The 72,089-nt window shown below is 34.5% G+C and overlaps 1 protein-coding gene across 1 annotated transcript; it reads right to left on the minus strand.

Annotated features, from left to right (window-relative positions):
• Positions 1–24,046: 24,046 nt before the first annotated feature.
• On the minus strand, positions 24,047–24,814 carry LOC122898740 (high mobility group protein B1-like). The gene has a single exon (XM_044236434.1). It carries the CDS (start codon positions 24,692–24,694, stop codon positions 24,047–24,049), a length of 648 nt encoding a protein of 215 aa, XP_044092369.1. The 5' UTR covers positions 24,695–24,814.
• Between the last annotated feature and the right edge of the window lie 47,275 nt (positions 24,815–72,089).

Below are 72,089 nucleotides of genomic sequence, written 5' to 3' on the forward strand. Positions count from 1 at the left end.
ATGTGTGTATGTGTGTGTGTTTTCTTTTTTCCTTAGTTTCTGCCAATTGCTTTTTCATTGTGCCTATTATGCTTGGAATGGGAAACAGACCATATTCCCTTTAAATCAAGTTATTTCCCTTCAGAGATGACTAAGGGCATGACTGTCCATTTATACACAGCCTGTTATCAAATTATTAACTGAATTGGTGGAAAATCAACAGAATTCACTAATTGGCATACAAATGACTGTTAGAAATCATTATTACACTATTCACCTGATGCATACATCTTCTATAGAGAGAACCTATAAGGAAAGTTGTACATTAACATGATCTACATCCTCTGGTTAAAAGCTAAGGACCCTTATGCTCTGTTGGCTTTGGTTTTTCATAGTATATTAGCTGAGTTTGAAAGCACCTAGAAGTCTAGAAGGCAGAGAGGGCCATGTTAAATTCCAACTTAACTGAAGAACAAACTGGGCTTGCAGAGGTTATTCACACAGCCTGGCTTTCTAGTTCATTCGTGTGGATGTGACAAGCAGAAAATTAGACACCTGGCAGCTACAAGGGTTTTGTTTTTTGTTTTTAGATACATGGCCAAGATTACTTTGTGAGTGCCAAATTGCTACCTTAATTTAAAGGCAGAAAAACACATTAGATTTTTACCACCTAGAAAATCATGCTATGTCCTTGCTTAAAAATATCTTCTTCAACAAAGAGAGGGGAAATTTTATTATTATTATTTTTTTTTTTTCCAAAATTACCCTCAACCCATTTTGTAGGACTTGGATCTTGAGAAATGTCTGATAATACCTAAACTGCCATAATGGGTTCTGGGTTTTGAAATGTTAATTTTATTGCTGGAAGCCTATTAGGACAGAGTGTAACTGAATGCCATAGAGCCTGGTGGTGATAAGCAAAAGTCAAAGGTCTGTTTTTGTTTTGTTTTGTTTTTCATTTTACTTTCAGTGTGGTTTTGTGTGGCTTTCCCGTTAGACACAATCCTCAGACTTAACACAAGGTGGAAAAGAAAGCAGTTATGAGGTAGTTCAAAACTCTATACAAGTTAGACCTAACTCTAACATCCACTTGAAAGACAACATAAAACACAGTGTGTTTGAGCTAAACAAAATCCAAGAGGAAAACATGACACGTATTTTTGCCCCAAGGTGATCGTTTAGAATTTAATGGTAAAATATCTGATTATAAAGAAAAAGAAAACTGGTGACAAAGACTCTGAGAAATGTGGCTTATTGCTTTATAACAAAGACATTTCTAAAAAATGAGCTTTGAACCCAAATTCTGAAAGAAGTTCCCCCAGTCCTTTTGGTTACATTTTTGTTTATGCTGAACAATTGTAACAGAATTTGGTTAAACAAGGGCAAATATGCTGGGCAAAAGTATTTGGGGCTTTTGAGTGCTTCCTAATTTGTACTATTGTTCCCTGTTCATCTATTTGCTTATGTAATGTTATGCAAAATTTGTCCTGGCAGCCCCCTTTCCAGGCCACACTCCTGTTCTATTCAACATTCACATTCCATTGTATCTATTGCCTCAGAGTTGTTAACTCTGCCACTTTCCCCTGGTCTGGTGCTTAAGCCAATTGTATTGATTTAGGGAGTATGTAACAGCTTTGGCTCCTACACAAGTCATTTTCCCAAACTTCCATTTCCTCTCTAAATTTCTTCCAGTGCAAATCAAACACAGGATTTGGTGTACTCTTGTACAAGTGATAGCTCTCCCTTAAAGCCCCTGTTGGCATCCTTTACATAAAGATTTCTCTTTTGATTTCTTTTCTAAGATTCTAGTTTTTATATTAATTATCTCAGGCACCTTTCAAAATTGGAGATCTTCCAGAAATCCGGAAGACTGGAAAAGAACCTGTTACTTACTTTTTCCTGTTGCCTACATAAAAGCAAATTACCTTAGCATGTTATTCAAGATCCTTCCTGCTCTGTCCCAAATCTCACTTTCAAATTTCATTGCCTTCCCCTTCCCAGGGCATTGCAAAGCTGTTCCCTTCCATATTACCATATGCTATTGCAAAACTTAGTTTTTTTTTCCTTAAGCTCTTTCCTCTGGTGGGTATTCCTTTCCTCTGGTGGGTATTCCTTTTCTACTGTTTATTACCCAGCACACTTCTACTTATCTTTTGAAAGTTCAATCTTAGTGTTATCTCCTCTATGAGGCTGTTTCTTCCTCTATGAAGTCTTGTACTTACTTTTAAAAATAATTATTACTCTCCCCAAAATATCATAGCACGTTGAAGAGCTCTCAGGCCTTAGGATTCAGAAGATGGTTGAATCACTCTGAATGAGTTTATTCCAGAATACATTGAAAATGTAGCATGGAGAAATTTGAACCTACTACCACCCCCAGCAATACAAGACATGGCCCGAGAATAGAGAACAGAATGTACCTTCCCCAAAACTCATGAGCGACTTTACATCTCAAAAAAAGAAGTTGAGTTTCAGAGATTAATTTCCAATACAAAGTCTCCTTTGCATGGGTAGTGAAGAAAATGGGTTTTATTATACTCTCTGAAGATTCTTATACTATTATGGCTTGTCAGGAATTGAAGAAAATGACTTTGTCAAGAAGCTGTATAGATTGTTGACAAGGAAGTTTCCTGAGTCATTACAAGATATGGAGCAGGGGATATACTTACGGAAGAAATACCCACCTGCATAAATATATTGTTTATGACTGTGTTTTGTTCAGTTATGAAAATCTTGTTTCAAATTAACTAGATAATAAAGATCAAAGAAGAGTCAGCATCATATGGGAGCTCTTCTCCTTAATGAAAAAACTGAGTGCAACTTTTATTTAATCAGGGGTAAGAGTGATGCTCTCTTGTCATTTCCCCTATTCTTCTGAAGAACAGACTTAAGTATTAGATGACTGAGGAGAAAAAAATCTGGAACTAGGCAAAAGGGACAAATGTAGAGTCTCACACAATTTGTTATACAAGGAAGAAGGGCTGACTTCAGAAAGGGTGGAAAAGTACTGTCTTAATAGGAATTGTAGGGAAGAGGATAATATCTGCTGCTTAATACTGGGCCATATCTTGGTTGGATTAGCAAGAAGAAAGATTAGGGAAGATGGGGCCAAAAAGTCAGCTATGGGCCATTGCACCCAAAGACAAATTATCTTAGAAAGCCTGCTCAAAAATCAGACTTTATCAGGCAATGCTTAAATTCTTCAGAATTGGTCATAATCAGAATTGGTCATAATCTCTCTTGTGGAGTGGAGCTGAGCGTGCAAATGGGACCAACTTTTGGAAAATGAGGAAGATGGAGATAGGATAATTGGGATGGAAGCTAAGAGTCACTCCTTCCATCAACACATACAGAGGAGCTGTGAGGACAATTAAGAGAGTGGATTAAAAATATCGATGGGCAGATTTAGATTCAGCAAATAATTTTAGGAAAAGCTCGTAGGCTTATTTCACCACCAGTATGCCTGTCTAAAACATAACGAGAAAGAAGAAAGCTATTAGTATCTAATTCCATACGGTAACTACCACCTTTACACCCAAATCACTTTTTTGTTTTGTCACAAAAGAATTGAACAAAGAGGAAGAATTCCTTTCTTGTGAAAAATGTCTTTCTTCTGGGAAATTTGATACAGGAACAATAAATGAACTATCTATGATGATATTGGGTGACTCCTGACACCTGAGGAGAGTCTCTGCTATCTTAAATTCTAAGTTCATTTTTCTTTTTTTCTAAAAGACTCAAAAATTTTCTCATTTGTTTATGACCTTAAATGCATGTGGAAGTTTGCTTTTGAAAATCTTATTTATAATTTGTATGTTCACCTAGCCAATGAGCTTTTTAAATGATAGGATCAGTTTTCCTTTGTTTTTTTTTTTTTTTTTTCCTATTTTCATGTTATTTTCTTTTTCTGCCCAGCTAATCTCTGCAAACTCCTGATATGGCCAAAGTTACCCTCCCTATTTAGTTTATTAACTTTCCTTTCTATTGTACTGGATTGTGACCTCTAGAGACCAGAATTTATAACTTTTTTTTCCCATTTGCATGATCCTAACATCTATTATAAAGCTCCATATTTATTATTTGATAAATGACTCCTTTAACTCATTTTATATAAAATTCTGGGAACTAGGATGACCCTTCTCATACAAAACTTTGGGAAGTAGGTTTTTCTTTTTTTTTTTTTTTTTAAAGATTTTATTTATTTATTTGACAGAGAGAGATCACAAGTAGGCAGAGAGGCAGGCAGAGAGAGAGGAGGAAGCAGGCTCCCTGCTGAGCAGAGAGCCCGATGCGGGACTCGATCCCAGGACCCTGAGATCATGACCTGAGCCGAAGGCAGCAGCTTAACCCACTGAGCCACCCAGGCGCCCGGGAAGTAGGTTTTTCTAATCATCTATGTCTGTGTAATAAATTATATAACACTTAGCAGCTTAAAGCAACACCACGATTTTGAGGGTCAGGAATTCACACAGGCACATCACTGAATCATCATCTGGGTGACTGGTATGCCTCCATTGCTGGTGCCCATCTGGTGGCTGGGATGGTCTCATCTGGGCTCCCTCCATCTCAATGCAAGCTCAAGGCCTCTCCAGCAATTCAGACCTTTTCTATGATGGCTAAGGATTCCCAAGAAGCAAGACAAAGGCTGATGTGACAGCATCTTTGAAGTAGAGGTTCAGCTCTATATAGCTTTACTTTAGTCATAATCCATTGGTGGAGTACTCACAAATAAGACCAGATTCAAGAGAAAGAAAATAGATAGCATAACAATGGGAGTAGTATAAAGAATTTATGATTGTTTTCAATCTGCTGTATGTGAGAAGAGAAAGAAACATGGTATATATTTAACCTTACTTTCTGTGCCTGCATTAGGTCTTTGTGGAAGCCTGAATAGGAAACTTTTTTAAAGAAAGGCAAAATATTTGTTCATTTTATGGTTCAAGCAAATTTGGCATATATTTCTCTGGCCTCAGTTACTTTAATTGCTTAAGGTCCCTCAGTATACAAGTTAATCTGAATTTATTTTTTTACAATGCCTCTATCATTGCCTTTTATGCTTTCACACTGAATGCTGTCGGCCCAAAGAAACCTAGCTAGGTCCATAGTAATTCATTAACTACATCAATACTTTTCTGAACAGAAATGAGGAAAACAAAGGTCAAGGCCTCTAGAATTCACCTCCTGTATGCCACTGCTCTTTGTCCATTACACCTCTTGATGTTCTTTCTCTTGATTATACATTATTCTTTCATGTCTTTGCTCATAACCTAGTCAAGTGAAGTGCTAGTATTTCCCTTACATTTCTGTTAATTTATTTTTATTCTAGTTTAAACATTTTTATAATTGAAATCAAATATATTTCAACATGGTGCAGAGTAGTAATAATAAACTGAATATAAAGCAAGTTTAAACTTTGTAACTTGGCACACAAGAACTTTGCCAATTTGTTTCCAAATTATCTCACACTCTTTCTCTGAGTAAACACCCTAGTCAGTCCCTGTGATATGCCTCAAATACTCTTTGCCTTCTCCTAGAGCTCTTCCTTGGTTGATGCCATTTCTTTGACTCCATTGATGGGACTCCAGTTATCTTTTGAGGCCCTTCCTCAAACGTCACTATTTTAATGAAATTCTGAATCTCACAACTGAAATTATTCCTGCCTTCTAAGGATTCCCAATCCCCACCCCCAGGCATTCCTAAACAGCTTTCTACTTCTTAGTGTGGTTCTTATGTTATAATGTTGTCATACTGATATTTATAAAGCAGTTTTCTTTACAAAAATAAAATGCTCCAGATGAGCAGAATTTGTGTGATTTGCACAAGGTTAAAAACTCTGTGGAGGTTGGAATTAATAAATTGATGGATGAATCAAGGACTCAATAGTAGGGTATTTTTAATAGTTGTCCCTTAGTTGAAAATACATGAACTATACGATAAAGCAATTTTTGGGGAAAAAAATCTAGGAGAAGGTCCTGCAGAGAACTCGGACATTTTATTAGGTAGAATTACTGCTTATGTTCTCCAAAGGAGAGAAGAATCTTTTATCAGACACTAATAAAATACTTCTCCTTGTACGTTGAAAGTTCAAACATAAAAAAGAAAAAGGATGTCAAATAACATTTGGTATATTCAGGTATAGTTGTGTGTTCTTATTGTGTATGCAAAAATGTCCTTGTATGTAATTATCAGTATTTAAAAGCATTTAATCATTAATTTAAATCATCAAACAATAAATTAAGAAAATTAACACAGTTTTATTTTGTCTTATAAGTTTAAAAAACTTCAGCATTAACAATGTTTCTATAATTTGCAAATATAATCAACAATGGACAGATTTTATTAGAGATGAGGTACAAAGTGTTTTGTTTAAATGTTTTAAATATTTGTTGTCCCTAAATTAAGATATGGCAATGGTATTTTATATACTTTGGAAAACATAGGCCTTTAACTTAATAAGAATGTCCTTTTTTCATTGTATTTTTGAACAACTGATACTAAATGCAACTAGAATAAGTAGCCCAAAACGTCGGTATGGATTGTGTTGAAATTTCACAAAAAATTTTGTTTGCATTGATCTTCCAGTGACACTAGTTATTCATTCCTGTGTGACTAACTAAAGCATTTTACTGATGGTCCTAAGAAAGTACAAAATTTAAAGTTTTTGCATGGCTAGAATAGGTACAGATAACTTTAAGACATTATTAAAAGTCTTTTAAAAGTCTTTAACATTTACAGAAATGTCTCACTTTGCGCCAATACAACCCATTTTTACTCTGTCACTGGTTCAAATGGTTTTAGTCCCATGCTGAATGTCTCTTTAGGAAGGCCCCTGGTCTCTCAAAGGCAGTATACATAATGAAAAGGAAATTTAAATGACTTTTTTTCCAGAAGTGTGGAACAATTTAGTAGTCTCTAGTAAATGAATATCAATGGACAGCTTGGTAGTCATATGAAACTTGTTCAAATTAGGTCGACTTCTAACTCTGCAGTTTCCCCTGTAAAAGATGTTCACATTTGTTTTTAGAACTTCTTTTTTCCTTTGAAACATTAAAAATTCTCAATCTTATATTGCCTATTTAATGTTTATATTGACTAGTTTGTAAATGTTCCTAATTCATTGCTATACCTAGACAATTGTTGAAGAATCAGGTTTGGGGAATGTTTAAGGAATAAAAATAATAATATTCATGATACCACGGATAATAATACCAAAAACCTAACTAGGTTAATGCCTAATTAGTTAATACCTAATAACTACATATATGGAATGTTGACTCTCTATTGATTGCTATAGTGATCATTTCACATGCATTATCTCATTCTATATTGGTGATCATATGGGAAGATAGTTTTTATTTTCCCTTCTCAGTAGATAAAGAAACAGAGGCTTAAGGAAGCTGAGCATCTGCTGAGCTGCTAAGCATCAAATGCCAATTAAATGGTAGAAATGGGATTCAGACTCAGGCCTCGCGGACTAAGTCACATGCACATGTCCAGCATACATATAACCCACTCATTCATTCATTCGTTCATTCATTCGCTTAGTCATTAAAAGTCAGAATTTCTAATATGCAGCAGGCTGAAAAGAAAACAATAAAAAGACAAGGTCCATGCTTAAGTTTAATTTAGGTCAACAAAATCTTATCAGTACTTACTAGGTTAGTTATTGTGTGAGACACTGGTGATAATTATTTAACTAATTAGAAAACGTGTTAAATTCAATAAAGTAATATGCATAGGGCACTTTAAGGGAACAGAGGAGAGATAGGAGATGAAAGACAATGACAGTGTGGTTATTGAGTTGGGTTTTAACGGATATTGGAAAAGCCAAAGATGGGAGAGGTTTCTAAATGGAGTGAGAGTATATACAAAGATACAGAGACGAGAATGCATGCATATAAACACTGCATATGACTTAATGCAGAATTTGAGATGAAGCTGGAAAAAACCTTTTCTCATGCTTTCCCATTTTATATGACAGTCTTTCAAATCCTGTTTTGTCCAAACTGCAAATTTTTACCTATTAGAAGCTGAAGAGCTTAAGGCTTACAATTTTACACTCTAGAGTCCCACTAGCTGGGTTCAAATACCACGGTCACCATTAATGAGTTGAGTGATCTAGAGCCAGGCTTGTCCTTATTGTTCATCTGATGGATGAACGATATGTTCATTCATATGTTCATATGATGTCGTTTTTGCATTAAAGTAATTAATAAATGTTATTATATGTTTTTTAGAACTGCAGCACATGCATGAAGTCTAACTATCCCTATAGAATTAATTGTTCATTTCTTTATATGTCACTTCCACATACATATAGTAGATACAGATTAAAAGAGTTGAATGAAAGAATGACGGTATTGTTTTCAGTGTGTAAGTACTGAATATTTCTAGGTTCATATTTTTCCCAAACAATTGAAATCAACATGTGATCTGGTTATCCCTTTAACATTTCAGAAACTGTACAACATATCTCATATAATTTCATACATACACATTCACATAAATAGAGTGAAACAGTTAACAAAATTATCTTTTGAACTTCTACAAAGGAGGTGGGAATTGTAACCCAGGTAGTTCTTTTACTTTGTTTGGAAAAACTGATTATAAGTCTCAGAAAATGCTTTTCATAAAAAATAGAAAATATCAGACTTACTGCATGAAATACTTTCCTATGGAAATGCTTTTTATAATCAAAAGTAAGAAAGTATTATCGTTCAACTAACAGATGCAAAGTTATACAGAGGAAACAATTTCGAACTGGTCAAAATCTCATTAAAATTGTATGAGGAGAATTATGTATGCCCCATTTACAATTTTTCTTTATAGCAGAATATCAAGTAATCCATGATTTGAGAGCAAACTTTAGTTTTACCCTAGACCTACTTGACCTTGTAAGTGTTTCTTGATTTTAAAGGATGACATTTAATTAAAGCTGCCTTGCTGAAGTACAGTAATTATTGGTGCAGATAAAAAAGATTTACAGAAACCCAAGCCAGTGGATTGGTAAGAGCAACACAGATTTTTCTTAACATCATGATGTATCATTTGCAAATTGTGATATACTATCTAGCTTTGTATCATTTAAAAGCACATCAAGTTTGCTGGTTGAATTAGCACACGAGATTGTAGAAGAGGCATTTCAATTAAACCAAAGTCAAACAGACTTCAAGAAATTTCTACCTTTATTTGTAATGCTGTGCATAAAATTATTCAAGCATTACAATGAAGAATGAGAACTCATGGAGTATAAAATCGGACAAAAGTCTCTCCCCTTAATTGATGGTATCTTTCCTTCTTCATAGTTTGCTGCTCTTCAATGAATGACATTTAGTAATATGTATGAGCAATTGCTAAGTTTACTGCTCATTACCTCTTTAAAAATCCAAGGAAGTAGTAAGCACACTTTGAACTTTTTATAGGAAACAATTTTCATTATAAAGATTAAAACAAAATAAGTGATTTTTATTTGTAGTTTAATAACTCAGCTACTGATTCTTTGTGATATCAAAATACTATGATTACTCAATTATATTTGTGCAGATTGTCGAAAAAATTAAAAAAAAGAAGTACGCAGAAGACAATCTTTTCCTTTTATACAAAAAATGATTTTAGAATCCTTCAAAATAATACTTTAGTAAAAAGAGGTATCCTAATAAAATTATGTCTGACTTATTTTCCCAGAAATGTATGATAAATATTCTTTATACCTATATTCATAATTGAAGATATCATGGGAAAATAATGTAAAAATATCAACTCTGTAAGTTCAATGTGTGAAATCTAAGAATATTTCCATTTTCCAGCTTGATATTCTCTTAACATTGTATGCAAAATTATCATAAAACATTTTTGATTTGTGTATAAGCTATAATTTTGATGGCTAATATTATTAAAGAGAAAAGTTTTAACATTTTTTCTTCTTTTTTTTTTAAAAGATTTTATTTTTATTTATTTGACAGAGATCACAAGTAGTCAGAGAGGCAGGCAGAAAGAGAAAGAGAGAGAGGAGGAAGCAGGCTCCCTGCTGAGCAGAGAGCCCGATGCAGGGCTTGATCCCAGGACGCTGGGATCATGACCTGAGCCGAAGGCAGAGGCTTTAACCTGCTGAGCCACCCAGGCACCCCAAAAGTTTTAACATTTTTTTAAAAGATTTTATGTATTTATTTGACAGAGATCACAAGTAGGCAGAGAGGCAGAGAGAGAGGGGGAAGCAGGCTCTCTGCTGAGTAGAGAGCCTGACGCGGGGCTCGATCCCAGAACCCTGGGATCATGACCTGAGCCAAAGGCAGAGGCTTTAACCCCCCAAGCCACCCAGGCGCCCCAGTTTTAACATTTTTTAAAATTTTTTTAAAAGATTTTATTTATTTATTTGAGAGAGAGACAGTGAGAGAGAGCATGAGCGAGGAGAGGGTCAGAGGGAGAAGCAGACTCCCCGTGGAGCTGGGAGCCCAATGTGGGACTCGATCCCAGGACTCCAGGATCCTGACCTGAGCCGAAGGCAGTCGTCCAACCAACTGAGCCATCCAGGCATCCCAGTTTTAACATTTTTTTAAACAATTTTACTCTCACTGATGTTCTTTGATCACTATTCACATTGGTGTCTCTTAACAGATTCTACTTATTAACAGAGTACTTCATACTCATTTGTTTTTGAGCCCAAGATAACAGGTATTTAGCATATTGTATTTTGATTCAATACCAAGTATTATGAATTCCTGGTCCTTGAGATATTTTATAGATGTTTTCAGAACTACCCTGATGACTAAAATTATAAATGCTTTAAAATAAGTTTAGCTAATTATACCTTTTCTAATTTCAATAACGATGGCATCTATCAGTTTGCCTACATAGACCCTAGGTTATAATGATCATTCAGTTTGATTTCTATAATCTCTAAATCAGATAGAAGAAAAGCATATATTATTAGATGAGGCATTACGGTTTGGGCAGATATCACATTATGGTGTTAATCTCTTTCAGGATCAGCTATTGATTTTATTTCATGATTCTGGAAGGCATAACATTTCTTCCGAGAAAGGTGACAGTGAATATTAAAGTAGCCTTTATTTTATGAGTGCAACATGATGATAATAAAGATCATATCACAAGGCAATAATGAACAATAATAAAACTAGCTACTTTGAGGTCCAAATTAAAAGTAACAAAGGAAGACAGGATCCACAATTTAGGGAAAAATCTACCTCTTTTCTTACATATTTGTAGTGAAGGACAGTTGAAAATGAAAAGTTGCACAATGAGGACTGCATAGTATTGAAGTTGATCCTTACCACTCTTGTGGTAAAATATAAGACACAATAGTAAATGTTTCTTCTAGAAAATTCCTTGACAAACATTGATTTAATGACTAGTGAGTGCCAAGGAATGAGGATCATTCCATTACTCTTCTTCAGATCTTTTAACCACATTTACATCCCAAACCTTTGGCAACAGTATTGCCCCTTTTTTATTCTGCCAAGAAGAAAAAGAAGTAATGCATAGGAGACAAAACTTAATTACCTTTACATTTTAAAATCATGTTTATCTTTCTCCTTTTTGTTTTGAATTAATAATTTATTATAATCTTTCAACTAAAAAAACCACATTTTTCCTGGAAGAGGAAATTAAGATTCAAAGAGATTACAAGATGTAATTAATATCATAAGGAAAGATTTTCATATTCCATCTTTTTTCATAAAGGATTTCTCATAATTCAACTTTAGTTGAACATACGAGAAAGGTGATGGGACATTAGGTTAAGGGGGAGTCAGAGGAGAACCAAGATGTTCTAGAAGAGAAGAGTTGTGCAAACACTTTGGTAAACTAAGAACAAAAAAATAATTGAGAAGGAAAAGAAAGAAAATGCAGCACAAAGAAGTGATAGGGCCTAGTCATGAAGGGAGAAGAAGGTAAGTTGGAAGAAACTCCTTTGGGTGAAGATGTTTTGCTTGGAAATACCAATACAGATGAGGAAAGGATAAGGAGTCAGAGAGACATATTCAACCAGAAAAAGAAAATTGAGAGCATGTGCAATGAAAAGATGATCATATTACATATAATTAAAAAGGTAAATTCTTGGTACTTAACTCCTAGGAGGTGTATAGATTAACCTTCCAGGAACTTCAGCTACTTAGTGCATAAAGACAGTTCATTTGGGGAATTCCTGATTGCTCAGTCAGTTAAGCCTCTACCTTTGGCTCAGATCGGTCATCATCTCCAGGGTCCTGGGACTGAACCTTTGCACTGGGCTCTTTGCTCAATGATGTCTACTACTCCCTCTGCCTCCTGTGCTCTCTCTCTCAAATAAATGAATTTTTAAAAATCTTTAAAAATGATAATTCATTTGTTTTTTTCTCTTATATTGTGTGTTTAAATTAGAAAGTACAAACTCTATTCCAGTTTCTAGACCCCCACAAAGCAGATTCCATTTACCATTGGGGAAGTCCTGGGGAAGAAAATGAATTAGAAAATTACATGAGTCCATCATTGATATACACTGTTGATGGATTTAGTGTTTCTATAAAATGAGAAGATTTCTAGAATTGAGGATACTAAATTTACTTCCTATAATTAAATGGAGACAGTAAGGGTAGAATTTATCTTTTATCAGACATATCTGAGTATATTGACAATGAATCAGAAAGAACCAGTACAGGTTATAAAACATTAGTAATTGTGAGAAAGATTCTTCCTGGCCATTTGTCAAATTCTTAAGACTGTTATACAGGGCTTAACCTTTCAAAATTCTGAAAATCCCAAGAAGTAGTACCTCAAAGACTCTATGACAAGGATCACATGTAAATATAGATATGAAAGACAGTAGTTACTTAAAAAAAAATGAGTACTGCTAAAAACAAACAAACAAACAAACAAAAACAGTAACAAAACCAAACCAAAACAAAACAAAAAAAACCCTTAAAAATAAAAAAAAGAAATGAGTTTTCTACTTTTTTGTCTGGGTAAGAAAGCCTCTTGAGGAATAGGTGGGCCAGAGGTGGGGAACCTAGCATACAGAGTTGAGTTTTGTCTTTTTGTTCCAGTGAATGATATTTCAAGCTGTAGGATCTCAATAATGGTTCCTTTCCTCTGATGTTCCTAGTAGTGGGTAGATGCAGGTGAGATATACCATGATATAAACTGTGGGTAGGGTATGTTTGATAAAGCAGAGACCAGAAAGCATAGACTGCTCCAGCATCAACCTCAGAACATGTGTGAAGGAGAAGCAGTAATGCCAGGCTTTCAAGGAGGTAGGAGATGAGTCTTTTATATAGGCAAGCACCAGAAGGAGGACCTAAGCAGTAGGAGTCAAAAGCTAGATAAGTAAAGTTATTGCAGGCATTGGAACCCTGACTCTTTGCTGAACCCCCACTGTTTCTGAATAAGTGAAGTTGACCTAACAAAGACATTGTATCTTCTTGTTACAACATGCAGCACAGCTGGTAGGAATTGCTTGATTTGTTTGGGTTGGTGAAAGAGCTAGAGTACTAGAGTTTAATAATCATATATTAAAATATTCTACTATTTAGATGACAATGATTTCCAAAAGTAGGTCCTGATCTGACACATCGCGTCCATATTAGGAAGTGCAGATATTTGAATTGCAACTCCTTTTTAGGTCCATTCCAAGCACAGCAAATCTTCAGAAACATTTTCAAATGGAAATACAAAAGCAACTCAGATTAGTTTTTAATCAAGTCACTTCCTTCTGAGGAAGGTAATGCAGGTATGGTGGAAACAAACAAACAAACAAAACCAAAACGAAACAAAACAACCCAAGTCTTTTAAAATTGTCTTCTGAGAGGAATTCTGGTTCTGACAAGAAAGTTCTGTGATCTTCAGCTAGTTAGCTCTCTGACCTATGGAAAATTTTCTAACATATAAAATGGGACTAAAATGCAATTTTAGTGTTTAGCTGCTGACAGATTTAAAGTGCAATCTCTTCCCCTTGAGCTTTACCTCAAAGCTGAACAAGCTGTGGGGTGGTGGTGGAGGAAGCCTTTGGTCAGGGCAGGAAAGTCAAGCCATGCAGGATCTATAATCTAAGCCCCAAATCTAAGTGCCATTAAAACCCCAAATTCATTCTTTCTTTGCTTCTCGGGCCATTTTCAGACCTGCATGAGCCCACACTGCTATCTCCTAAAAAGTTCCAGCTTATAAGCAATAAATATTTTCACATCCCCTTAGTGTGCATATGTGTGTAGCATCATCAGTCACAACATCTAAACCAAATTTTGGGTTGGGAGACCCCAAGGTGTGACCCTGACAGGGAAATTCAATAAAACCCTACCATAATGTAATAACTGAGGTCCAAGAATTATACCAAGTAAATTGCAGGCTTTTATTAATTCCGGATTAATGACAAATGGTATATATATTTTTTCCCCAATTTATTTATTTTCAGAAAAACAGTATTCATTATTTTTTCACCACACCCAGTGCTCCATGCAAGCTGTGCCCTCTATAATACCCACCACCTGGTACCCCAACCTCCCACCCCCCCGCCACTTCAAACCCCTCAGATTGTTTTTCAGAGTCCATAGTCTCTCATGGTTCATCTCCCCTTCCAATTTACCCAAAAGCACATACCCTCCCCAATGTCCATAACCCTACCCCCCTTCTCCCAACCCCCCTCCCCCCAGCAACCCACAGTTTGTTTCGTGAGATTAAGAGTCACTTATGGTTTGTCTCCCTCCCTATCCCATCTTGTTTCATGGATTCTTCTCCTACCCACTTAAGCCCCCATGTTGCATCACCACTTCCTCATATCAGGGAGATCATATGATATTTGTCTTTCTCCGCTTGACTTATTTCGCTAAGCATGATACGCTCTAGTTCCATCCATGTTGTCGCAAATGGCAAGATTTCGTTTCTTTTGATGGCTGCATAGTATACAAATGGTATATATTTTTTTCATTCAGTCTTCATTACAGTATAAAGCATAAAAAAAGACAGTGAAATTTCCATGTATGTAATTGATGATACACTGAGAAAGCTTCAACTGATCATGAAACCATCAATTCTAAATCAATCTTTCCCTTTCCAATGGAAAACAAGAACATTAGCCCTCTCCTTTTTGAAAACAAGGGCTGAGCTGAGGTGGGGAGCCAATTGAGTATATTTTCATTATCTCATGGAATATATCTTTGGAAGTTTTCTTACCACTTATCTTTTAAGGATGCTGTGAAGATTAAAGAAGCAGTGTCTGATCAAAATAGCATGTCAGTAAAGTATATTTCTTCATGTCTCCTCTTATGTCAATACTCATAAAATGTAGGCAATCCTGAGCCCACAAACTCATAAATCTGGCTATAGTGAGTGAGGGAATGGATAGCCAGATGATTTCTATTACTTTTAAGAATAATTTCTAAATAATGTATGTTACATAGACTTTCACTTATAGCAGCTGTAACTCTATGATAATATTACTCCATGGAGGGAATAAAGAATTTAGATTTTACCAACTCTTTTAGGCTTGAGAGAATAGGGCTAATAAAAGTTCTTTATTGTCTATATTATTATAATACAGCATCTGCCTGGGGAAGGAAATACAAATTCATAAAAATCTACCCCGTGACTTTCTGAATGGCAGTTGTCTTAGCACTCCTTGTATATGGCCAAAATCATGAGAGTAGTCATAATGGAGAAAAACTCCAATACCATTTGTTGAGGAGCAAAATAGTTGCTCGTCTTTCATTTTTGTAAAACTCATATGAATTATGACTATGTGGTATGTAGCAAGCACTAGGACCAGTGATATTTAATGATTCAACCATTCACATGGATGGTTTGGGGACAGAAATACCGCTGACCTAATTTATGAAGACTAACTCATTTCACAAACATATATTAAGCACTTCCTATATGCTGTCTACTGTGATGAGACCTGGTTGATAAGATAAAAATGGAAGTACACGTGGAGTTTAGACTCAACCCTTAAGCAATTGAAAATTTAGAAGTTGGGGAGATTTGCTGAAAATTACATCTACTACTATATGTAAAATAATAGAGATAAGTGTGTTTTTAAGAAGCTTTGGCAAACAAGAACAAGCAAATTGGACTTTAAGGATATAAATGAGGTAACTAAATACTTGAATTGAATTAGGCACTAGAAAATAGAAATTTGAAAGCATAGACAGAAAAGGAAAATATAGGCATGACATCAGGGAATTGATGACATGAGAATTGCTGGTATGGAATGAGGGAGAGCTAAAAAAGAAAGATGTTGGTTACTCATAGGCTTTATTGCTAGAAAAAGTGATGTGTATTACAAAAAGAATAGTGATGATGATGCAATAGTGAGTTTTAAGCACTGAACTAATCTGTGTTTGTCAAGCAAAATTTAAAATATGAATCTAGAGCTAAAATAAAATTTGTGAACTATCATGATCTGGGCTCATAGATAAACTGAGATTATATAATTCTCTTAGAGGAAAATGTAGGTGAAGAAAATATATTTTGAGAGGCATCTGTGGGTAGAGTGTGGGATACAAAGAAGGACATCACGTAGGAATCAAAAGCAAGAAGGCAAAGAGCTGGGAGAATGGATGCCATCGACACTAAGTTAAAAGAAACAAGTGGTGGTATATCTAAGAGGAATTGTGTTCTAATTGCTGTTTAATTAAATTCTCAGAAGGAATAAGGAATATTATTCCTTTGGATTCTGAAAGCATTTCATGACTTCGTTTTGACTATAGGTATTCATTTAGTTGTTCACTTAGCAAATACTTATTAGTGTTTTGCTTTTCTGTGCATGGGGGATACAGGATAAAGATTACACAACCTGCCAGTCTTGGATTTACAGAAGCTAAACTAAGTCTACCTGGGGTGGAGAAATTGGGGAAAGTTTAATATAGTAGAAATAGGAGGCCTTAGCAGCTGGGAAGGGGAGGAAAAGACATTTTGGGATCTAGAATGGCATAAGCCAAAAACCAGAGTGATAAAATTGTGTAATTTTCCAAGCATGTTGGCTTTTGTGGGAGTATTGGAGCCATAGTTATAGGTATACAGATGAACAAAAGCAAGATATGAAACTGCTGATGGCAAATTGTGAAAAACCTTTTATATAATATCACAGAGATTACTGATCTAGTCAGTACCAGAAAACCTTGAAGATTTTATTTATTTATGTATTTGTTTGTTTGTTTGTTCATAGAGAGGGGGAGAGAATCATAAACGTGTTCCCTGTCCAGCACAGGGCTTGATCTCACAGCTCTGAGATCACATCATGAGCCAAAATTAAGAGCCTAACACTTAACCAACTGAGCCATCCACAGAACCGAACCTTGAGAATTTTAATATGTGGAGGGATTACAGACAGGTATACACTATAGAAAGATAAATGGCAATATCAGGAGAATGTATATGAAGCAGGGATTCAGAGGGGAGAATGGTTTGAAGGTTATTGTAAAGATTTAGAAAAGAGACAGTGGTCATCTATTGTTAATATTTAGTATAAGAAGAAGCAAGACTTTTTTAATTATAAAAGTAAGCTGTATTTCTTGAAGGACATTTGAAATATGATATGGAGACTTCTCAATTTGTTGATGATCTAGTGAAAGTCATAAGTACTATTTTGTACATTTCTTGCCAATGTGTACACATGTGTGTGTAATGTACGTGTATACATACATATGCAAGATATGTAAGTATATAAAAACATTTGCAACAAATGTAAGTAGAGAGAGAAAAAGTGCTTGGATGGCTCAGCTGGTTAAGCAGCTGCCTTTGGCTCAGGTCATGATCCTAGGGTCCTGGGATCAAGCCCCGCATCGGGCTCCCTGCTCAGCGGAGAGTCTGCTTCTCACCCTCCCTCTGCCTGCTTCTTTGCCTACTTGTGCTCTCTCTCTGTCAAATAAATAAATGAAATCTTAAAATAAAAAGTGATATTTTAAAAAAATAGATCAAGAAATGAAAAATTGTCTCAGGTACTTAGCTTCACTTTATGTCATAAGCACTTCCTCATGTATCGCCATAGTCTTCAAAACTTGGCATGATTCTGTAGTATTAAACATCACTGGAGTATATAATAATGTACCTAACCATTGTTTGAAATATAGATTTTTTCCAATGTTTCACTATTGTGCAATATTGAGCATCTTGATTTACATTGACAGATGCTCTGCAGAAATGTTATAATAATTTCCCTTTTTTTTCTGTATATGAGATCCTTGTCATTCTACCCTCACCAATTGGCAGTAACTTTTAAAATGAAAAGTGAAATGAATGAAAGTGGTATCTTATTAATGATCATATATAGGTACACTTTTATTTCAGGTTCATTTGGTACTTATATATCAACCTGAATGAATTACTTGTTCACATGGAGATAAATTATTTGTGTTATTATTGCTTGTGTATTACACTGACTTGATAAATTCAGCAGATATAGAATTCTAGAGAATTTCCTAAGATATACTGATCAAATAAACTTTTTTCTGTCCTTGGTATGTTCCAGGAACAGTTCCAAGTTGTTTATACTGCATGGGCATTTAATATTTTGAGGTACAGCATCAACATCCTCTTCATCTATAAACAGTCCTTAATTTTGCTTTGTGAAATATCATTACTCTGACCTCAGCTCATGTTTTGGGTGAAGCTGGTCTCATTTCTTCTGGGCACCAGAGTTGGAGCATGTGACTAGGGAAAAGCCAATCAGCATATTCCATCTTTCTTGCTATGATTCTTTCTTTAGGGAGGGGCACCAATTCAAGTAAGGTCAGTCAAACTTAATGATGACTAATTTTCTATAAGGAAATCAAACTCTCATCCACTTGGTTTGATTGATGTAAAGCTGAAGGAATCTGGGGCAACTAAGTAGTACTTAGGAGTGGCAGCAACTTGATAGAAGCAGCCCAAGATGATTCTGAACTTATCCACCCCAAAGCTACACTCAACCTTGTTTTGTTGAAGATTTTTATTTTTTCTTAAACTGGTTTGAATTTGATTTTCTATTATCTACAACAGAGAGTTTTAACTGATAGGGTAATGAAAGACTCACAGAACTTCCCTCAGCTTTTTTTATGAACTCTTCTAATCAGTTATTCATTTAGTTTGAGAAAACATACATTTTCAAACCCTTCAACATGTCAGAGTCTCAGGATCCTGGATATTGAGGTCACTTTTCATCAGTGTAAACATAGTATAATGATGTGTCCCAGAATTTGTCATTTTCATTTTTTGAATTAAATATATTCTTATTGTTCTTAGAATAACTTCATTATGAACAGAGATTAAAATTCATGACTATTTTATGAAACAGTAAGGGGATTGACTCTTTGTATATTTATGAGTCAGTTGCTGCGTCTTATGCAGTTCAAAGATTACAGGTGTTTCCTACATCATAAGGGCAAAGCAAAAACATGCATCTTCAATCACATTAATAAATTCATGTTTTTAACCCCCCAACTTTCTTAGCTTATAGGAAAATAGCATAGGATTTAGGTGAACAAATTTAATATAAACACAATCAGTGTGATTTCATTTCTTATTCCATTGGAGTTGTGTTATTGATGGAGCCCATTTTTGCATTTAACATATATTGAGGAGTATTAATAGGGTATGAAATATTTTTCCCTTTGATCAGAGATATGTCTTTTCAAAATAAAAACATTAACATTCTTACTCTAAAAGAGCAGTGGCTTCCTATCCTTGCACTTCTTTCTTGACTGTTTTATAACCTCAACATGAACAAAATTTAACTCATTACTTTTCTCTCCAGTTCCATTATCTAGTTAAATAATACCCAAGACAGAAACCTGGATTTTTCCAGTGCTACTTTTTAAGCCCACATGCAATTGTTCACTATAACTTATTATTTTACCTCCTAAATATCAATTGCATTCCTCTCTTCCATCCCTAAAGCTTTGAATTTTTTTTCAGCCCTAATAATTTCATGTTTGGATTACTGAAAATAGTTTGTATACATTGTTTACCAGATTCTCTTGTCTCCCTGAATCCACTAATCCATATCAAATCTGGCAGTACAGAACAGAATAGTGATTTACACAAATGACACAAATCACACAGAAGAATGATTTATATAAATCACAAAAATGTGATTATACATTTGTTTTTCATTATAAATTCTGTCATGCAGTAAGGATTTTTTTTTAATAATAGCCTGTTCAGAATTAATTTGAAACTCCTGATATGGCAGAATTTCCTTGTCCTCTTCACTCTTGTCCTCATGCCTACCTGTCAAGTTCATGTTTCCAATGTCCTCCCATTCACCCTTTCTTTTAGCCATTTAACCATTATATAGTAAGTTTCTGCTTAAATAGTAGTACATTTGATATGCTTAATTCTCACATCAATACTATAATGTAAGATTTATTATTTCAAGGTAAGAATTACTTTAGAGATGGGAAATTCAATGACAGAGAGCTGGGAGAAGGAATGATAATGCTTTTGCAAAGGTTATCAGGTGAAGGAGAGTTTAACTGACCCACCTTACTATAAGGTTTAATCACATTGAATAAATTCATTTTTAAAAAGGCACCCTTCTTTCTCTTCCCTCCATGATTCCTTCTATTTGAAACACTCCTCCTTTCCCACCCACTTCAGTACCCATGCTTGTTCAGCTCAAGGAAGTTGAGATGAATCTTTGATCCAGTATATATAAAATGATGTTTACTTGATTTGGAGGAAACCTGTATAACTTACTTTGTTCCTGTTTGCAAGCACTTAAGAAGGTATTCATGTAGGTTAATGATTCTCAACCCTTCAACACACACTGGGGAACCTCTGAAGAATATTCCAACAGTTTTCAGAAATATTGCTCTTTCTAAAGGCATTGTTTTAATGTTCAATTTCATTGCTTTAGATAAGTTTATGGACTTGGGATCCAAGAAGATCCAGGTCAGAATGATAATTCTTTCATTACCAGCTAGGAAGTCACTGGTGTTAATTAAAGTCTCTGAAGTACAATTTTCTCATGAGAGAAAAGAATAATAAAGGTCTTCTCTTTCTGGTATGAGGTTATTGTGAAGATTAAATGAGATAGATCATTTAAAAAAATGATCAGAGCACAGGGCTTGCCACATATTATTTCCTTAATAAGTGTTATATATTTATTACAAATGCTATTGACATTGTTTTGCTGTTATTTGGTTTTTGGAAAGTCTGCTTTTTCAAAATACCTTTATTAAAACATACAATATGCCACTTATAATAGATAAAATGGTAATAACCTTTTCAGAAAAATGTAAATATGCTACAGAGACTGACATAATATTGATCTCAGGTAAACTGGTTAGATATCTTTCAGTAATTATCCTGAATTATCACAGCACTCACCATAGCACATACCCTCCCTGTTTTTAGAATAGCTTTCAGATTTACAAATAAAGTGAAGTCTGATATGAGAAAATCTATTTTTATAATATTGCATTTTTCTACATGATAGTAAAAGAATTTGATGAAAATTTGAAGGACACAAAAAGTAATCATTAATTAGAACACATATTTTTTGCAATATGCTTGGATTTTTTTTTTTTTTTTTTGTATTTCAAAAAGTGTCAAATGACAAAGGCTAATATAATACCTTTCAAAAACCTAAAACACTGAAGAGACATAATCCCTCTAAGGAAGAAAGAAAAACTCTTTAACAATAGTGTAAATTATTTGTAGACCTCCTGCTTGAACAAGATAAGTTATTAAGATTTTCTGAAATGATTAACTATTGTTTTAACTGCTATTTGTATTTCAACGCAGGGGAGATAAAAGCACTTTGGATTGAAAGTCCAGAAGCCTTGTCTCTTACTTGGTAATTGCATGGCATTCAGTAAGGCATTTTGTCTCTCTGTACCTCAGTTTCTCATCAGAGAAATTGATGCTTTGAATACATAATGTCTAATCTACATTAATGGCCATACTGTGGTATTATAGGAAGATCCTAGAATCTCACAGATCTAGAGACTCTGCTGTTTACAAGTTGGACAATTAAGCACATTACTTAATCTATTTGAGCCTCATGTTTTTAATTAGAAAAATGTATATAATTACATATAAGTTGCAGATTTTCTGTATATACTATATACAGAATACCTATATACCTATATACTTTGCCTGGCAGATGTAGGTATGCAATACATGTAGCTAATAATATTTTATAAAAGATTTGAGACTATGTGGCCTCTAATTTTCCCCATTAATGTTTAATAAAACTCCATATTCATTCCATTAATTATTTGAGCACTTTTCATTTATTTATTTAACGAATATTTTATCCAGCTTGGACCATGTGCTAAATTTCTATACAATTCTTTCGGTATACTGTGATTAACATAGTCATAGACCCTGTCTTCTTGAAGGAAATAGGCAATATACCGGTAAGACATAGTCAACTATTTAATTAGAAAACACAATACATGCCAGATATGAAAAAAAAAATGGTGAGGGTGAAGAATAGAAGAAATTTTTCAGATTGAGTAGTTAGGGAAGGCCTCTCGGAGAAAGTTTAAGCTGAAGTCTGAAAGGAGCCAACAAAGGTGCAGAGTGGCTGGATGGATATTGCAGAAAGATTGACATGGGCAGGAGGGATGAGTAAGGCCAATCAGGGGAAAGAGCTTTGCATGATTTAGGAAAAGAAAACCTCTTTTGGCTACGGGGTATGAAAGAGACGTGACCAAAAGCTGGCAAGCATTGAAATTGGGACGATGGGCAGGGGCCAGATTGCATTCAGCATCATAGAACATACAGTTTTCAGAATCAATCTGAGTGCAAAAGGCTGTCACAGAGGATTTTCAATCAGAAGAATAATACGATTACAAGTTCATTAAAAAAATAATTCTAGCTGCTGATTAGATATGCATAGGAAAGGGGCAATAGGGAAAAGAAAGAAACCAGTTAAGTGAATTTATAGAGGATGAGCCTAGTGTTGTGGGCTAGGGTTGTTAACATTGGCCTTGGAGTGATAATAATAACACTGACTGTGAAAACAGTTATAATAGCTAACCTTTTTTTTTGTTTTTTTTTTTTAATTAAAAATACCTTTAATGAAAGTCAAGTTTCCTAAGAAATCTATATTCAGATAAATAGGGAAGACATTTACAGCCAGCCCTTTTTTTTTTTTTTTTCCCAGAGCCTTTGCTGGGACTAATGTCAACAAAAAATTTAATATGGCAGTCTTGTATTTTAAGCTCACGCTTTTGGGGATACATTCTCAGGTCTTCTTTAATGTGGGAACTGCAAATATAACTGCCATTACATGGTAATGGGAGTTAAAGAATGTAGAGTCCTCAAGTAAAGATTAAAACATACTTTTCTCTTAGTCCTTCAAGGACAGACTTTTCAAAATATTTGATTCTACTAATCCCATGCTGTGACTAGACTGGTTACTCTTCACTTTTAAACGTGACTGGGCTATGTTAGATCTGGTATCAATTGATCAAGATTTGAGTTTCAGTTATGGATGAAAACTGTCTCAATTCAACTTTTATTACCCTCATCATGAATATGCAGGGTGCAGACAAAAGCTTTTTTTTATCAGCTAACTATATGAAAAGATAAACACTGTAATAATCCATGTGATCCAAAATGGGCAAAAGCAAAAGACTAGCTTCCCCTCAAGAAGAAATATTTCAGACCTATGAAAAGGACAACAATACTAATAAAAAAAATTGTATTTACTTAGAAGCATTCAGAATGTCAACAAAACAGCTGCAACTTTTTTTTTTTTTTTTGCAATTACAGAGTGGTATTCAGTTAACAGAACAACAATTATTTCGTAGAAGCTGCATCAGAGACAACTGAAGATGAAAAACTACCATCCCCATATATAACTAATTTGTGCTGTGCACCAACAAGAACCCGCTTTAAGTTTCCATGCCAATTTACAACCCCCATACTGTACCAGGCAAGGTTAGTGGCTATTGAAAATACCACCAGGACAGGGCTATCTAAAGACACATTCGGTAGTGTGTTAACTATACAAAAAAAGACACTGTACAGTTTAAAAACAAATCTTACACAGCCTTACATTTCAATTTTTTTCTTTAAAAGGAGTGAGTTGTGTACAGGGGGTTAAATGCTTTATAGACAAGAAAAAAAAAACTGCGCTAGAACCAACTTATTCATCATCATCATCTTCTTTTTCATCTTCATCTTCTTCATCTTCCTCCTCCTCCTCATCCTCTTCATCTTCCTCATCCTCCTCCTCTTTCTTCTTTTTCTTGCTCTTTTCAGCCTTGACGACTCCCTTTTTTGCCGCATCAGGCTTTCCTTTAGCTCGGTATGCAGCAATATCCTTTTCATATTTTTCCTTCAGCTTAGCAGCCTTCTTTTCATAAGGCTGCTTGTCATCTGCAGCAGTGTTATTCCACATTTCTCCCAGTTTCTTTGCAACATCACCAATGGATAGGCCTGGATGTTCTCCTTTGATTTTTGGGCGATACTCAGAACAAAACAAGAAAAAGGCCGAAGGAGGCCTCTTGGGTGCATTGGGATCCTTGAACTTCTTTTTTGTTTCCCCTTTAGGGGGAATATAAGTTTTCATTTCTCTTTCATAATGGGCCTTGTCAGCCTTTGCCATGTCTTCAAATTTTCCTTTCTCTTTAGCAGACATGGTCTTCCACCTTTCTGAGCACTTCTTAGAAAACTCTGAGAAGTTGACTGAAGCATCTGGGTGCTTCTTCTTGTGCTCCTCCCGGCAAGTTTGCACAAAGAATGCATATGATGACATTTTGCCTCTCGGCTTCTTAGGATCTCCTTTGCCCATGGTTAATTATTTTCCTCAGTGAGGCACAGAGTCGCCCAGTGCCCGTCTGGCTCTCACTTGCCCCGGCGCTGTCTCTATGGAGCTCAATGTACTGCAATGGCTGTGAGAGCGGGAGCCAGAAGCAGCGTCCTCACTCTCTCCGCTCTGTAACCTAATAGCTAACCTTTAATAAGAGTTTCCAATGCACCATCCTGCCCAGATGTGGTTTTTTCCTTTGAAGTTTGTGAATTTTATTTTGTAACTTTATTATTATTTATAATAATAAAGCAGTGCTAGGCTTACAACAAAACTAGGAAGGCACATAGATTACTCTAATACCCCTACTCCCCCAAGTGCATAGCCTTCGTCATTATGAATATCACTCACCAGAATGGCACATTTTTTTTAAATCAAGAAAGAACCTAAATTAACATTATAATCACCCAAATTCCAAATCACTCTTGGTGTTGTGCATTCTGAGGTTGAACGCATGTATAATAACATTTATCCATCGTTATTGAATGATATGCAGTATTTTCACTGTTAGACAAATCCTGTGTGCCCTGCCTATCCCTCTCTCTGGCCTTTTACCCCTAAAACTGGCCTTCTATTGCTAGACATCTATCTGGCCTTCTACCACTGATCTTTTTTGTCATCTCCAGAGTTGTGCCTTTTCAGGAATGTCTGTTTTTGCAATATTAAAGTATTTAGCCATTTCAGATTGGCTTCTTCCACTTAGTAATATGAATTTCAGTTTCTTCCATGCCTTTTCATGGCTTGATGGCTCATTCTTCTTTAGCAGTCACTAATGTTCTATTTTCTGGATGTACCACAATTTATTTATCCATTCATTTGCTAAAGGACATCTGGTTTCTTCCAAGATTTTTTGAATTATGAATAAAGCTGCTATAAACATCTGTGTGCGGGGTTTTATGTGGATATAAGTTTTCGAGTGAATGCTAAAGAGAACAATTACTGAGTCGCATCACATGCTAAGAGTATGCATGCTTTTGTAAGAAACTGCTAAATGGCCTTCCGAAGTGGCTAAACCATCTTACATTCCTAGCATTCTCTTTTTCCACATCCTCATGCATGTGGTGTTATCAGTGTTCCAGATTTTGGCTATTCTAATAGCTGCACAGTGATATCTTGTTGTTTTAATTGCATTCCCCTGATGATATATGACATGAAAGATTTTTTCATATGCTATTTGCAGGCTGCATATATTCTTTGTTCAGGTGTCTTTTATGGCCTTTAGCTCATTTTAAAATCAGTTCCTTTTCTTATTATTCAATCTTAAGAGTTTGTTGTATATTTTGAAGGGACGGTCCTTAATCAGATATGTATTTTGCAAATATTTTCTCCCATTCTGTGGCTTATATTTTCCTCTTGACAGGGTCTTTTACAGAACAGTTTATAATTTTTTTTTATTGAAGTATAACTAACATACAATGTTATATTAGTTTCAGGCATGCAATGCATTTTTTTAGGCATAGAACATACTGATTCAACAAGTCTATACGTTAGTGTTCACCATGGTAAGTATAGTCACCATATGTTACCAAAAACTGTTATTATATTATTATCGACTATATTCCCTATGCTGTATTTTTATCCATGACTTATTCTATGACTGGAAGTTCACCTTTTAATCCCCTTTATTTTACCCATATCCCCACTTATCTCCCCTCTAAGGATTTCTACCTCCTTTAAATTTAATGAAGCCCAGTTTATCAATTCATTTTTTTATGGACTGTATCTTGGTGTTATATCTAAAAAAGCCATATCCAAAGGCATCTTTGTTTTCTCCTATGTATTTTCTAGGAGTTTATAGTTTTGTGTTTTACTTTTAGGGCCATTTCAATTAATTCCTGTAAAGAGTGTAAGCTCTGTACATGCTAAACATCTCATATGTGAATTACTACAGTTAGTGTACTGATGAAGAGATAGAGCTTGGGGAAGTGATCACTTCGTACAGATCATGCTATTAATAATAGGACAGAATAGGCATCAGGAAGCTTGATATCACAGAGCATGCTTTTAATCATAATGCTACACTACTGTAAAATAGTGATCTGATTAGAGATAGGTTTCAATATATTATATGTAGAATTTAGAAATTTGTTGGATATGGAAGGTAAGCAGAGGGAGGAATCAAAGACCCGAAGATGACTCTGAGGTTTTTGAGTTAAAATTTCTGTGTGTATGTTTCATTCACAAAAATTGAACAAGAATATTTTGTAAGTAGTATGATATTTAAGTCATGGGTTTGCATAAGATTATGTACAGAAAGATGGTAGAGACAAAAAGAAGAGCCAACATTTCATTCCAAAAAAGAATTTTTTGTATATGCTAAAGGAGGGGAAAAAAAGAGAAAGGATCTCAGGAGAAGCCAGAGAGGTGGGAGTATAAATCCGGGAGAGTGTGAGCAGCTCAAGGAGACTTGATAACAGTTAATTATTCAAAATAAGAGACCTGACCTGAGATGTTCAGGAAAATGAGGAATTGCAAATGGTTTATTTGGAAACAGAGGTGGTCTCTGTGCTGCTGAGTGCTTGTTACTACTGGAGTGATAAATGTTTCTTTGTCTTTTCATGAAGACATTTTTCTGGCTGTAAAACAGACCAAGAATCTTTGTATTTTGTGTTTGCCCTGTCTGAAATGCAGTAGCCTAAGAACTTTGCAGAATATACTTGTTATTAGTTGGTGCTTATCTCGAGCCATACATCTCCAAAGAGTATATTATCTTTTTATCCTAAAATGGTATTTTATTTTTAAACTCTTTTAAATATTGTATTTATCATTTATCTTTTTTCTTCATCTTCCATAGATAGAATAGAGTTCATGGAAATTAGGAGCCAGTGTATTTGTTCAGCATGCATCCCTAGCACCTATAATATTACCTACATTGAATGATATTCTATAAATTATATTAAATGAATGAATGAAGTAGTAAAAGGATCAGTTACAGCCAGAGATTTGGGGTGATGGAGGGAAAGGGAAGAACAGGTGAAACACGGGGTACTTTAAAAGCAGAGAAACTATTCTGTATAATGAATGACATTATACATTTGATAAAACTTATAGAATATATACTACAGAGTAAATCCTAATCAAAACTATGGACTTGAGGGTAATAATAATGTATTTATATTGGTTAATCAGTTCTAAATATGTACCACATCAATGCAAGATGTTAATAGAGGAAACTGAAGGGGTGGATATATGGGAATTCTGTGAAACCTAATAGTGATCTAAAATTAAAGTCTACTAATGTAAACAAAACAAAACAAAACAAAAAAAAACACAAAAACCTGTGATTTTCCTAACATCAGATCCTGTGTTCTTTCAAAATGTCTTCCACACCTTTCCTATATAGTATTTATAATACAAATCTTGGGGGGGCCAGGTGGAGGGTATTAAGGAGGGCACATATTGCATGGAGCACTGGGTGTGGTACGAAAACAATGAATTCTTTTATGCTGAAAAGAAATTTAAAAATAAAAATAAAATAAAAAAAATAAAAAATAAAAAAATAAAATACAAATCTTATAGTTTTCACTTAAAATCCTCATAATCCTCAAAATAAGCACAATTAGGTTATTGAAAGGTAAAAAATCTTCTGTGCCAGATGTAGTAAATACTATCATAAACAAGACAAGTATGTTCTTATTCTCCTATATTTTTAATTTTCATGGAAATTATACCTTCTAGTTTTGGTACTTCAGAGTACTTCTCTTTGTTTTATTGTTCATATACTTGTATTACATCACAATGCTTTTAGATTTTGGAGAAGTTAGTCTACCTGTGTCTTAGTTTTCTGTCTATTGAGTATTTTAGAGTGAACAAATACATATCTTAATACATTAACAATAATGTTAAATATATTTAATGTATGTTATTTAAACATAATTCAAAATAAGTAGATCTGAAATAAAAATATAATTTATAAGCTGTATTTTATAAATTTAAAATATTTATAACACTAAAATATGTTGAAATTTATTTAACATTAAAATAAATTGCAATCTTTTTGAAACTATCTATTATCACTACTATGCTATTAATCTGTGCTGTGTACTCTTTTATACTTAACTAATCATTCATGTGCACAATTCTTGCTTCCCAAATAGGTTTGTAGGCTCAGCTAGGAGTAGGAAACACACACAGCACTGATATCTTTTGATTTGTCCTCACCATAAGTAGTCTCCTAAGATTTTTAAATTTTAAAGTAACTATCACTCTCCTCTGAATTCTTAACTTTAGCTAGTTGAGCACTAGCACTACAACATTGAGCAGGTACAGATTTCATGGAGCTTACCCTTTTGTGAAGGGCAGGAAATAGACATTAAGTAAAAACCTCTGAAAGTTTAATATTGAAGTTGTGATAGGGCTCTGAAAAAGAAATGTGTATTGCTAAGGAACTGTGTGATAGGGAGATTTTTTTTTTAATTTTTTTTTTTTAAGATTTTATTTATTTATTTGAGAGCGACACAGTGAGAGAGAACATGATCGAGGAGAAGGTTAGAGAGAAGCAGACTCCCCATGGAGCTGGGAGCCCCATGCGGGACTCGATCCCGGGACTCCAGGATCACGCCCTGAGCCGAAGGCAGTCGTCCAACCAACCGAGCCACCCAGGCGTCCCGTGATAGGGAGATTTTAACTGAGGAGCTTATCCAAGAAAACATTCTTGTGGCAAAGACAAACAAATATTAAGGAGTCATATTAATAGTCATAAATTAGGCAAAACAGGAAGTAAAGGAGTTTAAGAGAGAAAGAACTGAATTCCAGGATTAACCAAAATGAGGCGGGTACCGAAAGAAGTCCTCATGACTGGGACAGAATGCATACAGAACACAGTGTGAAGTCAAGTTGGAGACTGACAAGAGATAGACTGGGCAGGTCTTCTTGTTATGGGATTTAACCTCTTATTTTCTTAAATAAAACAAAATTTAAAAAAAAAATAGTTTCTTAGGAGTAATGAGAAGCCACAGAAGGAATTTCAGCACATGGGTGTCATATTAACATTGTGCTTTCACAAGATCAGTCTGATTGCAATACGAAAAAATGATTTCAAGGAGCCCAGAGTGTGAGTTGCCCTGGGAGACTACTAGAGCAGTTCTAGATAAATGCAGATGGAACGATCTATCTTGACTCACTCTCCTCCGAACTGAAGTCTTTTCGAAACTGAACCAGATAGTTCACCCTTAATGATATTCTCCTTGCCATTAGAAAATGATGGGAAGAGTTTACCAGAAGGACAATTGTTTCTCACTGTATGCTCTCTTTTAACATCCCACTTCAGAACAGATACTGCAGTCATGTGATAAATACCTTGTTAGTGACAAAAACAAGTTACAATCATATGAATTCTCATATCTCATCTGCTCCTACTGTATTTTTGAATATGTCTAATTTGTTTCGTAATGATCTCTTACACAGATCTCCTATGTACTGTTGCTACCATCATGGCTGTATTTAAAAGAATGTTTGGAAGGTATATCTACAGATTGCATACCCCAAATAGGCAAAATTGAAATAGTAAGCAGGCACTGATAAATTCAAGGATGGTAACGTATTTAAGATCGACTGCAAAACCTATCTAGGGGCCTATAATCCATAGATCGGATCCTGAGGGCAGGAAAACCAGAATGGTGGCTACACAGTATCTTTGCGGTGGTAAGAACACTTCTTGATTGAGTATGTTGAGTATAATGTATTTAATTTTTTCTGATGATATTCCAAATTCCAGTTGAAGAAAATTATATTACAAACACATGAAAGTGTCTGGTATCCCTTTAAGTGCAGCTTTAAACCATGTTAGCCCAACCAGTATTTCTTAACTGATCTTTTTTCTCTGTGCCCTTATCTACCATCTTACTTAATTATTGTTCTGCCATCATTTTGACTAGGTTTCAACTTTCTCTGTATAGTCCTATTTAGAGAAGCCTTTCTTTATGTATAAATAATAAGTGATATTATTTTCCTTGGAGGCAATATATTCTCTTGGTCCTTTCTCTCCCTGCCTACCCAGAATCTAAATTAATTGATTAACTGATTAATTCATTTATCTGTTCATTTATTTTGCTTGTGTCTTGATCTTTAAAGTTTTGACATTTAAGATCAGAGGTTTTCAACCTTTGTTTGAAGGCATTATATGATTAAATCTCTAATCTATCTGGTTGTATATATTATGAGTATTTTGTTCTATATGAAACAACAGGGAATTTGTTTCAACATTCTGATACTGGATTCATCTTCAATATTATGATACACCATTTTTTTTTTATATACGTTTTTTCTGTAATTCAGGTTTAATGGTAAAATAACTAATGTGCATTTATCTGGTAAATAGATTTAACTGAATGCTATTAATTTTTAAGAAGATTTTATCATTCTTGAAATATTTTAAAAAAGAAAAAGTTTGAAATATATCTCATTCTAGTTTATATGCAATCATATGTCAGAAATCATAATCTTTCAGGATAGCTTGGTTTTCTTCTTTAAAGATCAACTATATTTAGGACATTTATCTCTATCCAAAGGACCATTTTTCTCAGGAATCTACTGATGTCAAATGTGCATGTGTTCACAGGCATAAGAGCATAAATGTCTTCAAACTGACCACTAGAACTTGATCTCTGATTTTGTTTGGTTACTCAGAAAATTAAAGTCTTCCAAACCATTTTTATTAAAAAAAAAAAAAAGTATAAGCTTAGTAGTCATTCTGTCTACTCCATGATAACAACAAAAATATTAAAGCCTCTAAACTTTATTTAAAATCAAAGCAATGCTATTCTCTCTTCTTGGTTGACTATAGTTTAAAAAAAAAAAAGTGAAAAGAAAAAAGTAGGTTTTCCATATGTTACCTATGGAACCCATTTGGCATTAGTTTCCTCAGGATGCAGCAAACATTTGCAGCTCTCTTAGAGATACTTTTAAGGGTTATTCAGGAAATTCTCTCCTTAAGAGTCTCTCTCATCTCCACTTCCTTTGACATGTGTGCATATCTCGACGAGCTGACCATTCCAGATTCCTCCCTCATTTCTTAAGCATTTGGGATTTCTATCCCAACCTCTTTCTGTGAAGGTCCACTTGCCGCTCCATTTGTCCCTCTTTGCAGGAGCTAAACCAACTCTGGCCAAATTTCTCTTATGTAGAGTACAGGAAATATGCCCCCTTGATCTGCCATCAGTAGGAGTGCGTTATTTTCAATTATACCCTGCTTTTCATTTAGCTGCCCAGCAGGCAGCTTCGGCTACAGCCTTTTGCCCTTTAAAAGTCTCACTGGTGAGACTGACCCTCATCCAGCATGTCACTAGACTGCTGGGAATACAATCGAGCTTGCTGAGTTATTTCTTTGAAGTTCTTTTCACTAAGATTAAGGTCATAAAACAGCTATTCTACCCCAATCTCCCTTGGGAGATGGGACTCACAGAAGAGCCCTTGTCAAAGAAATACTTTAATTCCCAACTTACCTCTTGGCTTTTCCAAATTCTCTGACAGGCTGGAGATGGTTGGCAGATAACAGCAGTAAAACAGTTATGTTCTTGCCCATCTCCTTGGCAAGTTGATATGGTCTTGAAACATAAAATAAAATATATTCTGAGACAGAGATAAGCTAATATTGAGATAGAGAACCTCATTTTATACATTTTGTGTGTGTGTGTGTGTGTGTGTATAAATTCAGCACTTCCTATGTACAGGGTATATAAAAAAAGTCTTTTGTATCTCTCTCTCTCTCTCTCTCTCACACACACACACACACAGTAAATGTTAAATCATATGTGAGGACATTAATACCGAAGTGATGTATTGTTTCTAGTGGTATCCTGTGTTTACAAAACTGTGGAAACCTCTATCTCTTGCTGGTACCTTCCAGTACCAAGGATAAGCAAAGGAGTCTGGGTTGGTCTTGTTGGGGACATAGTATGACAGAAAAACACTGAAAATGGTTAAATGGAGTGTACCTAGAAAATAACAACACACTTGGGTTCAAGTTCCAACTCCTTAGTGTAAGATAAAAGGAATTCACTTTAATTCCTTGTGGAAAAAATCACAAACTCTTTAGTATTTTCTCAAAAGTAAGTTAGTAATATCTACACAATTGTGGAGATTAAACAAAATAATAAGGTAAAAGTTCTACAGAATACAAAATGCAGCCTTTATGTACATTAGACTAAGACATTTTAGGATGCCTTCATAAAGGCAAACATGACAGCTAGTCTGGTAACAATGTATAGAATGGATTAGAGTAGGTGCAGATCAGAGGCAAGTAAATCAGTTAGGAAGCCATTACCATATTTCTCTTCTATAATAACAACTGATAAATAAATAGGTAGGGATTAAAAAGAAAAAATTCCATTAACATAGTGCAGAGTGGGAAATGGAATAGAGCTCAGAATGTATACTATTTCTCACATAAATTGGTATTCCTAGAGTGCTTGCAGTGTGTTTACAGCTATAGATGAGCCACAACAAAGGGAGTGAGTAGTCATAGTCATCCTCTTGGCACTCACCATTGTCAGATATATTTACAGCTTCTTCCTAGAAACTATAGTCTGGATGTGAATATCTATCTGAGATGTGGCTGCAAGAATGTGCTTGATCCATGCTCAGGGTAAACTGGAATTATTGAGGAGTTAGTGCAGCCAGTAGTAGTCCACAGCCAATGTTAAGGGAGGAATTAGTAGACCAAGAACTGGTCCTCCTTATCCCTTTAGCAGGATAATTCAGAAGTGTGTCCTAGACAGTCTTCCTGCATCTCCAGTGGTCATGTGCCAGGTTGCCATGGAAATAACCTGTTCATTTAATGAAGCCAGAATTGGCGTCCTTCCCTTTCCTGTCTCAATTCTTCATTCTCCTACCAGAGCTTTTTTTCTTTTTCTTTTTTTTAAATTTATTTACTTACTTATTTTTAATTGAAGTAGAGTTGACATACAATGTCATATTAGTTTTCAGTGTCCAACATAGTGATCTGAAATTTATATACATTATGAAACACTCATAATTATAGCTACCATCTGTCATTGTACAGAGTTATTACAATAGAATTGGCTGCACAGCTGACCCTTGGACAAAAAGGGTTTGCACAGGTCCACTTAATATGCAGATTTTTTAAAATACAGAACTGTATATATGTTTTTTCATTCTTATGACTTTTTTTTCTACCAGTGCTTTCTAAGATTAATTTTCAAATAAACTACTTGCACTCAAATCCTTATTTCGGGGACAACCTAAGGCAAGGAAAGCATGAAGGATGACATAGAATTGTATTGACCTTAACATGTCCTTATAATGTATTTATGGAGTAAGAGTAACTTGTAGTTCCTTCTATTATATTTAGATATTTACCCATCCCAGTAGATTTTATTCTCATGGCACAAAACATTTATAATACTCACCTGTGATTTCTTTAGCATGTAGAATACTGTACTGCCCAGAAAGATGCACAATAAATGTTTTTTAAAAGGACAAGTCAATAAAGAACTAAACGGCCTCTTTAATACAAACACTGCTCTTGCTTGCTGTGATCAACTGATAACCTTTGCATTCAAGCCCTTCTCACATGATTTTCCTGCCGGGTGCATCTATTTTATTTAGGAATTGGACTTCATACTTGCTTTTGAATCTAGGCAATCTTATTATAATGAATATACAGCAAATCAACAGAACAAAACACACAACTGTCCACAGTTAGGTTGACAGCAGATTCATCATAGCCCTTTTTCTGTGGCCTTTATCATGTGTATTGACAAAATCATAAGTTACATGCCAGACTTTCAAATGTAAAGCCACACCGTTTCCTAATACTGAGTTAACCATTGTTGTGTTAGGCCTTTCAGATGATGCTTCATTCCATAGCCATTGGTTTACTGCTCTGGGCACACAGTTTCAGGAATACAGCCTGATTCCAACAGGAAAACAAGGCTTACTGTTTTGAATGAAGCTGGAATTCTCTTCTCTGTTGAGGACACTAATGTAAAGATAAAACAGATTTAGAACCCAAAACTGGCAGAAAGTATTCCCTGCAGAGTTACTCAGTCCTGTGCCATATGCAGCAATCTCTCAATTCATGTGTTCGCCTTGCTTGATTGAGAGCTGGCTAACGAAGTGGCAACAATCCAGTTCATTGCTATGAAGGAAAGAAACACCATGCACACAGGTATAGAACCCTAAGACATTCTTTAGGAGACTGTTTCACCTGCGAACAATAAAACTGTGCTTATATATTTAGGAAAATATAAATTAGGAGAGGAAGAAACATAAAGTTGAACATGACATGTAAGTTTTATTTAATAGGCTATAAAACATAGCATATGTGTGAAATAATTATTTCTAATCACCTCACTGCAAAGAAAGAACAATATTCATTTATAGGCTGTTTTATGGTTAGATGATACTTTATTTTTAAGCTGGCGCATGTATTAATTGACAGTTTAACTTTGCAGTGGGTTGGAAAAAATGCTGCTTTTCTGTCAGAGCAAATTTATGGCATTGGCTGACCTCCACAATGTGTGCTGGACCAATTCTCATCGTAGGAGAACCTTAGGAAGTTTCCAGGATTGGCTGGCCTTGGCAGTTCCCTTTCTGACAGGAGGAGAAACACAGGATAGCCCCTAGGCCAAGAGCTGAATGGTTCAGGTGTAGTGTCTGACCTGCTATTTTCATAGTCTCACAAGAGTACCACGCTCATCTGAAGTCAGATCGGTGGGCACACTCCTGCATTCCCGGCCACAGTCATTAAGGAACTATTCAGGTCTCTCTGCAGCTGGCTCAGAGCATGTGGGATTTTTCCTAGACTCTTTTCGTAAGTGCAACTGGCTGAAAAGTGAATTTTCTCTTGCCGGCTGCATCCAAACAGAGCAAGTGGAGTGGAAAAGAAGAGAAATCGCCCAGTTGTCTGTAAAAACTTGGAGTTATTATCAGAGCTTAAACCCATAATTGACTTCTCTTGTCTATACTTTCTTAAAAGCCCTAACCTATCATACTTAGGGCAAAAGCTTTTATCCTGACAGAAGAACATGAAAGGAGAGAAGTGTTCACAGAGGATAGGGAAAAAGACAAAATTCTTGTTTTTCTAAGAAACAAATTCTCTGCTAAGGAATAGATTCTTCATTTTAGAAAACTATGTCATCTTTCCATCTCTCTCATTTTGAAGATGCAGGATCTGAGGCTGGGAGATTTTTTAATGGCCAGCATTAGATATGCCCAATGTCATCCAGCTGGCAAATGTTGGGGTTTGGTTTCATTTAAATCTGCTTTATAGGGAAACCTTTCCCAAGGAATTGTTTATGTCGACTTCATGAAAAAGAAGTTGAGAATTAGATTTGGCTGGTGTAGTTCTGTTACATTATAGTCCTAGAGTTACATCATTTTTGAATGGAATCTTCAAAGATATGTATTATAACTTCATCATTGCAAAAATCAGAAATACATAGCCCTACATTATTTAGTGATTTTCAAGGTAATAAGAAAACCAGAGTTAGACACTCCTGATTCTCAAACAAGCTTTCTGTCCTGTTCTGTCCAACACGAAAGAAGTAGTTGGTTCACATGGTATGTACTTTTCCCTCACTTTGGCTGCAAGATTTAGGAAAATTTTAGGAAAGTATGGAAAACATATTAAGAACTAGGGATGAATTTCTACATATAATCCATATTGTGTGGAAGCTGAATGGTAATTATAGAGGAATGGAGTCTATAGGCTTCCATGGAAGCATGTGACAATCTAATAAAAGAACTAAGTCCTAGGTTTTATCTCCATGAATGTTAGATAAGAGAGACACTTATTAGACCCAGTGAGAAAGAATTGTAATACAGTGAGACTCTTAGACTAAAGATTAGTATATTGCCTAAGTTCTTGCTGTCCCACCTAAATAATTATAATATCTATTCAACCCTGAATATTTCAAGAAACCCGGATGGGTAGAGAAATCAAGTTTCTAGATCCAGCCTGAGAAAAATCTAGCATCAGATCCATTCACTTCTGCCTTTTATTTTAAATGTAGAGGGATCATGCAATTTATCATCCAAATCACGATATGCTTTGTCAGCTAAAGGGTTAGCTCATGTTAGTTCTTGGGAACAACATCTGTAAATGAGAACCAAAATCTGGGAAATCTGTGATCTGTGATAACCCTATACAAACGCTGTGTAGTGTGGTTGTTGAACATTTGGTAGAAGATGCTGGTCCACTGCTAGGACAAAGTCTTCTGTGTATTTTGTTGTTGGGGTAATAAGTGAAGGTCATTCTTTTACCTCATTGATAGTCTGGGCTCAGTCACTCTAGATTACTAACCTCACTTTTTTTTTTTTTTTCCAATTCAGTTATTTTAGTTCCTTTCAAAACTACTTGTAAGGTTTGTGAGCATCCACATAAAATCTGTATTTGCATTCATATCTTTGTTTGCAACCTCATAGCAATAACATCAATGAGTGTGCTTCTCTCTGGGAGACATACACTAGGTACTCTTCTAAAAACCATGTGTTGAATTACCCTTTCTTTTCCCCCTCTCTTCACTGTGTTTTGCTCAGTGTAGAAGAGCACCGATCTCCAGTGTGGTTGTTAAATATGACAGACTGCATCTTTCCTATATCTTTTCTGAATGATAGATAGTATTGTCAGTGACTTTGTCAATTTAGCTTGCTCAAGGAGGCTATACTTTCTGATTCTGGAATGATTTACTTGTTTTTGTTTTGTTTTGTTTCTTTAAGGGAATCACACAAGTGAATCCAAGAACTCTACCGGCTTTAGAAATTTTCAAGGTGGTTTTCTGATGCATTGCTCACCAAAGAAATACATTCACAAATACACATGCAAATGTATATACATATAAAATGCACAGGGACATAGTGATACACACATGCTGGAAATAAGTTTTTTTTCTGTAGAATATCCTTTTATTATGGCAAATTGTAATATTATTAATCATCAGTTGTTCTGTATTTTAGTTTTGAGCATTCTTATTTATTTGCCTTCAGAGGCAGTCTGCACAGAATATCATCACTTGACTATAATATATATTTTCCCAATATTTAAGTTGGAGGTCAATCTATGTGCATTGAGAGACGGCAGAATAGTTGGTAAAATGTTTAGGATCTTTTTGCAGTTTATCTGTTGCTTTGATATGTAGAATCTTATCTAAGAAATCAATGAACAGCAATTTCTCTGGGAATAAAAAAAATAACACTTGATATGATGACATGATTCTGGTTAGTCCCTTTCTCCCTCCCTCCCTTCTTTTCTTCCTTCCTTTCTTCCCTCTGTCCTTCCATCCTTCCTGTTTGCTGTCTTTACTCAGTGAAGATGAACTCTAGGGTGGCTGTTAAATAGGCTAAACTACAATACTCTTTTGTGATTAGCATTTTTAAAGGTAGGTTTAAAAATTCAGATAGAGGCAAAGTTCCTATTTGATAGAAAAGTGGTAGCATTGACAGTTTCAAATTGTGAGATTTGGCCCTGTAATTGACATCACATGTTTCATCTCCGTTTTATTTGCATGGGCTATAGGCTATAATTAACATCAAGTGGAAAGACAAGATCACATACAATAGAATTCTGGAGTACAATCAGGCCACCAAAATTGAAACAAGCCTCTGTGTTACCTAGCTATGTAATACTGGGTCTTCGTGGTCATTGAGAGTTGACTATGGTGTATGTAAAGAAGCGTTGTGTGTAGAGAATGAAGTGAGGGTATACTAAATTCACCACTTAGTCTAGTAGTAAATAAGATTTCATTTTATTTTGATATTCTTCCACTTGTCTTTATAAACTTGATGCCTAAATTCTTTAATAATATGACCTTTGCCAACTTAATTTTCACATACTTCTACCATGTATGTCATGTGTATGGATATAACAGGAAACTTCTGCTAAAAAGAAAAAGAAAATAGGGGTGCTGGTTGGCTCAGTGGATTAAAGCCTCTGTCTTTGGCTCAGGTCATGATCCTGGAATCCTGGGATCTAGCCTCTCATTGGGCTCTCTGCTCAGCAGGGAGCCTGCTTCTTTCTCTCTCTCTCTGCCTACCTCTACCTACTTGTGATCTCTCTCTCTCTCTGTGTCAAATAAATAAAATCTTTAAAAAATAATAAAAATAAATAAATAAAAAGAAGAACATAAGGCAAAGTCAGCTTTGAGTCCATGCTATTATGTCTTTTATTTCACAGGCAAGAATGTTTCATGCATGCCCCTTCTCATCAATAATTCTCTATGTTTTTGGACTAATTCTTACTCATCTTTTAATGTTTGACCCAACTGTCAGTACTTCTGGCATGATCTTCCCAGGCATGACTCCTACTGAGGTAGGTTCCCTCCCTCTGGTATTGTATTTATCACACTGTATCATTATTATTATCTGAACTACAAATCCTTGAGGCTTTTTCTGTTATTTTTCCATTCTTATTTCACGGACATTTCATAATATTTAACTAATAAAAAGTCCTCATCATGTTCCTCCCTCTTCTTCTGTGACAAACACCTAATATATGTTTGTTCATACAAGTGTTTCTATACTAACAGATAAAACCTTTCATGTATCCAAATAACACAGATTTTTAGAGTGAGAGTATTTTTGAAGGTTGGAAATCTTCTAAAAAGAAAGTCAATAATGTTGGAGTATTAAATAAGACTTGGAATATTTTTGGAGTCAGTGGTGAATTTTCAAGCTCTTTTTTTTTCTTCTTTTTTAATCTATCAAGCAGAGAGTATATTTCTACCTTTCTAATGAATTGTTATAATTACTGATTTCAGATTGAATGACACCATACCCTCTCATAAGCAATTCCTCCTCAGAGGATGCCTGAGGTAATGTGTAGATAATTACTTCTAGCTGGGTTGGTTTAATCATGAGCTTACCTCAGACCCCAGATTGGAGCTCTTGAAATGCTAGTTGCTCCTCAAGAGCCTTCTTCATTGCTTTAATGGGATATGAATGGGATTATCTCTCAGGACTACTCTTCCCTCTGCCGTATCTGCATGCTACTGAACTGAATCTACCAGTGGTCTTGATAGGTCTAACTCAAATTGTAGAGATTCAGTGGATATATTTCTTGTGTCCTGTAATCTTGCCAGGAATTCTCTGTCAGTGGCATTTGAAATCTTCCCTTAATATTTTTGTGATGTGTAAGGTAGCAGTTTTATTGATAGAGTACCCCCCTCCTTTTTTTTTTTCCATTATGAAAATTAGCTCAGTTCAGTCAAAAGATACCACTGGAGTGTGATTTTCACAAAATAGAAAAAGTCCAGTTTTTTTCTCCACATAATTGATGGGTAAATATTGTTCAATTTTTAAAGTATTCAAAATAAATAGAGTAGAGATGATAAATTATATTATCAATATTTTGAAAGAGTTAATAAAATTAAGTATCTAAGCAATCATTAGCAGAGGTTACTAGCATTATGAAGATAAATATAACACAACATTATGGAACATCTGATGGATTTACAATCCTGAAGTATTCATGCCCAAATAAAATCAAGCCCAGATCTGATTGGGTCTCAAGTTCTGACTACCAGTGAAGATATATAGGAAAACATATGAAACTTAGAGATACAATCGGTAAAATCTAGGCTGTATGAATCCTTACTAGTAAGTAAAATAGAAGATAAACAATCTAATTTCCCCAGAAAATAACTTACCGGAAAAAAAAAAGTAAGATGGATGGGAAGTCTAAAAATCAATATTGCCTGTTAAAAATAAAATGTAAGCCACAAATACAAGTCATGCATGTGGTTTTAGATTTTTCTATTAGCCACATTAAAGTAAATTTTTAAAAGGTAAAATTAAAATTAAAAAATGAAATTAATTTTAATATATTAAAGCATTATATATAAATACACAAACACATATAAAGATATATATTTTAATATATAACATAATATAAAATTAATATATGTGATATATAATTATATAATATATGCTATGTATTTATGTTATACCATATATACACATACATATATATAAGAAACTTATTGTAAGAAAGCAGCTTATAGTATTGTGGGAGCTTGCTAAGAAAGTCTAAAATCCAGAAGGCAGGATGCAGGCTGGAAACATCTTGGGAGAGGCTAATTCTGTAGTCCATAGTTAGAATTCTTCCTCAGGGAGACCTATGTTTTACTTCTAAGGTGTTACCAACTAGTTTGATGAGGCCTACCCAAATTGAGCAGAGGACAATCACCTTTCCTTAAAGTCAACTGATTGCATATGTTAATCACTTATAAAATACCTGACATCAACACTTAGATTAGTGCTTGATTAAATACCTGCATATTGCAGCCAATCCAAATTGAGAAAATAAAAGTAGTCCTCACACCAAGGATTTATAGGGAAGTTATAGACTACAATAATTGTAGTTACAGACTAAAATTTAGGTTCTAGGAGAGCTCATTGCTACTGGGTTGACCATTTTTTTAATAGGCACTTCTAGAAGATAGAGTAAGAAAATACATACATTTTTTAAAAGATAAAATACTTTATGTTTAAATGATATTTCAGGCTTAGGACTATGATCTTTCTATTTAGCTTTTAAGTTTTGTTATATTTTTTATCCTCTTTTTCTCTTATTGATATTCCCACTTATCAACCACATTACCATAAGTATTAATTTTCTTTATCCCTCATGCACATTTAGACTTAAAATCACAACACCAACATTTCTACCAAGAATATTATTATTAAGTGATGTCACCAAGATGACATAGGTTGGTGATAGGTTGTTTCTGACTTCGCTCCCCTTCACAAGAAGAATAACTAACAACTATTGAAGAATAAATACATCATTGAGGGAATCCTAGAACATAGAGGTGAGGCTGAAGTACCTCTCCCTATACACATACCACAGAGACTAAGACAGACTGCATTAGAAGAGATGTGGCTAACATTGACTGCATTGCTCCTCCACCAGGTCAGTGCACCAGGTCAGTTCAATGTAGAGAAGTCCCCCCTAAGCCTTTGGCTCCTCTAATAGAAAAAGAGAATCCAGGGGGGTGATAACCAGCAACATCCAGCATTGGCGCTACATTGTGAGAGCCTCTACTCTGATCTCGCATTGCACAGATTAGAGAACTCTAGGGGCTCAACCACTAGGAGTTTGACTGTGATGGAAAAGGGAGAGGGTGTTGCAACAACCAACCCTGGAATCTTAGTGGACTGAGTTCATACCTGTAGTGCCCAAATTGTACTCCCAACCAGAGATTTTTTTCATCTGCAAAAGCAAGTCACAGATGCCACTCTGACCACGAAACTTAGCAGTGCAAAGATCTGCCTGATTCAGATCCTCACATGAGTAGATTTGCCAGTGTTAGAGCCTGGTTTGCCATGTCCTGGAAGGAATGGTGTCACAGCTCCATTTGCTATGGAGATCTTCCAGTTTCACCTGATCAGAAGGTGAATATATTGTAGAGGTGAATAATTGTAGAGGAATTTAATACCCCACTTTCAACAATGGATAGATCATGTAGACAGGGAATCAATAAGAAAAAAAAAAACAGATTTGAACACTATAGACCAAATGGACATAACAGTACAGATAATGGACATAAATGTACAGAGCATTCCACAACAGCAAAATACAATTCTTTCTGAGCACACATGGAAAATTTTCTAGGACAGGCCCTATGTTAGGCCACAACAAGTCTTGACATATTCAAAAATTTTAAAATCATATCAAGTGCCTTTTCTGACCACAATGACATGAAACTAGAAATCAAGAAGATGAAAATTAGAAAATTTATGAACACAGAACATGAACACATAGAAATTAAGCCACACTCTCCTGAATAAACAATGGATCAAAGAAGAAATTAAAGACAAAATAAAAAAAGTTTTGAAATCAAATTGAAAACATATCAGAACTAATGGGATGTAACAAATGCGGTTCTAAGAAGAAAGCCATTGCAATTATTGACTACATTAAGAACTATAAAGATCCCAGATAAACAACAGAACTCTAGAAGGGAACAAATTGAGCCCCAAATTTAAAAAAAGTAGGAAATAATAAACAATAAAACACAAATAAATGGAATAAAAAAAGAAAAACAATAGAAAAATTAACCAAACTAAGAGTTAGTTCTTTGAAAAGACGAAGTTGACAAATCTTTAGCTAGATTAACCAAGGAAAAAAATCAAAACCCCCAAATAAACAAAATTATAAATTTAAAAGGAGGCATTACAACTGACAACACAGAATTTCAAAAAATCATAAGATACCACTATGAACAAATATACCACAACACACTGGAAACATAGAAGTGGAAAAATTCTTAGAAACGTAAAACTTACCAATACCAAACTTAGAAGAAATGGAAAATTTGAATAGACCAATTATTAGTATGGAGATTGAATCAGTAATAAAATAACCTCCCAACAAAAAAAGAAAAAGAAAAAAGAAAACTCCCAAAGAAAAATCTCCCAAAGAAAAAAAGAAAACCCCACGGCCAGATGGCTTCAGTGCTGCAGTGGTGAATTTTGCCAAATATTTCAAGAAAAATTAACATAAATCCTCAAACTCTAACAAAAAATCAGAGTAGAGAATACTCCCAAACTATTTTAGGAGGCAAATATTATCCTGATACTAAATCTTAAAAATGACACTAATAAAAAACTACAGAAAAAAAATCACTGATGATTAAAGATGCAAAAATTCTCAACAAAATACTAGCAAACTGAATTCATCAACACATGAAAAGGATTCCTCACTATGATCAAGTGGGATTTATCCTGGAGATGCAAGGATGGTTCAATAGGTACAAATCAATCAATGTGACATATTACATTAATCAAATTTAGAAAAAGAAGAATCATATCATTTCAATATATGCAAGAAAAGCATTTGATAAAGTTCAATACCCATTAATGGTAAAAACTGTCAACAAATTAGTCATAGAAGTAACATATCTCAACAGGATGAAGGTTATGTGTAACTAAGCCAAAACTAACATCACACTTAATGATGAAAGGTTGCAAGGTTTTCCTTTAAGATCAGGAAAAAGGGTACCTGGGTGGTTTAGTCAGTTAAATGTCTGTCTTCAGCCCAAGTCATGATCTTGGGGTCCTGGAATGGAGTCCTGCATTGGGCTTCCTGCTCAGCAGGGAGTCTGCTTCTCTCTCCCCCTCTGGCCCTCCCCTCTGCTTGTGTTCTCCTTCTCTTCCCCCTCAAATAAATAAATGAAATCTTTGAAAAAAAGATCAAGAATAAGATAAGAGTGCTCAGTCTACTCAATATGGTACTAGAACTACTAGCTGGAAAAATCAGGAAAGAAAAAGAGATTAGAAGTATCAGAATTGGAAATGAATAAAAAAATTGTACTTGTAAATGACATGATTTTGTATATAAGAAATCCTAAAGACACAATAAAAAAAAATCCTGTTGGATCTAATCAAATATAGTAATGTAGCAGCATTCAAAATTAACTTAAAAATCAGTAGGATGTCTATAAATGAACAATACATTTCTGGAAAAGAAATAGATCAATCTCATTTTTTTAAAAGATTTTATTTATTTATTTGACAGAGAGAGACTCAGCGAGAGAGGGGACAGAAGCAGGGGCAGTAGGAGAAGGAGAAACAGGCTTCCCACTGATCAGGGAGTCCAATGTGGGGCTCCATCCCAGGAATCTGGGATCATGACCTGACCCGAAGGCAGATGCTTAATAACTGAGCCACCCAGGTGCCCCATCAATCTCATTTTCAATTGTCCAAACCTATAAAGTATTTAGGAATAGATTTACCTTGGGAAATTAAAGTTTTCTTAAACTATAAGATGTTGATGAAGGAAATCAAAGATACAATGGAAAGGTTTCCCACATTAGTGGATTGGAAGAATTAATATTAAAATGTCTGTACTACCAAAAGTCACCCATAGATTCAATGTAATCTCTATGGCATTTTTTAAAAACAGATATAGAAAAAACTACTCTTAAAATTTATATGGAATCACAAAAGACCTTAGATAGCCAAAGAAATCCTGAGGAAGAAGAACAAAGCTGGTGACATCTATTTCCTAATTTCAAGCTATACTGTAACGTTAAAGCAAACAAAACAATATGGTACTGGCATAAAACAGACAACAGACCAATAGAGTAGAATCAAGAGCCCAGAAATAAACTCCAGCGTATACTATCAACTAATATTAGACAAGGAAACCAAGAATACTTAATGAAGACATGACAGTTTCTTTAAGGAATGGTACTTGGACAATTGGACTCATCCTTAAAAGAATAAAACTGGAGCCATATTTTGCATCATTCATAAAAATTAACCTGAAATGAATTAATGACTTAAATTTAAGAACTAAAGCAATGAAACTGTTGGAAGAAAACATAGAACAAAACTCCTTGACATGAGTCTTGATAATGATTTTTGGATATGACACTTAAAACACAAGAAAATAAGTAAGTGGGATAAATGAAATTAAATATCTTCTACACAGCAAAAGCAAAACAAAAACTTACCAACAAAGTGAAAAGGCAAACTATTGGAATGGGAAAAAATATTTGTAAACCATATATTTGGTAAGGGGTTATTATCCAAAATATATAAAACTCATACAACTCAATAGCAAATAGTTAAATAACCCATTTTAAAAATGGGTGAAGGACCTGAATATACATTTCTCCAGAGAAGATATACAAGAGGTACACAGATCCTATGAAAAGATGCTTGGTATCTCTAGCCATTAGGAAAGTGCAAATTAAAACCACAATGAAATATCACTTCACACATGTTAAAATGGCCATTACTGAAAGACAAAAAATAACAAATGCCAATGTGGATGTAGAGAAAAGGGAACATTGTATACTGTTGGTGGGTTTGTAAGTGGTTAGAGCCACTATGGAAAATAACATGAAGTATTCTTTAAAAACTAAAAGTAAAACTATCATATGATCTACCAGTTTCACTTCCAGGCATATATTCAAAGGAAAAAAAAAACAGTAACTTGAAAATATATCTGCACCTTCATGTGAATAGCAGCATTATTTGCAATAGCCAAGGCAGGGAAGCAATCTAAGTGTTTGGACTTTTCTAGAACATTGTACACTTGAAATCATACAGTATGTAGCCTCTCAGATTCACTTTCCTCATCCAGTAATATGCACTTAAGTGTCTTCATTATCTTTTTATGGCCAGATAACTCATTGCTTTTTACTGTTATTTCCTTATTTGGATGTACCAGGCTTATTTATCTATTCACCTACTGAAGAACATAATGATTGCTTTCAAGTTTTGTAAATTATAAATAAACCTGCTATAAACACCTGTGCTAAGGCTTTGTCTGAACACACGTTTTCAACTCACTCTGGGTAATATTAAGGAGCACAATTGCTGGATCTTATTGTATGGTAAGAGTATGTTTAGTTTTATAGAAAAGCACCAAGTTGCCATCTGAAGTAGCTGAACCATTTTGCATTCCCATCAGCAATACATGAGATTTCCTGTTGCTCTACATCCTTGTCAGCTTTTGGTGTTGTCAGTGTTCCAGATTTTGGTCATTCTAATATATGTATAGTGATAGCTCATTTCTGCTTTATTTTGCATTTCCTGATGACATGATGTGGAGCTTCTTTTTATATGCTTATTTGCTATCTGTATATCTTCTTTGATTCAGTGTCTTAAGGTCTTCGCCAATTTTTTTTTCCCCCATTGGGTTTGTTGTTTCCCAATTGTTGAATTTTGAGAGTTTTTAAAATATTTTTTTTGGATTAACAGCCCTTTATAAGATGTTATTTTGCAGATTTTTCCTTCAGCCTGTATTTTGACATTGTCTTATTTTGACCTTGTCTTTCTCAGAGCAGAAATATTTAATTTTAATGAAGTCCAGTTTACCAATTATTTATTTCATGTACTGTGCCTTTGTTGTTGTATTTAAGTCATTATCATATCCAAACTAATGCTGGTTTCCTCTGACCTTTATTTCTAGTAGTTCTGTTGTTTTGCATTTAACATTTAGTACTAAGATCCATTTTAAATTAAGTTTTGTAATTAAAGTCTGTGTCTGTGTCTAGATTCATTTATCTAGATTCTGATTCTTTTTCTGTTTCTTTTTTTTAACATGAGGACATCCAGCTATTTTAGCACCATTTCTTAAAGAGATTACCTTTGCTCCATTATATTACCTATATTCCTTGGTCAAAGACCAACTGACTATATATATGTAATTCTATTTCTGGGCTCTTTTTCCTGTTTAGCTCATTTATTTGTCTATTCTCTTGGCAATATCACACTGTCTTAGTTAGCATAGTTTTATAGTAAGTCTAGAAGTAGGATAGTGTCACTTCTCTAGTTACTTTCTCCTTCAGTATTAAGTTGGCTGTTCTAGGTCTTTTACCTACCTATATACTCTGGAATCAGTTTGTCAATATCCACAAGATAAATTGATGGAATTCTGATTGGGATTTTATTGAATCTGTCAATTGGTCAAGTTGGTAAAAATTGACACCTTGACAATATGATCCTTTTATTCATGACTATGGATCATCTCTCCATGTATTTAGTTCTTTGATATTTTCATCAGTTTTGAAGTTTGTCTCATATACATCCTTTATTTATTTAGATATATTTATGTGTAAGTATTTTATTCTTTGAGTTACTATTGTAAATGGTAATGTATTTTATTTTATTATTTTTTAAGATTTTATTTATTTGACAGACAGAGATCACAAGTAGGCAGAGAGGCAGGCAGAGAGAGGACGAAGCAGGCTCCCCACTGAGCAGAGAGCCTGGTGTGGGGCTCAATCCCAGGATCCTGGGATCACGACCTGAGCTAAAGGCAGGGGCTTTAACCCACTGAGCAACCCAGGTGCCCCTACGGTAATGTATTTTAAATTAGATTTTACTTTATCATAGCTAACATATAGGAAAACTATTGAGCTTTTTATACCAATTTATAATCCTGAAACCTTGTCATAATCACTTCATTTCTGGATTTTTTTTAAAATTTTTTAAGTTAGATTTTTGGGTTTTGTCAGGTAATCATGTCATCTGCAAACAAAGGCAATTTTATGTCTTCCTTTTCAATATGCAAATCATTTATTTCATTTTCTTGACTCATTGCATTAGATAGTACTTCTAGTTAGATATTGAAAAACAGTGATGAGAGAGAACATCCTTACATTTTACCTGATTTAGTGGAAAAGCAACAAATTTCTCACCATACAGTATGATATGCATCATAGGTTTTTTAGATATTCTTTACATTGAAGAAGTTCTCTAATCCTACCCTAATGAGCATTTTTAATCATGAAAGTTACTGGATTTGTCAAATGCCTTTTCTGTATCAATTGATATGATCATGTGATTTTTTTTCTTTTTTTAGACAATTGATGTAATGGATTACATTAATTTTTTTATTTCAATTTTTTTAATTTTAATTTTTTAGATTGTATTATGTTAGTCCCATAAATACATCATTAGTTTTTGGTGCAGTATTCCAAAATTCATTGTTTATGTACAACACCCAGTGCTCCATGCAATACGTATTCTCCTTAATACCCCCCACCAGGCTTTCCCAACCCCTACCTCCCACCCCTCCAAAACCCTCAGTTTGTTTCTCAGAGTCCACAGCCTCTCATGGTTTGTCTTCCCCTCTGATTTCACCCAATTCACTTTTCCTTTCCTTCTTCTAATGACCTCCATGTTATTCCTTATGCTCCACAAGTAAATGAAACCATATGATAATTGACTTTCTCTGCTTGACTTATTTCACTCAGCATAATCTCCTCCGGTCTCATCCATGTTGAAGCAAAGGTTGGGTATTCATCCCTTCTGATGGCTGAATAATTCCATTGTATATACAGACCACATCGTCTTTATCTGCTCATCTGTTGAAGGGCATCTCAGCTCTTTCCACAGTTTGGCTATTGTGGACATTGCTGCTATAAACACTGGGGTACAGATGCCCTTTATTTTCACTACTGTATCTCTGGGGTAAATACCCAATAGTATAATTGCAGGGTCATAGGGTAGCTCTATTTTTAATTTTTTGAGGAATCTCCACACTGTTTTCCAAAGTGGCTGTACCAATTTACATTCCCACCAACAGTGTAAGAGGGTTACCCTTTCTCCATATTCTCTCCAACATTTGTTGTTTTCTGCCTTGTTAATCTTTGCAGTTCTAACTGGTGTAAGGTGGTGTCTCCGTGTGGTTTTGATTTGAATTTCCCTGATTGCTAATGATGATGAACATTTTTTCATGTGTCTGCTAGCCATTTGTATGTCTTCATTGGAGAATTGTCTGTTCATGTCTTTGGCCCATTTTTTGACATGCTTATCTGTTTTATGGGTGTTAAGTTTGAGAAGTTCTTTATATGTGCTGGATATCAGCCATTTGTCTGTAGTGTCATTTGCGAATATCTTCTCCTACTCCATGGGCTGTTTGTTGACTGTTTTCTTTGCTGTGCAAAAGCTTTTTATCTTAATGAAGTTCCAAAGGTTCATTTTCACTTTTATTTCCTTTGCCTTTGGAGACATGTCTTGAAAGAAGTTGCTGTGGCTGATGTCAAAGGGATTACTGCTTATGTTCTCCTCTAGGATTTTGATGGATTCCTGTTTCGTGTTAAGGTCTTTCATCCCTTTTGAGTTTATCTTTGTGTATGGTATAAGAGAATGGTCAAGTTTCATTCTTCTATACATAGTTGCCCATTTTTCCCAGCACCACTTATTGAAGAGACTGTCTTTTTACCACTGGATATTTTTTCCTGCTTTGTCGAAGATTATTTGACCATGGAGTTGAGAGTCCATATCTGAGCTCTCTATTCTGTTCCATTGGTCTATGTGTCTGTTTTTGTGCCAGTACCATACTGACTTGGTGATCACATCTTTGTAATAAAGCTTCAAATCAGTCAGCGTGATGTCCCCAGATTTGTCTTTTTTTTTTTTTTTCAACATTTCCTTAGTGATTTGTGTCTTTTCTGGTTCCACACAAATTTTAGGATTGCTTTTTCTAGCACTTTGAAAAATGCCACTGTTAATTTGATTGGGATGGCATTGAAAGTATAAAGTATAGATTGCTCTGGGTAGCTTAGACATTTTAACAATGTTTATTCTTCTGATCCATAAGCATTGGAATGTTTTTCTGTCTTTTTGTGTCTTCTTCAATTTCTTTCACGAGTATTCTGTAGTTCCTCAAGTACAGATCCTTTACGTCTTTGGTCAGGTTTATTCCAAGGTATCCTATAATTTTTGCTGCTATTGTAAGTGGAATCAGTTCTCTAATTTCTCTCTCTATAGTGACATTGTTAGTGTATAAGAAAGCAACTGATTTCTGTGCATTGATTTTGTATTCTGCCACATTGCTGAATTGCTATATGAGTTCTAGTAATTTGGGGGTGGAGTCTTTTGAGTTTTCCACATAAAGTATCATGTCATCTGCAGAGAGAGTCTGACTACTTTGTCAATTTGAATAACTTTTCTTTTTGTTGTCTGATTGCTGTTGCTAAGACTTTTAGCACTATGTTGAACAACAGTGGTGAGAGTGGGCATCCTTGCCATGTTCCTGATCTCAGTGGGAAGGCTCTCAGCTTTTCCCAATTGAAAGTGTTATTCATTGTGGGTTTTTCATAGATGGATTTTATGGAGTTGAGGAATGTTTTCTCTATCCCTATACTGTGAAGAGTTTTAATCAGGAAAGGATGCTGTATTTTGTCAAATGCTTTTTCTGGGTCAATTGAGAGGATCATGTGATTCTTCTCTTTTCTGTTATTGATTTGTTCTGTTACACTGATTGATTTATGAATATTGAATCACCCTTGCACCCCAGGAATAAATCCCACCTCATCATGGTGGATAATCATTTTAATGCACTGTTGGATCCTATTAGCTAAAATCTTCTTGAGAATCTTGGCATCGATATTCATCAGAGATATTGGTCTGAAATTCTCCTTTTTGATGGGGTGTTTGCCCTGTTTGGGGATCAAGGTAATGCTGGCTTCATAGAAAGAGTCTGGAAGTTTTCCTTCTGTTCTTATTTTGTGAAACAGCTTCTGGAGAATAGGTATTATTTCTTCTTTGAATGTTTGGTAGAATTCCTCAGGGAATCCATCAGGTCCTGGACTCTTGTTTTTTGGGAGGGTTTTGATCACTGCTTCAATCTCGTTACTAGATATTGGTCTACTCAGGTTGCCAATTTCTACCTGTTTCAGTCTTGGATGTTTTTAGGTTTGTAGGAATGCCTGCGTTTTCTAGGTTGCTTAACTTACTGACATATTGCTGTTTATGATAATTTCTGATGATTGTTTCTATTTCCTTGGTGTTAGTTGTGATCTTTCTCCTTTCATTCATAATTTTATTAATTTAGGGCCTTTCTCTTTTCTTTTGGATTAGTTTTGCCTGTGGCTTATTGACCTTACTAATGCTTTCTAAGAGCAGCTTCTAGTTTCATTGATGTATTTTACTCTATCTATGGTTTCTAATTCATTGTTCTCTGCTCTAATCTTAATTATGACCCTTCTTGTGTGTGGGGCTGCCTTAATTTGTTGTTGATTCTCCTGTTCTTTAAGGTGTAAAGAGGGTTTGTGTATTTGGAATTTTTCAAATTTTTTTGAGTGTGGCTTGGATGGCTATGTATTTTCCTCTTAGGACTGCTTTTGCCATATCCCATAGGTTTTGAGGAAATGTGTCTTCATTCTCATTGGTTTACATGAATTTTTAAAGTTCTTTGACTTTCTGATTGATCCAAACATTCTTGAGCATGATAGTCTTTAACTTCTAAGTGTTTGAATTCCTTCCAAAGTTTTTCTTGTCTTTGAGTTCCAATTTCAAAGCACTGTGGTCTGATAATAGGCAGAGAATAATCCTAGTCTTTTGGTATTGGTTGAGACCTCATCTGTGACTCAGTATGTGGTCTATTTTGGAGAAAGTTCCATGTGCATTTGAGAAGAATGAGTATTCTTTTGTTTTAGGGTGGAATGTTCTGTATATATCTATGAAGTCCATCTGGTCCAATGTGTCATTCAAAGCTCTTGTTTCCTTGTTGATTTTCTGCTTAGATGATCTGACTGTTGCTGAGAGTGGTGTGTTAAGATCCCCTACAATTAATGTATTCTTATCAATATGTCTCTTTATTTTGATTAACAGTTGACTTATGTAGTTGTCTGCTCCCATGTTGGGGCCATAAATATTTACAATTGTTAGATCATCCCAGTGGTTAGACCCTTTAAGAATGTTGTAGTGTCCTTCTATAACTCTGACTATAGTCTTTAGCTTAAAATCCAATTTATCTGGTATGAGAATTGGTGATCCAATCTGGTCCTAACATTTTCTGTTTTGAAGGATTTTTAATTATTGATCAGTTTCTTTATTAGATATAAGCCTCTTCAGAGTGTCCACTTCTTACATGATTATTTCAAAGAATTGGTCAAGTTCATCTGGATTACCAAATGTGTTGGTGTAGAGTTGTTCATAGTATTCTTTTATTATCCTTTCCATGTTCATGGGAATCTGTAATGATGTTCCCCCACTTTCACTTTTTTTTGTTTTTGTTGTTACTAGTAATTTGTGTCTCCTCTTTATTTTTTCTCTTAGTTTCCTTGGCTAGAGACTTAACAATTTTATTGATTTTTAAAAGAGTTATCCATTGATTTTATTGATATTCTAAATCCACTTTAATTTCATTTTGGTCTGAGAGCAGACATTGTATGATTTTTCTTCTTTTTAATTTTTTAAGGTATGTATTATAACCTAGAATGTGGTCTACCTTGCTGAGTGTTCCAGCTTTAGAAGAATATGTATTCTGTTATTAGATGAAGTAGTTTACAGACATCTATTATATACAGTTGATTGATTGGTATTGTTAATATTAACTATGTCCTTACTGATTTTCTGCCAGCTGTATGTTAGAATGTTAGAATGATATTGAAGTCTCAAATTTGGACTCTCAAAAATGGATGAATCAAGAGATTCATCTATTTATCATTGTAGTCCTATTCGTTTTGCCACATGGATTTTGATACTCTTTTGTTAGGCACATACATGGTAAGTATTGGTATGTCTTCTTAAAATACTGAGACTTTATAATTATATAATGTCCCTCATTACCCCTAAGAACTTTCTTTGCCAAGAAGTCTGCATTGTGTGAAAATAAATAGCTGCTTTTTTCTTCCTTTCAGTTAGTGTTATTATGGTATCTCTTTATCCATTCCTTTAATTTTAATCTATATATGTCTTTGTACTTAAAGTAGATTTCTCATATACAACATAGAGTTGGCTCTTGTTTTTCAATCCACTCCTATCATCTGTGTCTTTTAATCTGTCTTTTTAAACTAGTAATGTTTAAAGGAATTATTGATATAATTATATGAATATCTACCTTATTTGTTACTGATTTGTTCTTGTTGTCTTTGTTGTTTGTTCCTAAATTTTGTCTTCCAGGCTTTTCTGAAACTTATGGTTTCAACTGGTCATTTTGTATGATTAAAATCTATCTCCCTGGTATATCTATTTTATATGTATATATATATGTATATATATACACACACACATATATATCCATAGATATATCTATCTCTCTATATATATATACATATATATAGGTAATAGATATGTATATTTTTGTATATTTATTACTTTTTTAGTGGCTACCCTAAAATTTATAACATGCATTTATAACCAGTCCAAGTCCACTTTAAATTAACACTATACTGCTTCACATGTAGTTCAAGTATCTTATTATAACAAAATACTCCAAATTCTTCCATCTCTATTGTGTCACTGCCATTATTTATTTTACTTATATAAACATTAACATATATAATATGTAATTGTTCATAATAAAATGCATTGTATCTATTATTACAAATTTTTGTTATATTAAGAATAGGAAATCATAACAGTTTTTATTTTAATTTCACGTGTTTATTCTCCCATGTTCTTCCATTATGTTGCTCTGAATTTTTGACCTATATCATTTTCCTGCTGTCTGAGGAACTTATTTTAGTATTTCTAGCATTACAAATCTACTCATTAAAAAATTCCCACAATTTTTATGTCAAGAAAACTCTTTTCTTTTTTTAACCTTTGAAGGATAAATTTGCAGAGTTCAGAATTCTAGGTTGGTGTTTTTGTTTTTCTCTCACCATTTTAAACATTTCACTGTACTCTTCTTCCTTACATGATTTTTGAGGAGAAGTCTGATGTAACTCTTAACTGTGCTTTCCTATGGGTGAAGTAATGCAGTGGTGAGGTACAGAGAAAGGAAGAATTCTGTAGTCTTATGGTTATGTTCTAGTCTTTTGGTGAGCTTATGCTGTTGGTCTGTAAATTTCACCAGAGTTTCTCAGTGTCACCAACCCATTTAGGTAAAAGAAGATAGGTAGTGGGAGCTGAAATTGGCCATTTCCTTTCCTCCAGGTAGACTAGACTGAAAAAAATATCCTAGCAGGTTAAGCTCTGTTGAAGGTGTTTCTTCCGCAGGGAGGCTTTATTAAGAAGAAGAGAATACTTTGGTGAGTTTCACAATATTACCTTTCTCTACTTTCCAGAAACATGAAAGGAATTTTCTCTGATATTAACTGTGTGGAGCTAATAGATCTCCAGAAGATAAAATACAAAAATGTGAGGGATCCCTATCACTGGGTTCTTCTGGAAATATTTACTCTTAGAGTTGTCTGTAATGATTCTCCAACTATTCATCAATTACAGTTTAGTTTTCCTACCCCAATACTGGTTCACATAAAGATTGTTACTCAGGGATTATGTTGCAATAAAATGTGATTCTCAGTGTCTGTCTGTCTGTCCAATTTTGAGGGCCATGGTTTGCCCTGTGACCTCACTTTTCTGAAGGTCTAAGAAATGCTATTTAGTTGTTCATTTGTTCTGCTTTTAACTTATAAAGGTGGAGTGGTGACTTCTAATCTAACTATGTGTTTAACCAGAAGCCAGGAGTCCTCTAAAATCAATTTTTTAAAAAATCACTTGAAATAAGCCATCTTTTATATAGTTATGCTAATGAAAGAGACAAATTCTAAGATGTCCTTCATAATCCTGATTCCTTGGGTTTACGACTGTATGATTCCCAACTGCTTAGTGCATGCAAGATTAGTGAGTTACTCTTAGTAATAGAATATTACAATATTACCTGTATTTGTTTGTGTTTACATGATTATATTACCTTAAACTGTAATGCCAGCCTTGAAAGGAGTTTCTGTCTCTTGCTGGTTTTAGGAGGTAAGCAGCCATAGTGATGTCCATTTGGCAAGGCAATAAGAGCAGCCTGTAGCCCTTGTTTACAGACTGCAGTAGACTGAGCTGTTCAGTCCAACAGTACCACAAAGACTAAAAGCTGCTAATAACCATATAACCAGGAAGTGAATCCTTCCTCAGCTGAGCCTTGGAAAAGGCCGCAACCCAAGATAATGCCTTAATTATAGCTTTGTGAGACCCTGAAGCAGAAGATACCTAGACTCATCATCCACAGTTCTGTGAAATAATACATATGTATGATTTTAAGTCTCCAAGTTTATGGTCACATCTTAACACTGCAACACTAATTACTATAGCTGCCAACTTAAGAAGATTATAATAAATTTTTTAATTTGATTTTCAGTTTTTAGGGTGTCAACCTTCATTTATTTTTGAACAGCATCAAGTATTCCTTGCTGAAAAGAGTAACATGGCTAGAGTAGCACTGTTTACCAGTTATCCTTGGCCAAGTTATTGGGCCAAACCTTCTATTTTCGGGACACCTGGAGGGTTCAGTGGGTTAAGCCTCTGCCTTCGACTCAGGTCATGATCTCAGGGTCCTGAGATCCAGCCCAGCATCAGGCTCTCTGCTCAGCAGGAAGCCTGCTTCCCCTCTCTCCTCCCCCCCACCCCCACTTGCTTCTCTGCCTACTTGTGATCTTTGTCGTCAAATAAATAAATAAAATCTTTTTAAAAAATCTCTATTATCAAATTCTATCTTGATTTACTATAGCCTGTAATTACAAAAACAAAACTCAACACTTAAGTAACAACAGCAGCAAAATAGTGTATTTGATATCTAAGCAGCACAAAATATTCTTTACTATATAGGAGGAAGAAATAGGGTTAAGAAAAAATTATTAGATGAAGAAAAACTTTCAGACAATATACCAATTTGGGAAGGTGAATCTTGGGACCCAAAACTGTTACATAGAATACATACCTGGATGATTATAACATCTTGCCCTCAATTCTCTGTATAACTTCTATTGCAACTTTGAATAAGTCAACTAAATTCCCAGTTTTGTAATCTATGTAATATGACTATACAGATGCTAAGACTTCTAGCTCTAAATTGTCATGATTTTCTGAAATGACAGCATTTTCAAAATAAGAAACAGGAATAAATAAAGTGATAATCAGTGCCTTCCAATCAGTGTTGCATCAATCATCCATAAATATTTTGACTCATATGTTTCTAAATTTTATATATTTCAGGGTAGATATACTACTTGTATAACATGTATAAGGTCTAGAATTTATAGTTGCTTCAGAAAAAAGTATAGACTAAAAAATTACTACTATTTACTAATTTTTACTAATTTCATAATTCTTAATAGTTTTTCTCTCTCAGTTGTTGAATATGATTTAAAGGATTTCAGTACTCTTCATATCCATTAAATAAAAAAAATACAAAGTATATTACTTGAATAAACTTGAGGTAATTCATCCAAAGAAACAGGAAAAAACTGCTTTCATTAAATTGGTCTGCTTACCTGAGTTCACATAAAATAAGCATTTCCTTTTTTGATCTCTTTTAAAGTGAATCACTACTTCCACAAACATTTATACAGAAATGATCTAACCCAACCCTGCACAGTTAGAGAATCATGTATGTTAAGCATTACCACTGGAGGATTTTTGAAAAGGCAGGCCTCTTTCAACTACCTTTATCATGAGGAAACTTACCAGTTCTGTTCATGCTACCTCCGTAGCCTGAAGAAGACTTCTAAAACAAACAAAAAAATTGCCTTCAAAAGCTGATGTGTCACATACTTATTAGGGTCCATGTAAGAAAATGATAATATAGTAACATCTCACAGTGGGAAATGTACCACGTTGGATAGAGACAGCATGTGTTGTCATTGGTTAATGAGCGAATGAATGTTTGCTTCCAGAGTGAAGCAACCAGGAGTGAACCATGAAATGACTGTATTCACCCTGAAATATCAACAAAGCAAGAAAGTGATGAGTAGTAAGCAACGTTTCCTGAATGTGCGGGACATACTTACTAGAGCAGCAAAAATAAGTCACTTAATATTTATCTTTTATAGATAAAATAGTGAGGGACAATTATGCTTTTGTATAATATGACTTTAGGAAACAGAGGCTGGGATTAATATGTAAATGCTTATTTGGATGTGTCACTGTATTCTCGCCCTTTTCCTTTCCCATTGGCTGGCCTTACTGCTTCTTTCCTTTCCTTCAGATACAAACCAAAACTCACCAGGAAATTATTCCTAATTAACTTATCCTTTTTTTTTTTCACAGTTTCATCGGATTTTAGACTATTAGCAGTGAAATATACTTTGTAAATAATTTAGTTCAGCCCTGTTTGCACCTCTTATCTTACTTACAAGACCCGTGTATCTATACATATGTGCACATGCACATGTGAATGTGTTTCTGATTCTTATGTGTCAGTACAATATTTCCATTAATATTTTAATGAAATATTATATTTTAATTATTTAAATATAATATTTAAATATTATATTTTAAGTCACCTGGAAAATATTTATTTAATTTTTTTGGATCCTTGGATATTTAAGAAAATTTTATTGAAAAAATAATTCAAAGGATTAATGATCAATTTTATATTTTCTCTTAGGCTATTCAGCTGGTGTTAGATGCACCCCATCCTGAAATTACTGAGGTGAATGTTACAAAATGTGTCATCTAACCTATTACAACCATTTTTTAAATGATAAGTAACATGGCAGCCTCAAAAAAATGAGACATATACCATAAAACATTTGTGAGAAAAATTATGTATATTCCCTTAATATTCTAACAACTTCACTTATACTCTCTAATTAGATATTGGCTAGTTTAGTCCTTGAAGAACATCTAAGCCTAAATGTTTACTTCTAGCCTATGAGATGTAATTCAGGAGTTGGATGATTGGGTGATATGGCTTTGATAAAAGCATCAATAGCTTATTGTTAGCTGATGTAGTAAAAAAAAAAAAAAAAGTTTTAACATCCACTATCTTCAGAAAAAAATGTTTCACTGTCGGTACTGTTTATTATATAAGAGAAAGGTGAGTCTTATCTAAGAAATGAAAATTAGTGGTAGAATTGGAATCTGATATAGTGTCTCAATGATAAGATTATTTGAGTATTCTTACACATTCTAGTCTTCTCTCCCTTGTACTAGAGAGTGATCTAATTAGTTTAATGAGAAAGGGGTTTATTAAAGAATCTCACTCACGGAATTTTTGGAGGAACTTAAGAAAAATACTCTAGGAGCATTTCCAGAGTTGACTACTAGAGTCACAATCCCAAATAGGTTGACAAAATTGCTTCTACTATTTAGAAGCACTCAAATTTGGGAAACCAAAAAGAAAGCTTGCAGCTTTAGAGCCATTCCACTTTCACTACAATCAACAAACAACTGTAGCCAGAAGCTACTGATACGTATGAAAATTCTAGAATCCTACTGCTTCTATCACATTTCATGCTATCAAAATGGATGTCTCACATTCTCTATCTTTCTCTAGGTAATTTAATCCCTAACTGAAGCTTCATGAAGATATATCTTGTTACCAGAAGATATAGCATGAGTCCATAACTTTTGGTACAATGGTAGATGCACAATGAAGTTGTGAGATTTAGTGTTAATAATTCCACTGTGAGTGAGCCAGCTACATGTGGAGAGAGCCTTTTAAGAATGTGGACAGCTTCCATTGAGAGCTCTTCTCTACAGTGTCCAAATACTTCTGTAGTACTTAGTATGTGTAAATTATCTAGTGTAAAGATTCACATCTGAAGATCGAATAATAAAAGGCATTACTTGTATTTACTATTTTGGGCAGAGACTGTGTAGGAGACAAAGGGTAGAAAAACACAGTAAGATATGCCCCCCCATCCCACAGTATTGCACTGAGGTAAACAAAGTATACATACCAGTTTAAATCATCGTCTCTTTTGAGGAAGAGATTAGCTAAATACTTGGTTTGAATCTCTTTTGCCTATTATTTTTCATATATATATATATATATATATATACACATACACATAGCATATTATAAGATTAGTTAGTTGTCTGTATTATTTATTAGGAATATTAAAATAATTAATGCCAGGTTGATACTTATATAATTGCATAACATAGTACAATGTTCTTCCTTATTTTTGAAAACTTTCATATTGAAAGATAGAATTTATTATTAAATATCAACATAATATTTGCTATATGGTTTAAAGGAGTCACATTACCCTTTGGTATTTATTGACTAATCAACCAAAATATGGTAACAATAATATGGTGACAATTTGGTATGGTACTATAACCATGGCATGGTAACCATAATATCATAACAGTAATAACTAAAAATATGTTTGCAATTTGTTCATGAATTATCAAAATTCTCAAAATAACTTCTGGAAGATAACATTATTATTATTACTATAGCTATATACTATAAAGGAATTAAAGTCATTAGAGTGTAATTTGGCCAGAAAAATTTCACTCAGCTAATCTAGGTTTCTCAGGTCCTATACATGCCCCATATAGGCCTGTCTTCAGGACAAGCCCTTGGAATATTCTGCTTGATAACATTATATGTGTGTGCTCTTGGGCCTCTCTGCTATATAATTTTTTTATAACCACATGATTTATGGAAAAGGCTGGTTTCACCTGGGGGAGTAGGGGAGGGCTAGAATATCAGTAACTGAGTTCAGTCATGTGGGCTGATCCCCAATAAAGTTCCCTACACGAGGCTTGGGTGAGCTTCATAACACTTCACACAGATTATACCTGGAAACTGTCCATGAATATTATACTTCAACACCTGGAGAATTAAGATCATCCACATGCAATTCCACTGGGAGAGCACCTGGAAATTTGCACTTGGTTCCTCCTGGACTCTGCCTCATATGCCGTTCACTTTGCTGATTTTAATCTGTATCCTTCTGCTGTAATAAACCATAACCATGAGTGGAAGAGTTCCCGAGTTCTTCTAGTTATTACACTTGAGAGTGATCTTACAGACTCCTGACACACAAATGTGGTGACTATCACACAGATCTCCAGAATAAATCTTGAGATTTTTGATGAAAAATATCACACATTTCTTTTTAGAGCATATGACTCTTACACGCAAGACAGTAGCACGAGTTTACAGAGATGTAAGCATATTTACATACTCTTTGGTAATGTACATGTTGTGAGCAGGGGCAATTTGCCTTCTAACACTCATCAATATTATCTTACTGGGTTGGAATACTCATCTCTTATAACAAATAAAACAGCTGTTTTCTCTAAATGAGATATTATAGACAAAGTGAGTTTTGAATAAGCTTTTAACTTCTTATTTTGGAGGTGAGGAAGTACTGCATTCTTTGAATCTTTCTGTTGTTATTGGGAAATATCCAATGGAGAAAATATTGATCTTTTTTTTCTATTGTCTCAGTGAGCAACCCTTCCTCTGGCTTAGTTTGTAATAATGCTTAAGCCTACTGTTGAGGAAATGCCATTGGCTTGGCATCCTATAGGTGCAAGGAGTCCATTGGGACGATCACTTTATTCTCCCATTCTTCTAGTTGAAATATTTTCTCATAAATTGGACTTAAAACATTAGTTGGTATTGTGATGATTTGTTCGCCCATAGCTTTATTTGTTCTGATATCAAGAAGTCCCAGTGATGATCTAACATCCCTATAGTTATTAGAATTTGGAAATACTTATTAACTCTGAAGTCATGTTCAATCCATATATCTTTTTATTTTGTTTAGTTTACTGTAAATGTGAAATTGATTATATATTTTGTTTATTTACAAAATAAATACAATTTATAGTTATGAAATATAAGTTCATATATTTGAGGGACATGATAATTCTTTTAACTAATGTAAGTGACTACCTATTTAGAAAGAAACTTATTCTATTTCTATTTGCAAATAGATAATAATTTTATATAATAAAACTGAAAAGCCATTGACATAATTGAGATTTTTAGAGTTTTACTTTAGTTTTGACTTTAAAATACTGCATGCTATTTTAAGAAATTGGACTACTTGAAGAAATTTCAAATATTGGCAATCCACAAAAGGAAAGGAGAGAAAAATTCAATAGTAGTTCAGTAGGATATAAACCCTGCAGGCCTAACTGATAGTTATATTCCATCTGGTCCATGCTTATTTCTAGGGGAGGAATACAAGCTACACACTGAAATGAACCTGATGATTTTCCATAGCTGGCCAACAAGCTGTTGCGTTTGAGCCAGTTATAATATTCATATGTTATTTAGTTAGGTTTACTTTGAAAGTATTTTTCCAGTCTAATGAGATTTATGGATTTCCTTTTATGTGGAGGTTCTCTACATGCTTTATATGTTTATTCTTATCTTCTTGTCTTTTTTAAAGACTTTGCAAAATAAGAAACTATCAAAACATGCAATTTTGTTCTGATTTTGACTGTAGGGCATATGTATTATTCAAGGAGTAGACCAACTGGAACACGAATATGGCACAGAAGTATTTTTATTATGGTCATATAGGATTATCTGAATTTCATTAGTTGCTGCTGGTTTGTGCCTGAAAGAAATGTCCTTTATTATCATTGAAAACCTGCAAAATTTCATTCCCTGAGACTGGGCTAAATTGAGATCTTTGGCTTAATAAGATAGTTAGGAACTGGCATATTTATATACAATATAGAATGTTGATAATCTACAGATTTACTTTTCATGTGATTTCTTTGATTCTCTTTTGAGGCAATAGTATTTTATGCCAAAGAATGCCTACTTTGGTGATGGACTATATATGTGCAAAATCAGTTTTGATGTTTTTTATTTAGATTACATTGGCAAATTGTTTTATCTCTAAGCCTCAACTCCTTTATCTGTAATGTGGAGTCTTTTGTTTGTTTGGTTGTTTATTCATTTGTTTTATATGGTAGTGGGACAAAAAAAAGAAAAAGACACATAGATCAATAGAATATAATAGAGAGCCTAGAAATAAAATCTATGCTTATATGATCAACTAATCTATGCCAAAGAAGGCAAGAAAATAAAATGGGAAAAAGACAGTTTCTTTAATAAATGGTGCTGGAAAATCTGGATAGCTACATGCAAAAGAATGAAATGACCACTTTTTAATACCATATGCAAAAATAAACTCAGAATGGATTAAAGACCTATATGTGAGACTGAAAACCATAAAAATCCTGGAAAAGAATATAGGCAGTAACTTCTTTAACATTGGTCATAGCAACATTTTTCTAGATATGTCTCCTCAGCGAGGAAAACAAAAACAAAAGTAAACCATTGGAATTACATCAAAATAAAAAGCTTTTGCACAGCAAAGGAAATCAATAACAAACAAAAAAATCTACTAAGTGGGAGAATAAAATTGCAAAGTTCCATATATCTTATATAAAACTAAAATTCAAAATACATAAAGAACTTATACAACTCAATACCAAAAAATCCCAATCTGATTTAAAAATGTACAGAGGACCTGAATAGACACTTTTTTCCAAAAAAGACATACAGACAGCCAAGAGACACAGAAATACACCACCAATCATCAGGAAAGTACAAATCAAAACCACAATGAGATTTCACCTTATACTGGTCAGAATGGCTATTACACTATTAATAGGTATGTAAATTTGTACAGCCACTGTGGAAAGCAGTATGGAGTTTTTTCAAAAAAAATTAAAAGTAGAACTGCTCTATGACCCAATAATTCCACTACTGAGTATTTATACAAAGAAAATAAAAACAGCGGCACCTAGGTGGCTCAGTCATTGAGCATCTGCCTTCAGCTCAGGTCATGATCCCAGGGTCTTAGGGTCAAGCTCTGCATCAGGCTTCCTGCTTGGCTGGAAGCCTACTTCTCCCTTTCCCACCTTTTTCTCCCTCTGCTTGTGTTCTTTCCCTCACTGCCTTTGTCAAATAAATAAATAAATAAATAAAAATCTTTAAAAAAAAGAAAAGAAAAAAACACTAATTCAAAAAAATATATGCATCCTTATGTTTATTGCAGCATTCTTTATGATAGCTGAGATCTTGAAACAAGTTCCCTTCAATAGATGCGTGAATAAAGAAATAGTGGCATATCTATACATGGAATATTACTCAACTGTAAAAAGGGTGAGCTCTTACCATTTGTGACAACATGGATGGATCTAATGGGTATAATGCTAAGTGTTATATGTAAGACTGAGAAAGGTAGATATCATATGGTTTCACTCCTATGTGGAACTCTTTTTCCTTTTTTATAAGACAGTATGACATTTGAGGGTGGAAGCCTCAGTTTTATATCTTTAGTGTCTACCTTTCTTAATAAATGAGTTCCATTAACTAGTTCCAGTGGTTCTCTATCCCTTTATTTTTTTACATCCTTCTTTCCCTATTTATTTAACATAGCTTAAGAATAAGGCATTTTTCATTAAAAAAAAATGACTTCTTAGGACCAGCCTTCAGAAAGCTATGGGAAGAGTGCTTGCTCAGTTTAGTCAGTTAAGTGTCTGCCTTCTGCTCAGGTCATGATGCTGGGGTCCTGGGATCAAGGCCCATATAGGGCTACCTGCTCAGTAAGGAGTGTTCTTCTCCCTCTGCCCCTCCCCCCAACTCATACACACTCTCTCTCAAATGGATAAACAAAATCTCTAAACAAACTAAAGCCAAAAATATGTGGGAGAACTAAGAATCCAGGGGAACATGCATATTTTGGAAAACTAGCTCATGTGATTTTAATGGGCATTCAGCCATCATCAGTGTCAAGTGATAAAGCAGTTCCTAAACAGCAGTAATGAGTACAGATGCAGTTTAAGCAGTTTATTACTCATGTCATAGTAGACTGCTTGGTGTCTCATATTTCTATCATTCTCTTGTGTCCTTCAGGTCCCACGGAGCTGATGCACAGACAGGCCCAGGTAGATGTGCATGCAGTGGATTCATTGTGTCTTCTAGATTCTAAGATACTGAGATCCTGCTCTTCTGGCAAACTCTCCTCTCCTCTCTCTCTCTCTCTCTTTTTTTTTTTTTTTTCCTAGGAGAAGGTATTATCTTATCCTAGAATGTCTCTGGAGAAGGAGAGGAGATGCCTTTAACCTAATTACCCTAGAATGTGTCCAGGAGAGGCAGCTTAGGGTATTTCCAAAAGGTACTATCTTTACATCTCCATGGCTATTAGGTAAACATCTCTGAACACAGCTGTTAATGTTCTCTGCTCAGAAGATGTGCATATACACCACCCCCATACAAAATTATTTCCCAACACGAAGGGTATTGTATATATTATCTACTCTGAGAATTACATTTATAGTCCATGATTGTTTTATTTGTGATAAAAGTGAGATTCAAAATGTAAATGAATTAGAGAAAAGTTAAAGTTGAAACCCAGGTTTATTCATTGAATCTGGCATAGGATTCTCAATACTAGGTTGCTTGGTTGTCAATTTTTTTTTTTAAGATTTTATTTATTTATTGGACAGAGAGATAGATCACAAGCAGGCAGAGAGGCAGGCAGAGAGAAGAGGAAGCAGGCTCCCCGCTGAGCAGAGAGCCCGATGCGGGGCTCGATCCCAGCACCCTGGGATCATGACCTGAGCCAAAGGCAGAGGCTTAACCCACTGAGCCACCCAGGCGCCCCTTGGTTGTCAATTTTTATCTCTTTTCTTTTAGATGATTATTTCTGTTGTATGATTTACATATTTTACAACATTACAAAATATTGTTTTGAAATTATTTTTTTAGAAGTGGGATTTTATTTTTTAATTCAGTGTGACATCATCAAGAGACTTAATATTTTGTCTTCCTCTAAAGTATTTTTATATTAACTAATCATCTTTTGCTCTCAGAGTAAAGATGCTATTGAAAAATAGTACTTTCATAACACTTACTTTATAAGAGAACAAACTACACATTTTGATATCAAAATTTGAAAGTGTTAAATGAAAGTTTAGTCATAATTTTCATAAATATATCATCAGAAGAGTGGATCATTTTATAAGTGTATCATATTGAATTTTTTTTTTTTAGAAAGCTGAGTGTTTCTTTTTCCCAATTTATTTATTTTCAGAAAAATAAATAAATAAATAAATTCAGTATTAATTATTTTTTCACCACACCCAGTGCTCCATGCAAGCCGTGCCCTCTATAATACCCACCACCTGGTACCCCAACCTCCCACCCCCCCGCCACTTCAAACCCCTCAGATTGTTTTTCAGAATCCATAGTCTCTCATGGTTCACCTCCCCTTCCAATTTACCCCAAAGCACATACCCTCCCCAATGTCCATAACCCTACCCCCCTTCTCCCAACCCCCCTCCCCCAGCAACCCACAGTTTGTTTCGTGAGATTAAGAGTCACTTATGGTTTGTCTCCCTTCCAATCCCATCTTGTTTCATGGATTCTTCTCCCATACACTTAAGCCCCCATGTTGCATCACCACTTCCTCATATCAGGGAGATCATATGATAGTTGTCTTTCTCCGCTTGACTTATTTCGCTAAGCATGATACGCTCTAGTTCCATCCATGTTGTCGCAAATGCAAGATTTCATTTCTTTTGATGGCTGCATAGTATTCCATTGTGTATATATACCACCTCTTCTTTATCCATTCATCTGTTGATGGACATCTAGGTTCTTTCCATAGTTTGGCTATTGTGGACATTGCTGCTATAAACATTCGGGTGCACGTGCCCCTTTGGATCACTACGTTTGTATCTTTAGGGTAAATACCCAGTAGTGCAATTGCTGGGTCATAGGGCAGTTCTTTTTTCAACATTTTGAGGAACCTCCATGCTGTTTTCCAGAGTGGTTGCACCAGCTTGCATTCCCACCAACAGTGTAGGAGGGTTTTCCTTTCTCTGCATCCTCGCCAGCATCTGTCATTTCCTGACTTGTTCATTTTAGCCATTCTGACTGGTGTGAGGTGATATCTCATTGTGGTTTTGATTTGTATTTCCCTGATGCCGAGTGACCATCCATCTTTTTCAAAGAAATGGAACAAATAATTTTAAAATTTATATGGAACCAGAAAAGACCTCGAATAGCCAAAGGGATATTGAAAAACAAAGCCAAAGTTGGTGGCATCACAATTCCAAACTTCAAGCTCTATTACAAAGCTGTCATCATCAAGACAGCATGGTACTGGCACAAAAACAGACACATAGATCAATGGAACAGAAGAGAGAGCCCAGAAATAGACCCCCAACTCTATGGTCAACTAATCTTTCACAAAGCAGGAAAGAATGTCCAATGGAAAAAAGACAGCCTCTTTAATAAATGGTGTTGGGAAAATTGGACAGCCATGTGCAGAAAAATGAAATTGGACCATTTCCTTACACCACACACAAAAATAGACTCAAAATGGATTAAGGACCTCAATGTGAGAAAGGAATCCATCAAAATCCTTGAGGAGAACACAGGCAGCAACTTCTTCGACCTCAGCCGCAGCAACATATTCCTAGGAACATCGCCAAAGGCAAGGGAAGCAAAGGCAAAAATGAACTATTGGGATTTCATCAAGATCAAAAGCTTTTGCACAGCAAAGGAAACAGTTAACAAAATCAAAAGACAACTGACAGAATGGGAGAAGATATTTGCAAACGACATATCAGATAAAGGACTAGTGTCCAAAATCTATAAAGAACTTAACAAACTCAACACCCAAAGAACAAATAATCCAATCAAGAAATAGGCAGAGGACATTAACAGACGTTTCTGCAAAGAAGACATCCAGATGGCCAACAGACACATGAAAAAGTGCTCCATATCACTCGGCATCAGGAAAATATCATATTGAATTTTAAATGGTTACTTAAATTTTAAAATTTTAATGTTCTTCAATTTAAAAAAGTAATGGAAATTGTATTTAAAGTTATTTATTTAAAAATATCTTTATGGATATCTGTACTTATCATCTGTGTATAAATATGCTGTGATGTATTTCTGCTCATAGCTTAGACATATACTTAGTGGAGTCATACCAGCAAAAGGGTCATTAAATGGGGATAAAAAAGGGACCTGTCAAAGTATATGCTATTATGTTTTTGCTACAAAATTGTTTTGATCTAATATCAGGTTACATGTGTTCATTTTCTATATTTTCTATATTTAAGAATAGGCAACCCAAATGACTATTTCTCTCATAATGATAAGATAAAAAATTAAAATCTGATATTGAAAAGCAAGGTGTCTCCCAGGGATAGCAGATGGTTATCTTTCACAAAATTTTCAATCCTGGCTAAATTCATGGATGATTGTAATACAGGAAGTCACTACCCTCCAAACTCAGGGAAATCAACCATGCATTATTAGGGTGTGTGACTGATAGACAATGGATAATAAATGTGTACATTATATTTCTGTTTCTTCTCCAGCAGTTTTGGACTCAATACTCCACTTATTTCCTTAGCAGTATGGCATACAATAGCTTTTTACATTATTCCATGTATAAAGCTAAAGTTTTACAAAAATTATCTCATTGAATTTTTAAAATACACCCATGCATAGATACTATTGGTTTCTTGATGATAGAATAACTGAATATCCACAAGACTGTAAGCTTTATGAGGGCAGAAGTCTTGTCCATTTGTTCATCAATTTATATTTAGATCTATGGTACATGGTACACAGAAGCCAATATTTATTACCAAATGAAAAAAAATTCACCATTTTTAATGTGAAGATTCTGGGCTCTAACAGGCCAAATAATTTGTTTATAATTTTATAATGAGAAAGTATTATAATTAAATTAGTTCACTCACCTCAGCCTATTTGGCAGCAGCAAAATTCATCTTTCCATTTATAATTCTAAGGAGTTATCATGGGAAACTTTGAGGATAAAAGCACTATGCTCTTCTTCCCTTCTACATCAGGAGGGCTAAAAATGAAAGTACTTTTTTGAGTTCCTGGGATCTTTTCATATTGCATTTGTCTTATTGAACTCAGAGAGGTGAATTAAATGGAACTTGTCTCCTTAAAGTTTCATTGTTCTGTGGAGTAAAAACTATAAGTTAATTGCCTGTGATCATATAGAAAAATGGTTTATGGTTTAAATATCTTTGTCCTCAAAAGTCCTACCAAGGAAAGAAGAGAGAGTGAGAGAGAGAGAGAGAGAGAGAGATCCTATAGATTGTATCCAGAAGTTACCTGTAGTTTAAATATACATTTTCATTTCATTTGCTGAGCCTTTCTTCCTTTACCTTTTTGGTACATTCCCTGTTTAGTTGAATTTATAACCATTGACCTGCATTTTGCTTTATTCTTCTTAAAGTAGTTCAAAGGCATTCTGCAACCCTCCAAACAATAAATAACAAGAGTAATGTTTTCTAAGCAATAACTCATTTTAAGAATGGTCAATAAATACAAGCAAGGCAAGTCCCCAAAATTTTTTGGCAACTACTGAGAAGAAGGAGTAGGGAGAAAAAGTCATGTGGACTAGGTGCCTACTGATAGTTATGTGGATCATTTCCAGGCCTGCACTGAACCCCAGGCCAGCTCACTGTGGGCCATTTAGCACAAAATGGTTGGGAAAACAACACCTGGAAGCAATGGCTCCTGTCTTTTAGACCTGTTTGTCTTCAGCAGTTCCACTAGATGGGATCGGAATGGAATGGGTAATTGTTCTGATTTTGAGGCTAATTTTGCTTCTCCTGAATCCCAAGTACCAAATCCCATATAATTAATGGTGACTGTAACTAATTATCAGAATAAGAAAAAATTGAGAGTAAAAGATAGCAATATCAATAATTACAATGGAACAACTAGCTTAAAAAATGATTCTGGCATGCAAACTAGGACCTATGGTTATACTAAAAATGACAAATTCTGTCTAATTCCTGTATTTCTTTAGATATCATATAACTAGCAGAAACTGGATGTTCTTAATATTTTATCTTAATACTTATTACCACATACAGTGATAACATTTGCAGGAGTTACAAATTAACGTAACCGATTATATCTTGATATTTTTGAAACCTCCCCAATAATTTCTAATGGGTGTTGCAAACTTTCTCCCTGTCTGTTGTTGTTGCTGATATTATTTTTCTGTTCTGCAATTTACTTATTGGTATATTATTAGTTAGAGTAATTTAATAACCTATGGATATATTAGAGGCAATTGCTTCAGGAATTCAATACTATTTAATTTTTTCAGACACCTATAATTTGTGTTTTAGAGAAAATGGGAAAATGTATATATGAATAGTTTTATGTATACAAAATATCTTTGGAAGAAATCACAAAAATCATTTAATTCTCATTGTTTCTGGAAAAGGGAACTAAACGTTTGGGGTCAGGACAAAGTTTTACTGTATACTTTTTTGTACTGTTTGAATTTTGGGCAATGTGTTTTTAAAAATCATATTAAAATTAATCTAATTAAAATTTGTACTTATAAGTTTTCTTTATATGTAGAAGAAAGAGAATTTTCATTTTATGACATCCAGTTTCATTTCATGAAATACATGAAAATAAATAGATTTAAAGATTAAATTATATCCACTTCATAGTAAATTTAAGTACTTGATATAAATTGAAGTACCTTGAGTGTCCTAGAAATGAACATATCTGTTAATGTACATGAAACCATATTACAGAATAGACTAACCTATGCTTACCCAAATACCATTCTATGAAGTATTCATGTGTTCATATTCATTTATTAAAATGACTTTCATGCAAAAAATATACTATTTGGAAAATGCAGCATTCAGTGTACCTATTCAGGAGTTGCCCATTAAGAAATATTCAGGGAAAAAATTTTAATGATGTTTAAGGTGATTTTGTCTCAAACATAATTAACAGAACATGAGAGAGACAGAAGGTAAGACAGAGAAAGGGGAGGGCAGGGAAAGGGAGAGAGAATTAGAAGTATAGAAAAGTATAACAATATATTTATGTGATAATCAAGTTTGACAATCTTTATATAAAAAATTCTAATATTTATGATGCTCACTCTAGTGTCAGGAGCTAACAAATTCCCTTCTCCAGAATAATTTTTCACTCTTAATAATAAAGATGTCTATTATTTCCATATACTTACTTAAAATTTTATTCAATTCTTTTAAACTAAGAAAAAAAAAAGTTTATTCATTTCTCTTACCCCAATCCCTGCCTCTGGAAATCATCAATCTGTTCTCTGTATCTATGAACTTGAGTTTTTAAAAAAAGATTTCACATATAAGAGAGATTATAAGGTATGTATCTTTCTCTATCTTACTTATTTCACTTAGCATAATGCTTTCAAGGTCTATCCTGTCACAAATGGCAATATTTGATTTTTCTTTGTGGCTGAATAATATACCGAAATTTCTTCTTTATGGCTGAATAATATACCACATTTATCTGTCACTGAGCACTTAGGTTGTTTCCATGTCTTAGGTATTATAAGTAACGCTTCAATGAACATGAGGGTGCATTTCCCTGATAATTAATGCCCTTGAGCATCTTTTCATGTACATGTTGTCCATCTGTGTAATTTCTTTAGAAAGATGTATATTCAGATATTCTACCTGTTTTTTAGTCAGATTGCTTATTTCTTTGCTATGAGTTGTATGAGTTCTTTATATATTTCAGATATTAACCCCTTATAAGATGCACAATTTGCAAATATATTCTCCTATTTAGCAGGTTGCCTTTTCATTTTGTTGATGGATTCCTTTGCTGTGTAAATGCTTTTAAGTTTGATGTAGTTCCACTTGTTTATTTCTGCTTTTGTTGTCAGGTTCAAAAAATTATCACCAAGTCCTATGTCAGAAAGTCTACCACCTATGTTTTCTTCTAGGACTTTTGTGGTTTCAGGTCTTACATTCAAGTCTTTAATCTATTTTGAATTATATTCTCTGTATGATGTGAGATAGTGGTCTAGTTTTATTCTTTTGTATGTAGCTGCCCAGTTTTCCCAGCATCATTTATTGAAGAGACTATCCTTTCTCCATTGCATATTTTTGACTCCTATGTATAAATTAATTGACCATATATGCATGGGTTCATTTCTGGGTTCACTGTTCTGTTTTATTGATCTATTTGCCTGTTTCTATGCTGATTACCACACTGTTTTAATTGAGATAGCTTTGCAATATAGTGAAATAAGGGCGTGTGATCCCTTTTGTTTGTTCTTCTTTCTCAAGACAGATTTGGCTATTTGTGGGTTTTGGTAGTTTGAGACAAATATTAGGGTTGTTTGTTCTATTTTTTCTGAAGAATGTCATTTGAATTTTGATAGGGATTGGGTTGAATCTGTGTATTGTTTTGGATAATATGAATATTTTAACAATATAAATCCTTCCAATTCATGAACACAGAATATATTTCAATTTATTTGTGTTATATTGATTTTTTTTAATAAGTTTCCCGGGTACAGGTCTCTCACCTCCTTGGTTAAATTTATTCTTTGATATTTTGTTCTATTTGGTGCAATTGTAAATGAGATTGTTTTTAAAAATCTTTTTTCTGATACATCATTATTAATGTATAGAGACACAACAGATTTTTGTGTACTGAATTTGAATTATACATCTTTATTGTATTCAGTTATTAGTTTTAACAATTTTTGATTGAATCTTTAGGGTTTTCTATGTTTAATATAATGTCATATTGAAATAATGACAGTTTTACTTCTTCCTTTTTAACCTTACAAGAAATCTTATAGGGAAACCTTTAATCTGAAAAGAAAGGGTGCTAATTAATAACAAGAACACATATGAAAGAATAAATGTCACTGGAAAGGTAAATATACAGTAAAGGTAGTAGATTAATAATATCAAGCTTAAAGGTTAAAGGACAAAAGTAGTAAAGTAGTAAAACATAATTATGATCGGCTGGGTATGAGCTAGGCCCTGAAGTAGGTGAGTCCAAGCATATGAGCACTCAAAGAGCTGTTTTTCAGTTTGCTGGTGCTTATGGTTTTACCGGTCTTGAGACATGATCCCCAGTGGTTTTCAAAGTTAGGCTGTTCGGAGTCTCATCTCTCAAGTGCATGTCCTAAAAGTTGGGGTGCCTAATGTAGAATGTAAGCCCTTTGCTTCTCAGGGAAAACTTTAGGTTTTGAGTTTCTTCCTAGATGTGGGTTGCCATGCTGGGTATAAAGTCTTTGGTGAGATTGTGTCCCAGCTTGCCTGTCTTCTTTGATGTAGTTTTCAACTCATTTGTTCGATATGTAGCATCACTTAGCTAGGCTTTGGATTTTTTTTTAAAGGAAATTGTTTCAGCTGTAGCTGTAGACTCAGTATGTCTGTAGGAGGAGGTGTGTTTAGTATCTTCCTATGTCACCATCTT

Source organism: Neovison vison, chromosome 2, assembly GCF_020171115.1.
Source record: "Neovison vison isolate M4711 chromosome 2, ASM_NN_V1, whole genome shotgun sequence".
Lineage (NCBI taxonomy): Eukaryota > Metazoa > Chordata > Mammalia > Carnivora > Mustelidae > Neogale > Neogale vison.

What these genes read in the sequence shown, in the direction of transcription:
- LOC122898740 (XM_044236434.1), bottom strand. Translation starts at nt 24,694, where the DNA reads ATGGGCAAAGGAGATCCTAAGAAGCCGAGAGGCAAAATGTCATCATAT.